Genomic DNA, 70,872 nt, shown 5'->3' with positions numbered 1-70,872 from the left:
GAGGGACGAGTAGGGCGCCTGCGTCTAGAAGGGACGGACTAAGTCCGGCCCGGGAAGGGAAGCTTCGGCGGAAAGTCTATCTGTACCGCCATCTACAGCAGGGGAGGGACACCTCCGATGGAAGGAGGCAAAGGCGCTGGTGGCCGCTTTTTTCTCTCTTACAGATGGGAGCTACTCAAAGGTCCAGACTCACACCCTTGGATTGTGTCCTGAAAAACTGGAATAAGTTTGACCCCCAGAGTTTAAAGAAGACACACGCCTGACTTTCTTTTGCAAATCCGCATGGCCACAGTACCTGTGGGAGGGTGGCAGACAACGGCTGGTTGGAGGGTCTCTTAATTACGATACTGTTTTACAGCTAGACTGGTTCTGTAGAAGACAATGGAAATGGGTAGAAGTGCCGCATGTGTTACTCTTTTTCTCTCTGTGAGACATGCCAGACTTACGTCCTAAGCGTACAGATTTGGGTGTAAAGCCTTCAGCTCCCTCCTGTCCTCTGCCTCTGCCTCTGTATTTGGGGCTCACAACTGAGCAGCCTGAGGGTCAAGGAATCCCTCTAGGAAGGGTTACCTCAGGCTCAACAGAAGTTCAAACAACCCCAGTTCCAATGCAGCCTCAGACTACTTTGGTTTCAACAGGAACTCAGACAAAGTAGAGGAGGTGCAGACAACCAAAACAGGATGAGACAGAGGACGAGGAAGAGGAAAAGCAGGTTTCTCTAATCTGTCCCTGGGAATGTATGCGAACAGTAGCTAGAGGGGCTGAGGAACAGCCACACAACTTACTGCCTCTTCAGGAGGCCCCCACTGGGGAAAAGAACCAACCCATAAAAATCCACAAGCCCTTTTCTTACCCAGAGGTACAACAGATAAAGAGAGATCTGGGAGACTATCTAGAGATAGTAGAGATAGCAGATCCAGATTCTGGATAGTAGATCCAGAAAGAGATCTGGATACTACCTAGAGATACTATATCCAGAAAGTAGCCTTTAGTAGATAGTAAGTAGTAGCCTTTATGGGACTAACTTTATTTTATGAGCTTACTTGGAGAGATGTAATGTATGCCTTGGGACAGACACTGACTCCTAACTCGAGAGATCAAGTTTTGGGGGAAGGTACTGCTTGTGGAAAATTCTGAAAGAGATGGGAATACCAGACTACCTGACCTGCCTCTTGAGAAATCTGTATGAACAGTTAGAACTGGACATGGAACAATAGACTGGTTCCAAATAGGAAAAGGAGTACGTCAAGGCTGTATATTGTCACCCTGCTTACTTAACTTATATGCAGAGTACATCATGAGAAACGCTAGGCTGGAAGAAGCACAAGCTGGAATCAAGATTGCTGGGAGAAATATCAATAACCTCAAATATGCAGATGACACCACCCTTATGGCAGAAAGTGAAGAGGAACTAAAAAGCCTCTTGATGAAAGTGAAAAAAAGAAGAGAGTGAAAAAGTTGGCTTAAAGCTCAACATTCAGAAAACTAAAATCATGGCATCTGGTCCCATCACTTCATGGGAAATAGATGGGGAAACAGTGGAAACCGTGTCAGACTTTATTTTTTGGGGCTCCAAAATCACTGCAGATGGTGATTGCAGCCATGAAATTAAAAGACGCTTACTCCTTGGAAGGAAAGTTATGACCAACCTAGATAGCATATTCAAAAGCAGAGGCATTACTTTGCCAACAAAGGTCCATCTAGTCAAGGCTATGGTTTTTCCAGTGGTCATGTGTGGATGTGAGAGTTGGACTGTGAAGAAAGCTGAGCGCTGAAAAATTGATGATTTTGTACTGTGGTATTGGAGAAGACTCTTGAGAGTCCCTTGGACTGCAAGGAGATCCAACCAGTCTATCCTAAAGGAGATCAGCCCTGGGTGTTCATTGGAAGGACTGATGCTGAAGCTGAAACACCAGTACTTTGGCCACCTCATGTGAAGAGTTGACCCATTGGAAAAGACTTTGATGCTGGGAGGGATTGGGGGCAGGAGGAGAAGGGGACAACAGAGGATGAGATGGCTGGATGGCATCACCAACTCGATGGACATGAGTTTGAGTGAACTCCGGGAGTTGAAGATGGACAGGGAGGCCTGGCGTACTATGATTCATGGAGTTGCAAAGAGTTGGACACGACTGAACGACTGAACTGAACTGCTTTTGGAGATGAATGGATTGAGGGTGAGGCAAGGGGAAAGCGGGAACATGAAAAAAGCTCTCCTCCCTATGGGGAGCCAAGCAGTTCCCATAGCAGACCCAGGTTGGGATGATCACAAAGAGAAAGGGATATGGGGGCAGACCCACTTCTTCAATTGCATTATTGAAGGGCTTAAGATAGCTCGAACTAAGCCTCTAAATTATGCTAAGTTGGCTGACATAGAACAAGGAGAGAAAGAAGCTCCCGGCAGATTCCTAGAGAGACTTTGGGAAGACCTTAGAAAGTTCACTAATATTTCTCCTGAGAATGCAGAGGGAGAGACAGCCTTAAAAGATAAATTTCTCACTCAGTCAGCTCCAGATATCCGCTGTGAGTTACAAAAATGGGCGTTTGGACCAAATTAGTCTTTAGAAAAACTGCTGCAGCTGGCTCAGACAATATATTACAGTGAAGAATATGAGGAGGAAAGACGACAACAGAAAAGAACCAAAGGAAAGGCCCAGGCTCTAGCGATAACTGTGGAAAACGTTATGAATCAGCCTGAAGAGAAGAATGCCCAGAGGAGCCCAGGTGAAAAGGGACAGGCTTGCTAGTACTGTGGAAAGGAGGGGCATCTCAAACGAAGCTGCTCTCAGATGTCTAAGCCGCCCCCTGCTCCCTGTCCGGTCTGTAAAGGACCACACTGGAGGAGAGACTGCCCTCAGAGGTGGAGGCCCCAGGGGTCGGGGTCTCAGGACAGTCGGGACTGAAGGTGCCCGGGGGTCCCCACACCAGCTCCTGTCCTAATAACACCCCAGGAACCCAGGGTATTAATAACTGTGGGGGCCAGTCCGTCGATTTCCTGTTGGATGCTGGGGCAACTTTCTCTGTGCTCACTGAAGCCTCTGGTCCGCTTTCCTCCCGATCCACCACCATAATGGGGCTGTCTGGATGAGCCAAAGGCTATTATATCAGTCATCCCTTACGCTGCAACTGGGGCTCTGTGCTGTTTTCTCACGAGTTTCTGATCGTGCCAGAGTCTCCCTCACCCCTTCTGGGAAGGGATATACTGAGCGAGGTCCAGATCTCTATTTTCATGAATACGGAGCCCGCTCTTTCTCTCCCATTAACTGAACAAAATGTAAATCCTAAAGTGTGGGCTGATGGAAAAACCGTGGTCGAGCACAAAATGCTGTTCTTGTCATTATCAAGCTCAAAGACCCTCACCTATTTCCACATCAAAAGGAGTACCCACTAAAGCCCGTAAGGAAGGGTTAAAACCCATCATTGAGAATTTAAGGGAGCAGGGGCTACTAATTCCCTGTAATAGTCCATGCAACACTCCTATTTTGTGTGTGAAAAAGTCAAACAATAAATGGAGACTAGTTCAAGATTTACAAATAATAAAGGAGACTGTGGTTCCTTTTACTCATATGCTAAAAATAAATGGGTTTTTCTTGCTTATAGGTCTGGGTAGATACTTTACTGAATGGACTGAGGCCTTTCCCTACTGTAATGAACAGGCTAAGGAAGTTATAAAAATTTTAATACATGAAGTTGTTCCCAGGTTTGGGCTGCCACAGAGCGTCCAGAGCAACAATGGCTCTGCCTTTAAAGCTGCTGTAACTAAAGGGGTGTCAAAAGCACTAGGAATAGGATATCACTTACACTGTCCTGGACACCCCAGTCTTCAGGTGAGGTAGAAAAGGCTAATGACATTATTAAGAGACATCTGCATAAATTAACTCAAGAGACTCAGGACAATTGGCTTAAAGTTCTACCCATAGCTTTAATGAGGGCTCAGACTGCCCCCCAAAAGGAGGGACTGTCCCCCTTTGAATGTATCTATGGAAGACCCTTCTTACTCACAGAAATTGTTATAGACCCTGAAGCCTTGGAATTAACTAAGTATGTGACTCAGCTTTCAGCTTTTCAACCTTCTCTTCGGTTGAAGGCTTCCCATGGTGGGTTTCTCCACTTCAAGGAAAGGACTTTCTTCAACTCTGAGAATACCTTCACCAACAACAGTTGTATGTGACGCCTCTTCTTGATCTGATGACATCTAGCAGTCCTAAGATGGACTGACATAACTATGGACATAATGTAACTTTTAATTTTGATTATGTTTTAACCTAGTTTAATGACTATTTTGCCTTACATCTGTAACTGTATAATGGGGTTTGTTTCTAACCGTTTGAAAGCTTTTAGGTTACAAATGGTTGTCTAGGCTCCCTCGAGTGCCACAGCCTCCTCCAACTATTACTTGGGGCCCCTGGATCAGAGACCCTCAATATGAGGGTTAGGAGAATATGGTGCCTCAACAATTTAGCGACAGCGCCCCTCTGCAGCAGGAAGTAGTTATGGAATGAAAGCAACTCCCCTTTCCCTTGGCAACATAATTCTCCTAAGAGAAAAGGGGGAGAATGAGTCAATTCCTAGTCAGGTTGATAAGAAGTCTGGGTTCCCTGAGGAGGAGACAGGGGTCTGGAATTCTCAAGGAGGAGGAAAGGACAAACGTCTTTTCTTTTTCTCTACAGTCCTTAATCTTAGTCACATAAACCTTTTTTTCTTTAAGCCCGAAACTGATGATTATACAACAAACAACTCAGTTTAAACTCTGTACTAAGGATTATATAGCAACAATGTATCCTGCTCGAGGAGAGTTCCTCCTTCCTGAAAACCTTCTGACTAATTCTGATATCTTAGAAAGTATATTGTGGGAATGGGTCTGGTAAAATTTTTCTATCCTTAAGTTCTAGTCCTGTTATCTTTTTTTTTTTTTTTAGTCCTGTTATCTTAAAATGTAAATTGTGGGAGTAGGTTTGGTAACAATTTTTACAACCTTGAGACATTCTTTTGATTTATTGTAATAACAAGTTAAAAGAGTATATAATTCCCTTGCTAACACTAGTGAGGGGGGCACTCTCATCCCCCTTCTGATGTCTATGTCAGAAGCGCTCTCTGTCCCTTTTGTTTCTTTAATAAACTCTGCTGCACGAAAGCTCTTGAGTGATCAAGCCTGGTCCCTGGGCCCTAAGCTAAATCTTCTTTGGAGATCATGAATCCGACATTGTTCACCGTAAGCTATCGTGTACAATCCTTTTTGGATTCCTAAAGTGATAAAACTTGACTTTCCTCTAGAAAAAAACAGAAATAACCAAGCAGCCTAGTGCTTTCTGGCAGGCCCTTGCAGACCTCTGCTCAGCAGCCGTCCTCCGTGCAGACTGTGATGCCAGCAAACAGGGCCCTGGGCCAAGGGCTGCTATTCGCAGGGCGGCTGCCATGTGATGAGTGGCTGGGCGCTCACATACATGCCTGGGGCCCCTTGTGGTGCAGGATAGAGCAGGGGCTGGGCCATGGCCGAGGCTTTCAATAAGGAAATCCAAGGAGACCAAGAAGTTTAGACTAGACTCGGCCTTCCAGGCTGGCTGAGGACACGTTTATCGAGGTCAGAAAGGAAGGATGGACTTCCCTGGTGGTGCAGTGGATAAGAATCTGCTTGCTAGTACAGGGGGACACTGGTTCAATTCCCGGCCCGGGAAGAGCCCACAGGCTGCACAGCGGCTGAGCGCGTGTGGCACGGCTGCTGAGCCTGCGGTCTAGAGCCTGCGGGCTGCAACCACTGAGCCCGCGGGCTGCAACTCCTGCAGCCCGTGCGCCCCAGAGCTGGTGCTCCACAGAGAGAGAAGCCACCGCGGTGAGAAGCCATGCAGAGTTCCCTTTTGGAAGTCTTGGTTCCCTCAGTTCCTTCGTTAACGCCTTTTCAAAAAGATAAGGGCCATCCTGGAAACCCCACAGCATCTCTGTCCCAGTGTCTTGGGTAACCTCGGGTATTAGGGTCCCTTCATTTAAAGGTAAAAAGATATTGAGAGTCTGGTTGTAGGGGAATACAGAAAAATGCATCTTTGAGGTCCAAAAGAGAGAAATATTGGGTGTTCCCTGGCACTTGGGTGAGGAGGGCATAGGGTTTGGCACCAGTGGGTGAATAGGGATGATGGCCTCATTTACTGCTTGTAAGTCTTGCATAAACGGATACTCCCCGTTAGGTTTCTAAATTGGAAGACGAGGGCTGTAGCAAGGGGCCTGGCAGGGCCTAATGAATCCATGTTTTAGGAATTTACTGAAGAGTGGTTGGATGCTGCTCAGGGCCTCAGGCTTTAAAAGATACTGTCTCTTTTAGGGGTATTTTTCTGCAGGGCTTAATCTTCTTTATTTCAACTCTATCAAAAATTTTTGACAGTGTTTTATTTTGTTGTTGTTTTATGTATTGATATTCTTATCTTTTTTAATTGAAGTATAGTTGATTTACAATGCTGTGCCAATCTCTGCTGTACAGCAAAGTGACTCTGTTTTACACATACATACATTCTTTTTTTTAAATATTCTTTTCCAATATGGTTATCCCAGAAGGTTGGAGATAGCTCCCTGTGGTGCGCAGTAGGACCTTATCGTTTATCCATTCCAAATGGAAGAGTTTGCCTCCGCCAAGCCCTAGTTTCCAGTCCATCCCTTTCCTTCCGCCCCTCCCCTTGGCAAGCAAGTTTGTTCTCTATGTCCGTGAGTCTGTTTCGTAGGTAGGTTCATTTGTGTTGCATTTTAGATTCCACGTATACGTTATAACATATGGTGTTTGTCTTTCTGACTCACTTTGTTTGGTGTGGTAAATCTAGGCCCATCCATGTTGCTGCAAATGGCCTTATTTCGCTCTTTTTAGTGGCTGAGTAGGGTTTCACGTGGTATACACACACACCACATCTGCTTTATCCATTCCTCTGCTGATGGGCATTTAGGGTGTTTCCATGTCTTGGCTACTGTGACTAGTGCTGTTATGAACATAGGGGTGCATCTATCTTTTTGATTACAGTTTTGTCTGAATATATGCCCAGGAGTGGGATTGCTGGGTTATATGGAACTCTAGTTTTCATTTTTTGAGAGATCTTCATACTGTTTTCCATAGTGGCTGCACCGCTTTACATCCCCACCAACAGTGTAGGAGGGCTCCGTTTTCTCCACGGCCTCTCCAGTGTTTGTTGATCTTAGATTTCTGAATGGTGGCCATGCTGACTGGTGTGAGGTGGTACCTTATTATGGTTTTGACTTGCATTTCTCTAATAATTGGTGATGTTGAGCATCTTTTCATGTGCCTATTGGCCATCTGTACATCTTCTTTGGAGAAATGTCTGTTTAGGTCTTCTGCATATCTTTTGATTGAGTTGTTTTTTTTGTTATTGAAGGAGCTGCCTGTATGTTTTGGAAGCTGATCCCTTGTTGGTTGCATCATTTGCAAATATTTACTCCCAGTCTGCAGGCTGTCTTTTCATTTTGTTTATGGTTTCCTTTGCTGTGCGAAAGCTTGTACGTTTGATTAGGTCCCATTTGTTAACTTTTGCCTGTACTTCTATTGCCCTGGGAGACCTAAGAAAACATTGGTACGATTTATGTCAGAGAATAAGTTGTGTATGTTCTCTTTTAGGAATTTTATGGTGTCATGGCTTTAAGGCTCATTTTTTTAACCTTGTAAATAAATCCACTCAAATCTTATTCAGTTTGACTACATGAGATCAGATCTCTTTTCTGCAAAACTTTTACAGCTTTCTTCTGTTCATTCAGCCCTTTGTTTATTTTCCTCTTTTCATTCTGGAAAAACCAGTCATGCTACTTTATAATAAAGTTGCTCTTAATTAAAACACATTCATTCCTCGTACATTTCCTTACGGAAAACACATCATGCTTTCCTCGCATACTTTTTGTGCATAATTGTTTCCCTTCATTCATATTGTTTCTAGTAGTTTTAATTACATATAGTAATTTATAATTTTTAACCATTTATAGACTTCCTTTAACAGAGAAAACTAGGAAGTGGATAATAATGAACTGTCTGTCACATACCAGTATTCTACGAGCAGACTAGTAAATTTTTAAAATATAGACCATCTCACAATCTTTTGTAAACGTTTATTAACATATGTGTCACACACACACAGGAGCACTCAGATATGAGGCACTCAAAGAGGTGTTTAGAACTTCGCTTTATATACCCTTTTTTTAAAATTCATGTATTTTTCTTTTCTTTTTTTTCCTTTCATTTGTTTTTCTTGGCTGCACTGCACAGCATGTGGGATTTTAGTTCCCCGCCCAGGGATCAAACTCTCGCCTCTGGAGTGGGAGCACAAAACCGTAACCACTTACCCATCAGGGAAGTTCCCCATCTCACAATCTTCAGAAACAAACATGTCTTTATAGCACAGTTTTTCATGTTTATTCATAGACTCAAATATGTTTAGCTTTTCTATACTATATAAAAACCAGGTGCCAAGAATATATGGGCTTGGTGATAATTTGTTCAGCTAATGCAGCTGAAGGGATTTAGAACATGCCACCCCAAAATATGCCCGTTTGGAGTAAGGATCCTTTTGACTTGAAGGCAAGTGAGAAACAGCACACACAGGAACTGTTCTCTCACCCTTTCTGCCAAAAAGCAGGATGTAAATGTTCGTTTGTAAAGGTGTTCTCTTCCCATAATAAGAACCCTGGTGACCTCACTTGTTGTCTAGTCACTAAGTCTAAAATAACAGTTTTACAGCCCCATGGATTGGAGCCCTCCAGGCTCTCTGTCCCTGGGATTTCCCAGGCAAGACTACTGGAGCGGGTTGTCGTGCCCTCCTCCAGCGGATCTTCCTGACCCATATCTCCTGCATCTTCCTGCATCAGCAGGCAGATTCTTTACCACTGTGCCACCTGGGAAGCCCAAAGGAGATGCTGTGGCTGCATCAGGAAATAAACAAAGCTTTAGTTTTCCTAGTCACCTTCCCACAGTTATAGCCCCTAAGAACCCAAACCCCCTTTCTCTGTCTAGTTCAGTTCAGTTCAGTTCAGTTCAGTTCAGTCGCTCAGTCGTGTCCGACTTTTTGCGACCCCATGAATTGCAGCACGCTGGGCCTCCCTGTCCATCACCAACTCCCGGAATTCACTCAAACTCATGTCCATCCAGCCATCTCATCCTCTGTCGTCCCCTTCTCCTCCTGCCCCCAATCCCTCCCAGCATCAGAGTCTTTTCCAATGAGTCAACTCTTCACATGAGGTGGCCAAAGTACTGGAGTTTCAGCTTTACCATCATTCCTTCCAAAGAACACCCAGGGCTGATCTCCTTTAGGATAGACTGGTTGGATCTCCTTGCAGTCCAAGGGACTTTCAAGAGTTTTCTCCAACACCACAGTTCAAAAGCATCAATTCTTTGGTGCTCTGCTTTCTTCACAGTCCAACTCTCACATCCATACATGACCACTGGAAAAACCATAGCCTTGCCTAGACGAACCTTTGTTGGCAAAGTAACGTCTCTGCTTTTGAATATGCTATCTAGGTTAGCTGTGGATGTGACTAGTGATAGAAGCAAGACCCGATGCTGTAAAGAGCAATATTGCACAGGAACCTGGAATGTCAGGTCCATGAATCAAGGCAAATTGGAAGTGGTTAAACAAGAGATGGCAAGAGTGAATGTTGACATTATAGGAATCAGCAAACTGAAATGGACTGGAATGGGTGAATTTAACTCAGATGACCATTATATCTACTACTGTGGGCAGGAATCCCTCAGAAGAAATGGAGTAGCCATCATGGTCAACAAAAGAGTCCGAAATGCAGTACTTGGATGCAATCTCAAAAACGACAGAATGATCTCTGTTCGTTTCCAAGGCAAACCATTCAATATCACAGTAATCCAAGTCTATGTCCCAACCAGTAACACTGAAGAAGCTGAAGTTGAACGGTTCTATGAAGACCTACAAGACCTTTTAGAACTAACACCCAAAAAAGATGTCCTTTTCATTATACGGGACTGGAATGCAAAAGTAGGAAGACAAGAAACACCTGGAGTAACAGGCAAATTTGGCCTTGGAATACGGAATGAAGCAGGGCAAAGACTAATAGAGTTTTGCCAAGAGAACGCACTGGTCATAGCAAACACCCTCTTCCAACAACACAAGACAAGACTCTATAGATGGACATCACCAGATGGTCAACACCGAAATCAGATTGATTATATTCTTTGCAGCCAAAGATAGAGAAGCTCTATACAGTCAGCAAAAACAAGACCAGGAGCTGACTGTGGCTCAGACCATGAACTCCTTATTGCCAAATTCAGACTTAAATTGAAGAAAGTAGGGAAAACCACTAGACCATTCAGGTATGACCTAAATCAAATCCCTTATGATTATACAGTGGAAGTGAGAAATAGATTTAAGGGCCTAGATCTGATAGATAGAGTGCCTGATGAACTATGGAATGAGGTTCATGGCATTGTACAGGAGACAGGGATCAAGACCATTCCCATAGAAAAGAAATGCAAAAAAGCAAAATGGCTGTCTGGGGAGGCCTTACAAATAGCTGTGAAAAGAAGAGAAGCAAAAAGCAAAGGAGAAAAGGAAAGATATAAACATCTGAATGCAGAGTTCCAAAGAATAGCAAGAAGAGATAAGAAAGCCTTCTTCAGCAATCAATGCAAAGAAATAGAGGAAAACAACAGAATGGGAAAGACTAGAGATCTCTTCAAGAAAATCAGAGATACCAAGGGAACATTTCATGCAAGATGGGCTCGATAAAGGACAGAAATGGTATGGACCTAACAAAAGCAGAAGATATTAAGAAGAGATGGCAAGAATACACAGAACTGTACAAAAAAGATCTTCACGACCCAGATAATCACGATGGTGTGATCACTCACCTAGAGCCAGACATCCTGGAATGTGAAGTCAAGTGGGCCTTAGAAAGCATCACTATGAACAAAGCTAGTGGAGGTGATGGAATTCCAGTTGAGCTATTCCAAATCCTGAAAGATGATGCTGTGAAAGTGTTGCACTCAATATGCCAGCAAATTTGGAAAACTCAGCAGTGGCCACAGGACTGGAAAAGGTCAGTTTTCATTCCAATCCCAAAGAAAGGCAATGCCAAAGAATGCTCAAACTACTGCACAGTTGTACTCATCTCACACACTAGTAAAGTAATGCTCAAAATTCTCCAAGCCAGGCTTCAGCAATATGTAAACCGTGAACTTCCAGATGTTCAAGCTGGTTTTAGAAAAGGCAGAGGAACCAGAGATCAAGTTGCCAACATCCGCTAGATCATGGAAAAAGCAAGAGAGTTCCAAAAAAAAAATCTATTTCTGCTTTATTGACTATGCCAAAGCCTTTGACTGTGTGGATCACAATAAACTGTGGAAAATTCTGAAAGAGATGGGAATACCAGACCACCTGATCTGCCTCTTGAGAAATTTGTATGCAGGTCAGGAAGCAACAGTTAGAACTGGACATGGAACAACAGACTGGTTCCAAATAGGAAAAGGAGTATGTCAAGGCTGTATATTGTCACCCTGCTTATTTAACTTGTATGCAGAGCACATCATGAGAAATGCTGGACTGGAAGAAACACAAGCTGGAATCAAGATTGCTGGGAGAAATATCAATAACCTCAGATATGCAGATGACACCACCCTTATGGCAGAAAGTGAAGTGGAGCTAAAAAGCCTCTTGATGAAAGTGAAAGTGGAGAGTGAAAAAGTTGGCTTAAAGCTCAACATTCAGAAAACGAAGATCATGGCATCTGGTCCCATCACTTCATGGGAAATAGATGGGGAAATAGTGGAAACAGTGTCAGACTTTATTTTTCTGGGCTGCAAAATCACTGCAGATGGTGACTGCAGCCATGAAATTAAAAGACGCTTACTCCTTGGAAGGAAAGTTATGACCACCCTAGATAGCATATTCAAAAGCAGTGACGTTACTTTGCCAACAAAGGTTCGTCTAGTCAAGGCTATGGTTTTTCCTGTGGTCATGTATGGATGTGAGAGTTGGACTGTGAAGAAGGCTGAGCGCTGAAGAATTGGTGCTTTTGAACTGTGGTGTTGCAGAAGACTCTTGAGAGTCCCTTGGACTGCAAGGAGATCCAACCAGTCCATTCTAAAGGAGATTAGCCCTGGGATTTCTTTGGAAGGAATGATGCTAAAACTGAAACTCCAGTACTTTGGCCACCTCATGCGAAGAGTTGACTCATTGGAAAAGACTCTGATGCTGGGAGGGATTGGGGGCAGGAGGAGAAGGGGACGACAGAGGATGAGATGGGTGGTTGGCATCACTGACTCTATGGACGTGAGTCTGAGTGAACTCCGGGATTTGGTGATGGACAGGGAGGCCTGGCGTGCTGCGATTCATGGGGTTGCAAAGAGTCGGACACGACTGAGCGACTGATCTGATCTGATCTTGGTTGCTCACAACTTTTCTTCCAAGGAGTATAGTGTGTCAGTTCTGCCAGAACCTCTAGTTCCCAGACTTTGGGCTAAATCGTAATACCCTAGTGAAATTCCTTGGAGAAGGCGATGGCAACCCACTGCAGTACTCTTGCCTGGGAAATCCCATGGGCGGAGGAGCCTGGTGGGCTACAGTCCATGGGGTCGCGAAGAGTCGGACACAACTGAAGCGACTTAGCAGTAGCAGCAGTGACATTTCTAGGTCCTGGTTTTTCCCATCAGTTTCAATAGTGAAGGTCACCACACCTTGGAAGTTGCCTAGATCTCCCACTGACGCCCCTGTCAGGGAGTCGCTTTTTAGACAGATAGGGAAGGTCACTTGGGGAATGTTAGTCAAGAGAGAAAATAAGGGCTCAGGTGGGATTGCAGATGTTACCAAGCGGGTAAAGATAGACAGTTTTTGCTGATACCAAGGCATGAAGTTTTTTTCCCCTTTTTCCCAAAAGGCCATACCGCGACCAGATGGGGTGCGCTGGGTAACAGCATGTAGCTCAGCTGGAAGGGTGGGTCACTGATACCCTGGGATAGGGTGGACATACCCCCAACTTCTGCCATTAATGCAGATCCAGCAGGGGCTGGTTAGGTTGAGTTGAGAAGCAGTGTGGTTTGCAAGTGTATATGCCTCGTTTAGGGAGATATTAATAGCCACACAGAGAGATACGATTAGAAAGAGGAAGAACATCATATGATGCATTTTTACTTATCTGAGGGAGAGTTGATGGGGTTCCGCCCGAACAAGAGTCTGAGATCTTCAACAGGTTCACAGGAATAGTTGTCCTCTGGTTTCAGAGCCTCAGTCCCCATCTCCCCCTCCTGTAGGCCATAGGGTTTTATTCTAGAATTGTGGACCCAGGCAGATGGACCCTTCACTTTTACAGCAGTTGAACTTACTAGGACAGCCTGATATGGTCCTGTCCATTTCTCAGACCACTGGCTTGGACTCCCTTTTTCTTGCCAGATCTTTACTAATACTTGGTCCCCCAGCTGTACCTGGAGATTTTTCAAGTTTTCCTGTGGTCTAGGGAGGATCTGTTCTCCATATCGTTGGAGTTCTTGTTGAAACCTTCCCAGGTCAATTCTATGTTTTAAGAGAGTATTGGCGTCCTCATCAAAAAACAAATCAGAAGTTAAGAATGGACGTCCATACATCATTTCATAAGGGCTTAATAATAGTGGCTGTTTGGGGGCTGTCGTACCCTCATGAGGGCTATGGGTAGCATATGGATCCACTTACGTGTTTCTTGACATAGCTTGGCCAGAGCCCTTTTAAGAGTCTGGTTGGCTCTCTCTACCTTTCCCGAAGCTTGAGGCCTCCAGGATGAGTGGAAGCGGTATTTTATGCCTAAGCATGCAGCCAGGTTTTGGGATATCGTGGCTGTAAATGAGGGCCCATTGTCACTCTTAAGTGATGGAGGCAACCCAAACCTAGGTACTATCTCCTTCAGTAGAGCTTTACAGACTTCTGTGGCTCTCTCTGTCTTAGTAGGGAATGCTTCAATCCATCCTGTGAACGTGTCAATAAAGACTAGCAAATAAGAAAACCCTTGGGTCTTTGGCATGGCTGTAAAATCCACCTGACAGTCCTCTCCTGGGTATGATCCCCGATGTTGGACAGGTTTAATTAGAGGAGGTGGCAAGGGTCTGGTTTTTGGATTATTTCTTAGACAGGTATCACAATTCTGTGTAACCTAACAACCTTAGCCAACTGGGGATGGTAGAGAATAGGCTTGAGCAAGATTTCCAGATTATCTCTTCCAAAATGGGTACTTTTATGTCAGGAGTTAATAATTTTCCAAACCTGAGAGTCAGGGAGTATTACTTGGGCCTGATCAGTCTGAAACCACCCATGTGACTGAATCTCCCAGCCCCGCTCAGCATATCGGGAATGCTCCTCTGGGGTATAATCTGGAGTCAGAGTTTCCTTGGGGAAAAGGGGGCAGATAGCAGTGACAGGGGTAGCTTCCCTAGCAGCTCGTTTTGCCTCCTGATCAGCTTTTCTGTTCCCCTGGGCCTCCTCTTGCCCCTTTTGGTGACCCTTGCAGTGGATGGTAGCTAATTTAGCAGGAAGTCTGATGCTTCCAGGAGCCTGAGAATGAGCTCTTTGTGTTTAATAGGAGAGCTTCGAGCACTGAGCATCCCTCTTTCTTTCCAAATTGCTGCATGGGCCTGCAGGATGAGGAAAGCATACTTAGAGTCCGTATACACATTAATCCTCTTTCCTTCCCCTAATTCCAAAGCTCTTGTCAGGGCAAAAAGTTCAGCTTTCTGGGCTGAGGTGTCGGGAGGAAGAGACCCACTCTCCTTAGTTTCTTCCAGGCTCACTACAGCATATCCTGCTTTCCTCTCTCCCTTTTCTACAAAACGACTGCCATCTGGGTACCATTTGTCCTCTGGGTCAGATAAAGGTGTCTCTGATAGGTCCGGGCGAGTAGAGTATAACTCGACTGTGATTTGCATGCACTGGTGATCCAAAGGGGAAGTAGGGGGATCTAGCAGTAAGGTGGCTGGATTTAAAGTCTGACATGCCCTCAACTTTATTTCTGGAGTGTCAAGGAGGAGAGCTTGGTATTGGGTGATCCTTCCCCCCGTCACCCACCTATCCCTTTTAGTTTCCAAGACTGCATGCACCTGGTGAGGCGTTACACTGTGGTGGCTGACCCAGGGTCAGCTTAGATGCCTCCTTAACCATAAGAGCGGTGGCCGCTGCTGCCGGAGGCAAGTGGGCCACCCTCTGGCCACCTCATCTAGTTGTTTTGAGAGATAAGCCACGGGTTGTAATACAGGCCCCATCATTTGTCCTAACATCCCAAGAGCAGTTCCTATCCTTTCAGAAACATAAAGCTTGAAAGGCTTTTCCAGGTTTGGGAGGCCTAAAGCTGGGGCTGTAGTGATAGACTCTTTTAGGGCATTAAAGGCCACCTTGCAGGTCTCATCCCAGTCGAGTGGCTCTTCCTCTTTCCCTCTTAACTTTTCATATAGGGGTCGGGCCAGATTGCCGTAATTAGGAATCCAGATCCTGCAAAACCCAGTCATTCCTAAAAATCCCCTAAGTGGTTTTTTTTTGGGCGGGGGGTTGGGGGGCGGTACGGAGTATTTAAAATGAGGGATTTCCTCTGGGGGTCGAGCATTCTTTTTCCTTCCATAATTATAAATCCAAGGTATTTTACTTGGGTTAAGCTAATCTGAGCTTTCTTGGGGGATACTTGATAACCCTTTTCATACAGGAAATTTAGTTTTAATAGTGTCCGTTTGAGAGCTGGTAAAGTCTGGACTAGCTATGAGCAAGTCATCCACATATTGTATTAGATTGCTGCTTGTTAAAGTTAATTCCCTTAGTTCTCTCCCCAAGGAAGTCCCGAAAATATGAGGGCTGTCCCTAAACCCTTGTGGTAGTCGAGTCCAGCAGAGTTGTATGGCCTCCCTTGTTTCCAAGTCCCGCCACTCACAAGCAAAGAGTTTTTGGGATTCAGGATGGAGAGGAATGCAGAACAAGGCATCTTTAGGATCCAAGACTGAGAAGTACTTAGCATTTCCTGGGACTTGGGATAGGAGGGTGTACAGGTTTGGGACTGTGGGGTGGATGGGAACCACAGCTTCATTAACAGCTCTTAGATCCTGGACGAATCGATAAGATCCATCTGGTTCTTTAACAGGCAACATTGGAGTATTGCAGGGAAACTCACAGGTGATTAGAATTCCAGTATCTCGGTATTTATTAACTAATGGTCTAAGACCTTCAAGAGCTTCTGCTTTTAAGGGATATTGTCTTTTCCAGGGGTAGGGAGCATTTGGCCTCAGAAGAATCTTTACTGGTGGAACATTTATGGCTAGACCAGGGCTGGAGACATCCCACACCTGGGGATTGACCTCATCTAAGAAAGGGACAGACTCTTCCTTTTCTACATCTGACTGTAAATATTCAGACACTAGGCAAAGGAAATTATCGGCTTTTAGCTTTCCCCAAGTCACTCTGGTCTGGAGGCAGCAAAGGTCTCTCCCCAGTAGGGGAGCAGGGCAACCAGGGATGTATAAGAAGGGATGGGTTCCTTGCCAATTGCCCACCTTACAATGGAGGGGCTTAGTAAAATTTCGGCTTTGGGGTTTTCCATCTACCACTATCACCATTTTAGTCTGGGAGTCTAAAGGTCCTAATCGGAAAGGAAGAACAGAGAAGGCAGCCCCCATGTCTAAAAGAAAGTTCACATCCTTACCTTGTATTTGTAGAGTCACCCAAGGGTCGGGAGGAGTGATCTGGACCTCACCATTCGCGGGGGTTTCTCGAGCCTCTGGGCACCGTCAGTCCCGATCGCCCAGGACTAATACAGAGGGAGCAGGTTTAGGGGTCTCCATATACCTTCCCTTAGGGCGATATGGGCACTCCCTTTTCCAATGCCCACCCTCTTTGCACTAGGCACACTGGGTGTGTCTCAACCGCGGTGGATTGTTAAGATCCTTTTTCCTTCCTTGGTCTCTCCCAGACTCTCGCATAGTGGCAGGATGAATCAAAGCCAGGATTTTAGCCTGTTGTTGGGCCAAGGCCTGGGTCTGCCTCTCTATTCTCCTATCTTTTCGGGCTTCCTTTTGCTCCCTTTTTGCTTCCTGCTCCTGGTCCCTGTTCAAAACACCCTATTTGCCTCCTCCACCAAATCAGAAATTGGGAAATTGTCCTAGTTTTTGTAATTTTCTCCTTATGTCTGGGGCTGCCTAGGTTATGAAGGAATGGGCCAACAGGACCCTTCCTTCCATACTTTTTAGATCTGTCTTGGTAAAGTTTTTAAAGGCTTCTGTGAGTCAGCCCCAAAAAACAGCTGGATTTTCATTTTCTTCCTGTGTAACCTCTTTTATCTTATAATTAACAACCTTTTGGACACCCTGGGTCATTCCCTGTAGTAGGCAAGTAATGAGGTGTCTTAAGGATTCCTTTCCTGCCCTTGTATTAGGATTCCAGTCTGGCTCTGTAGAGGGGATTGCCTCTTCGGCAGGGGCCAGACTGACATCTACCTGCTGTCTTTCATCAGCCAATTTTCTAGCCTGATCTACGATTCGAGCTTTTCCCTCATCATTACAACACCAGGTGAGGATGACCATTATATCCCTCCAGGTGAGGGAGAAGTTAAGGCTAAGACGCTCAAATTCATCCTTAAATTTCTGGGGGTTCTCGGAATATGAGCCCAATCGTTCCTTGCATTGGGTAATGTCTTGCATAGAGAACGGAACATGAACGTGCATAGTTCCCTCCTCCCCGTCTGGTACCTCTCTTAGGGGGCAGATTTTCTCTGAGGATGAGCTTTCCTTCTGTGGAGACAAAGCTTACTTCCTGGTCATAACGCCATTGGGGAGGGAGCATATGGAGGAGTCCGGGTCCTTGACTTCCGGGGTCCAAGCTTGTGACTCCCGGGCCTAGCCTCCTGACTTCCAGGTCCAAGCTTGTGACTCCCAGGTGTGTCTTACCTTCCATTCCCCATGACTTCTCTGCTGAAGCAGAGGAGGTCAAGAGAAGGTCAAGGGGATCTTCTGTTTCAGACCTTGCTAAAAGGATTTTGGAAGAGCATTTATCAAAGTCCTCAAGCTTATGTTTTCCCTTTTTCTCGGAATCCTGGTAGAGGGCCATAAAGGCCTGGACATAGGGAACTTCCTTGTATTTACCCTCACGTTTGCAGTATAGACTGAGCTGTAAAATGGTGTTGTATCCAAGTGATCCCAACTGGGGCCATTTTCCCCCTCCTTCCAGGGAGTAAGTAGGCCAGTGTTGAGTACAGTATTTGATAAGTTTTTTCTTTTTTAGCCCTTCCAGTTGGTATCCCTCCCAGTGGGCCAAAAGACAACCCAGCGGGGTGTCTAAAGGGAAGCTAGGCTTATTTCCCATTTTAGTGACAGTATAGTTTATATCTCATTCTCAGGGGACCAGTATTGGGGTGGATGCCCCTATATCTGACTCGAGAGAGATTGTAAGCTCTCTCCTGGTCCCAAATTGCCTGATTGTATATGCACCAAAGGAAATGTTCAGTAGTAAGCACAATCAACGGTGCTGTAGGACTGGTCCTGAAAGGTGAATTAACCCCTAAGGATGTGTCTAGGGTGTTAATTTTCACTCAAGACCAGGTGCGACTATACTGAACCCCGTCAATCACTTCCACATGGAAGCACTCAGCCAAATGCTCAATTAAATGGCTGAATTTATAGAAACAGGGCACCCAATGGAGGGCTTCTAACGCCCGACTGTCTCCCCAAGAACAGAAAGCACAAGTGATGGGGAGCAGAGAGCGTAGCCTCTCAGAAAATCTCTTGCAAAGACCCAGAACTTCAGGCCCAAGTATCGACAGACAGAGTGAATGGAAATAACTTGGTCTTCACAGAGAGGAAAAGAGGCCAGGTTGAGAGAGAAGGAGTGGAAGAGACAAAAGGTGTAAGAGTGGGGGAGAGAAAGAGGAAAAACAAAAAAAGGGGAGGGAAAGAAAAAAAGGGGTGGCCTTACAGACGTCCCCTGCCACCTACAGATACCCACGCGTTACGGGACTTTTCCCTGGGCCTCCAGAGAAGGGAGGACTGGAACTTGGCTCTACCAGAAAACAGAACCAGAATTCGAGTTCTCTGCCAAGAGGAGGTGATCAGTCTCCAATCCTCAGCTCAGGCTGAGGCCCTTCGACCAGACAGACTCCTGCGTCCAGGACTGGGGGACTAGAAAAATAGGATGGGTTGATTGAAAGGAGGGGTGAGATAAACAACAGAATCTCTGGTTCCTTACCCGGTCGGGGCACCCTGGCCAGTTGTCCGCGTCAGGAGGAGACAAGGGACAAATGAGTCCCAGTTGCAGCCGCTGGGTCAGATCCGTTGGCAGGCAAGCTGGTCCTGGAGTACCCCGAGCGGTCTGGATGTCAGCCCCAGTAAAAATGGGGGTGTCCCTTCGTGGTCGCCAGTTATTGTAGGAAAGGGGGGACCCCTACAGGGCCCCAAGACCGGGCTCTTGTCTAACACTTGGAAAAGAATTGTCTGAGGGGACACGTGCTGACCAAGAAAGAGATTTTATTGGGAAAGGGCACCCGGGTGGAGAGCAGTAGGGTAAGGGAACCCAGGAGAACTGCTCTGCCACGTGGCTCGCAATGTCGGGTTTTATGGTGATGGGATTAGTTTCCAGGTGGTCTTTGGCCAATCATTCTAATTCAGAGTCTTTCCTGGTGGCGCGCGCATTGCTCAGCCAAGATGGATGCTGGCGAGAGGGATGCTGGGAAGTGGACGGACGCGCGGTGTCTCCTTTAGACCTTTCCCGAACTCTTCTGGTTGGTGGTGGCTTGTTAGTTCCATATTCTTTATCAGGATCTCCTGCCATAAAATAACTCATGCAAATGGTTACTATGGTGCCTGGCCAGGGTGGGTGGTTTCAATCAGTGTGCTTCCCCTAACAAAGTGATGGGACCAGACGCCATGATCTTCATTTTCTGAATGTTGAGCTTTAAGCCAACTTTTTCACTCTCCTCTTTCACTTTCAACAAGAGGCTCTTTAGTTCCTCTTCACTTTCTGCCCTAAGGGTGGTGTCACCTGCATATCTGAGGTTACTGATATTTCTCCTGACAATCTTGATTCCAGCTTGTGTTTCTTCCAGTCCAGCGTTTCTCATGATGTACTCTGCATATAAGTTAAATAAGCAGGGTGACAATATACAGCCTTGACATACTCCTTTTCCTATTTGGAACCAGTCTGTTGTTCCATGTCCAGTTCTAACTGTTGCTTCCTGACCTGCATATAGGTTTCTTAAGAGGCAGGTCAGGTGGTCTGGTATTCACATCTCTTGAAGAATTTTCCACAGTTTCTTGTGATCCACACAGTCAAAGGCTTTGGCATAGTCAATAAAGCAGAAATAGATGTTTTTTTGAAACTCTCTTGCTTTTTCGATGATCTAGCGGATGTTGGCAATTTGATCTCTGGTTCCTCTGCCTTTTCTAAAACCAGCTTGAATATCAGGAAGTTCACGGTTCACATATTGCTGAAGCCTGGCTTGGAGAATTTTGAGCATTACTTTACTAGTGTGTGAGATGAGTGCAATTGTGCGGTAGTTTGAGCATTCTTTGGCATTGCCTTTCTTTGGGATTGGAATGAAAACTGACCTTTTCCAGTCCTGTGGCCACTGCTGAGTTTTCCAAATTTGCTGGCATATTGAGTGCAGCACTTCCACAGCATCATCTTTCAGGATTTGAAATAGCTCAACTGGAATTCCATCACCTCTACTAGCTTTGTTTGTAGTGATGCTTTCTAAGGCCCACTTGACTTCACATTCCAGGATGTCTGGCTCTAGGTGAGTGATCACACCATCGTGATTATCTGGGTCGTGAAAATCTTTTTTGTACAGTTCTTCTGTGTATTCTTGCCACCTCTTCTTAATATCTTGTGCTTCTGTTAGGTCCATACCATTTCTGTCCTTTATCGAGCCCATCTTTGCATGAAATGTTCCCTTGGTATCTCTGATTTTCTTGAAGAGATCTCTAGTCTTTCCCATCTGTCTAGTTATTTCTCCACAGTTTATCACCCTTTATTAAGCGCATAAGCGCCAGTGTCTCCCTGCTTTTGGGGTTTTCACTCCTTTTCTCTGAAACTCCTATACACACAAAATTAAAATTGCATGCATTTTCTCCTGCTGATCTATCTTCTGTTAGGTTCTGTGTAAGAGGAAAACTCTACTCAGTAAAGTGCTAGTTCTACCCAAGGGACCATTTTAGTCAAAATTAATGAAAACAGCCCTGCCTTCACCCTTCTAGCCACTCAGAGACAAACTCAAGTTGCCTGCCTAATACAAGTGTCCCCCCAGGTAATTAATGAAAGGAGAGAGCAGACACTGACCACACATGAGGCCTTGATTCTTCCTAGTCCCCCCACACCCTGCATGGGAAGGAAGACAGAGTAACAAAGAGAAACAAACGGTATATTACACGTGCTGCGGGAGAAACCCACAGAAAAGTATATTACACGTGCTGCGGGAGAAACCCACAGAAAAGTCACTCACGGTGGTGGCTTGGAACTCTGGCTCATAGAGCATCCTCAACAAAGAGCAGTCAACGTGTGGGAGGATAGCAGGACAGAGGAAAGCCTTCCCAGGGAGCCAGACATGGGAAGGTAAACATACGGGAGGAGATAATGGACAAGGAGTGAGCTTTGCTTGTGGATTCCTCTGGTGCCGTCTCTGGGCTGATAAGAGTCTGCCTCCAGTAAGAGGAGAATTTATAACCTGCCTTTAAGTGAAAGAGGGGGAGGATAGAGGCAGCTTTTCTGCACTTCTGCCTCTTCATTGCCTTCAACTCTGAAGCACGTTTATGCCAAAAGGCACATTTTGGGGTGATGTTTTGATTTCCTTTGCTGGCTTCGTGCTTAGGCTATAATAAAACCATTTTCCTGCTACCTCTGTGGAGTTTAATGCGTTTGGAGAAGATCGTGCTTTTTATTGTATTTCCCCAACACCTCTCTTCTGTGAGGCTGCCCTTGATGAGTTCTTGTGGGGAGCCCTCCCACCACTTGGTGCGTTGACCCCAGCCGGCGGCTCACACAGGCTCTGGGCTCGAGAGGTCCGGGTGCACTCCAGGACAGAGCGGCCGAGTGGAAACCAGGGACAGCAGGATTCAGAGAGATGGGGTCATGCTTGAGGGCAAGAAGACAGGACAAAGCGGTGGGAGGCTGGACTCCACGAGGCCAAGTTGAGGCCAGCGCCAGCCAGGCTTGGAGGGACTGCTCAGTGCCCTGTGGGAGGGGCCAGCCAGGGTCAGCTGAGCAGAGAGACACAGGGGCAGGACCCAGGGGCAGGGGGCACACAGTTGACCTCACTGTAAGCAGAAAAGCAGAGAAGAGACACCCATCCAACGTCATGTATCCTTTCAGATAACCAGTCCGTTGTAACTTGCGCCTGGAGGGCATGTTCTTTTCAGCCAGCTGTGGGTGCTGACGTCCGTGATCTGACATCAGTGTCCCTGCGCCGCTCCAGCCCCGCAGTTCCTGAGGCCGACTGAGTGCGTCTGCCCGGCTGGCACACTGGACTCATTGTTCTCAGCAGATGAAAACCAGGCCAGCTGGAAGAGGTCCATTCAACCCCAGTGTTTACACATGAGGGGCCCAGGGCCAGAGCGACAGGAAGCGACTTGCCCACATCGCAGAACAAGCTGCTGGCAGACTCGAGGCCTGCCTGTGGATCTCAGCCCACTGCCCCAGGCAACTCCCTCCACCCTGCAACTGCGATAACTTACAGTGTGGCCATCCCAGATGGATGGATATTGGGGTGCCTCCACCTTTGGGCTGTAGTGAATAATGCTGCAGTGAACACGGATATGCGAATATCTCCTGGAGAGCTTGCTTTCAGTTCTGTGGGATACACACCCAGAAGGATGACTGGATGATATGGTAGTTCTAGTTTTAATTTTTTAATTAATTATGGCTGTTTACTTTTATTTAATAACTTCATCAATGGTAGACATTTAGTATTTAGATATTTTAATTAATTAATTAATGCTGTAAAGAATGTTCTTTACAAGCCTCTCTGTGTACCTAGTTGAGTATGTCTCTAAAAGAAAGATCTAGAAATGTCATTGTTGAGTTGGAGGGTGCCCATGTTTGTTATGAAATATCTACTGCCCAATTGTTCTCCACAGAGGCTGCAGCGACGTCCACATCTCCCAGCAATGGGGAGAGAGAACCAGTTTCCCCACAGTCTTGCCAACCCTTCATAAGATCTTTCATTCCCCGCTGTTTGATCCCTTTGCTGCCTTGACTTGCTTTTCCCTGCTGGCCCACATCTCCTCGCCTGCTCTTGGTGTGTGCTCAGGGGTGAGCTGCCTGACTGCATCTGTGTCAGAGGATGAGACTCAGCTTCATCTAACAGAAAGGGCCACGTCACTGTGGTTTCAACACAGTGCTTTTGTTTTCACATCAAAGGGATTCTATCATAGGCTGTGGGGGACTGACCTGGCCGCTGTGGGGTCACTAAGGACTTGGATTCCCTCTGTCTGTATCTTCTGCATCCCTGGGATGTGGCTTCCATGCTCAAGGTTGCCTCCTGCTCACCTTGCACCCACAGTGTCAACCGTGGTTAGGAGGAAATAGAAGAGAGGCTCTCTTAAAAAATGTTTCTGGGAATATTGCGTGTGTGCTAAGTAGCTTCAGTCGTGTCCGACTCTTTGAGACTCTATGAACTGTACCCCACCAGGCTCCTCTGTTCATGGAATTCTCCAGGAAAGAATACTGGAGTGGGTTACCACGCCCTTCTCCAGAGGATCTTCCCAACCCAGAGACGGAACTCCCGTTTCTTAGGTCTCCTGTACTGCCAGGAGGGTTCTTTACCACTGGCGTCGCCTGGGAAGTCCCTTAAGTAACCATCCTCAGCTCCAAACCCACCACCTATTCTCTTTTGGGCGATGCTGCGTCCAGCGCACTGCAGACCACATTTCCACCTTGCCAGCCGCTCCTTGTCAGTTGATGCCAAGGAGAGGCATGTGAGGAAGGCTGCAGGGCTGCAGGAAAAGTGACCTGCCCCGTCACTTGCTTCCCCATCCTGTGAGGGTTCCCAGCGACTCCCACCCCACCCCTAGCAGCAGTTATTCCTTCCTGAGGCTGCAGTTTGTACATTTCCCAACACTGAGACCCAGCCTCACTGCGTCCCCGTCAGCCCAGGTCAATTTCCGCTCTGTGGAACTCCTGTTCAAAGTCTCTTAAGTTTTTCTCTTTGTGCCCATGGCTTTCCCAGTCCTTGCCTGGTTGCTTCTGGCAGTTGCTACTTACTTACCTGATACCCTAGAATGAGTTCTCTTCTTACCCTTTCAGTATCAACAATTCTTTACACCCAGTAAGCAGTTCTTACTACAATTTCTGTGTTCATGTATCGGATTTCTATCTCCTGACTAGTCTCCTGATGGTACAACTCCCGTCTTGACTTTAACATAAGGGGGGACTGAGACCCAGAGACAGTACCATAAGGTTAGCACTCTCATTCATCTGTAAGAACAGAGAGATGGTTTTCCAACTGGGCTTCCCTTTTTTAAATTAATTTTTGTTGGAGTATAATTGATTTATAACGTGCTAATCTCTGCTGTACAGCAGAGTGAATCAGTTGTAAATATACGTATTATTACAGACTGTGGAATAGAGTTCCCCATGATATACAGTTGGGCTTCGCGGGTGGTGCTAGGGTAAGAGAATCTGCCTGCCAACGCAAGAGACACAAGAGACATGGGTTTGATCCCTGGGTTGGGAAGATCCCTTGGAGGAGGAAATGGCAACCCACACCAGTATTCTTGCCTGGAGAATCCCATGGACAGAGGATCCTGGCGGACTGCAGTCCATGGGGTCACAGAGTCGGACACGGCAGCACACACACACACATTGTATACAGGGTGTTCGTGTTGTCTGTTTTGTATATAGCAGTGAGTATAGGTCAATCCCATCCTCCCAGTGTATTCTTTTCCATCCTAGGCCTCCATATTGACACAGCGAAGCAGCTGTTTTGGCCAAGACACCCACGTTGTAGCGGTGTGTCCACCTCCGTGTCTTTTCTTTCCTCACTAACCTACTCTCCTGGCACATGGGAGCTTTCCGCCTTCCTGTCTCCCCATGACCTGTGTTCCTGCCTCATCGCTCTTTCTGCAAGCTCAGACTCTCCTCATCTCCTTTCCCTCCAGGGCTTGGTCCCTCTGCTCCCTGCTTCTGCAATATTTGTAATTCCTGAGGAACTGTCACCAGATCCCACTTTGGGAAACCCAGTCGTATGTGAATTCCACTCATTCTCATCCAAGGAAAACTGTCCCTAGGAAAAAGATTTCTGTTAGGAAAAATACTCTGGGCTTGTATTCAGAAATCATGACGTTTGCCCCAGAGCCTCCTGATAAGCAGGGAAATTTGGGAGACTGTTGTTTCCTTCCAGGGGAAATAAAATAAGCTTGTCTGAGCTCCACAAGGAAACCTTCCAACCGACCATCCCCAAAGAACAAAGGAAGTTTATCTTTATTGGAAATGCACCCCCAACTGCCCACTGCAGCACCACAAAGTCTGAACTGTCATTGCCAAGATGGGGCGGTGAAATTACAAACAAGGAGAGACGTTTAATCGAGAATGAACAGGATTAAGATATCAACCCGCTAAGAGAGAGGCCCTCCACGGCCTGTGGGATGACAGGTACAAATGCCATATGGTCCCATTTAATCTGTAAGGGTTTTTTTCTCCCTGATTTGAGGATTTTATTCCTTTGAAAATCTTATAAAGGGACACAAATGCAATCCCAACATCTTATTTCATAAACCTTTGATTCAAAGTGTTAGTTGCTCAGTCGTGTCCAACTCTTTGCTACCCTGTGGACTATAGCCCTCCAGGCTCCTCTGTCCGTGGAATTATCCACGGACAAGAATACTCGAGTGGTTGCCATTTCCTTCTCCAGGGGATCTTCCCCATCCAGGGATCAAACCAGGGTCTCCTGCACTGCAGGCAGATTCTTTCCAGCAGGGAAACCCAAATTTTTGATTAGGTCCTATTTATATTTGCTTTTATTTCTATATGCAGTTGCCCAACTTTCCCATCAGCTCTTTTGATCTGAGATTTTTTTTTTTTTTTAACAAAAAAACACATTAACAAAGAAAAACAGTGTATTAGCCTGCATGGGGGAGAAACCCACATGAAGAGTAACTCCAGTGGCCAAATGAATCCTGGCACAGCAACCATGTGAAGGAGGGGGAGAAGCTTGCAAGAAGCAGGGTGGAGAGAAGAGGAATTCATTGAAGAAGCTGTCACCACCCCTGCCAGTTTTATTGGCAGACCAATTCAACGGACATGAACTTGGGCAAACTCTGTGAGGGACAGGGAGGCTTGGCATGCTGCAATCCATGGGGTTGCAGAGTCGGACACAACTTAGCAACTGAACGACAGGCCCTGGCCAGGCCCCACGACAGATGTGTGCTGGACAGAGGAGGGGCTTGGCTGGCGATCGCAGCGAGAGGACGGGCGCTCCCCAGACCTGGAGAGAGGTGCTGCGGCTTCGGCCCAGGACGGGGTGGATTCTCACTCAGCACTGCTTTTCCTCCTGAAGCACGTCCACAGGTCTAAACCTCTCCATTCGGCAGCCTGGGTGGTATCTTGGACACAATTTGGAAAGTACATTCCTCGGGAGACGGGACTGGCTTAAGATTTTTTATGTGGACCGTTTTTAAAGTCTTTACTGAATTTGTTAACAATATTGTTTCTATCTTGTTTTGGTTTCTTGGTTATGAGGCATGTGGGATCTCAGCTTCCCGACCAGGGATCAAACCCACACCCTCTGCATTAGAAGGTGAAGTCTTAACCACAGGACTGCCAGGAAAATCCCGGGACTGGTTTTTGTTTTGTGTGCTTTGGGGTTTAGGAGCAAGTTATTATCAGGAGTAATCACCAGGCACATCCTTCACTGCTTCTGACCGAACATCCAAGCTATTTACCCCATGGATGGTGACAGGGTGCTCTGGCAGAGACCCAGGACCTGCCAAGGATACAAGTATTTGGATCAACATCTCCAAGTATGGAGCCTGTGACATGAGCACGTGGAGCATAGTAGCTAATAATAAAGACCTAAAAGCAGACTTCCTGGTTCAAGGCCAAGGTCTCGGCAGTTGGCCGTCTTCTCCCACGTGCGTTACTTTCTCTTCGTGTACCTGTCTCTCCTCTGTAAAGTGGGAGGGATAATACTTAACAGGATGTTCCTCACAGGGGATTCTGAAAAGGCTGAAAAGTCAGCCACAGAAAGTACTTAGTAGTCACTTAGTAAATGTTGGAAATTTTTACTCTTATCACCCTCTAGCAGAACTATAGGCCCAAGAGAACCAATCTTTTCTTTTTTTTTTTTTTAAAGCAAATCTGTTTTACTTGTGGCTGTGCTGGTCTTTGTTGATGGACTGGGTTTTTCTCTAGTTGCAGCAATCAGAGGCTACTCGTCACTGCAGTGCCCGGCTTCTCATTGTGGAGCACGGCTCTGGGTGTGCGGGCTTCAGCTGTGGTTGGGAGCTCAGCAGTTGTGGTGCACAGGCTTAGTGCCCCGCGGCATGTGGGATCTTCCCAGACCAGGAATTGAACCAGTGTCCCTTACACTGCATGGTGGATTCTTAACCACTGGACCCCCAGGGAAGCCCCTCAATGGACCCAATCTTGAAACCCCTATTCTACAAGACAGATCACCTCAGCCCTTAAGGATTTCCTGCCTGATACCAAACAAGTGTTAAAACCAGGTCTGATACTTATGTAGTGGGCATTCAGCTAGTTTGTCAAACATATTATCAAAGGATTTTATTTTTAAGCTTATATACACATTCATAAGCATATATATGGTGTATATATGCTTTATATACAAGGTTTTGGTAGCTATTCAAGGACAAGTCCTACTGGGGAATTCTTTTCTACAAGAATAAACTACGGAGAACAGAGCAATGGAGGAGACAAACTACATGGGTACGAAGAGTGGACACTGTTCCCGTAATCAGGGACGGTATCCTTGCCCTCTCTTCCCTCCTAGGTGGTCACCACAGAACAGAAAATTTCGATCAAGGACAGAGTTGGTCAGGAAGCTGGTTCTCAGACAGTGAAGGGGAGAAGGTGCGCTGGGAGAAGGCAGCCACGGCAGCCTCGCCTCGAACCCCTGGCATCTCAGCCCCAAGTGTGGGCATCCTGGTCACTGGGAGTGAGGAGCGCCCCACAAGCTCAGTCCTCCTGCCACACCAGAACATCCGAAAGATCCTTGGTTCCTTCCAGCTTCAGATTCTGAAGGAAGATCAAACACAGGTGAACGCTAGTGCACAGAAGATACAGGAACCAGAAACCAAACTTGGAGGTAACAAGGTGGTAACCACAAAGAACCAGGCTTGTCCCCGTGCTTATAAGTGACATTGTCAACAGCGACTATAACCTGCATGATAAAGCTGGCTCCAAAGCTCTGTCAACTGCTGGAAGGAAAGCAAAATGCAAGCCTGGCTCCTGCGACAATCTCTGTAAAGGACCAACGGCTGAGCTGGGAGACTGGGGGAAGCGACAGGGAGCCCACCAGGGGCCACGGCACAGGCACGTCAGCCCCATCCATGCGTGGCCTTCCTGCCCTGCCCGAAACCTCCCCCTGGGTGATGCCCTGACACCGCTCTCTCTCCCATCTCTGCACAGGCCTTTTTCTGCCTCCCACTTCCTCTTGGACCCTCCCACCTCATGGATCCTCCACCAAGCCTAGGCAGCGGTCCCCCCAGGGCTAAACAGCTGTCAGCAGCCCCTTGGCACACGGAGGCCTAACTGTACCGGGACCACACACCCCTTTCCAGGCACTGGAGGTAGGCAGGTGTGTTGGCACACCTTCCCCGTGAAAGATGGAGAGCACACACCTCGCCTCCCCCATGACGGCCGAGGGGCAGCTCGTGATCAGGGGCTGGTGAGGAGCCCAGATGGGATGAGAGGCTGGGAGGAGGCGGACCGCACCAGCGCCATGCTCTGGCACAAGGTGTGAGACCTGTCTTGGTGGCGCTTAAGCTCTGAGTCACCGTGGATCCCTGGGGATTATCTGGTAGCTGTCAGCCAGTGCTGCCAGTGAGATCTCCTCAAACAGTCCAAAGGCCAGCCCAGCAGGTGCTGGTCTGGGAACACCTCCTGATTCTTCCAATGCTGAGCACTCCAGGGCCCCTTGGAGAAATCTGATCATAGCAAAGCAAGCAAAGCTGTCTCTGCTGCTGCGGGCGAAGCGGTGGCAGAGCATGCGGACCCAGTGAAGCCTGCAGTCGCTCACGCTTCCCAGCACTGTCTGCCCGGCCCCGGCTGCCTGGGAGTCGAGGGAGGGTAATGAAGCCTCGCTCTCAAGCAGACACGAGGCCCTAGCCAGCGCTGACCCTCCAGCTGGCTCAGTGGTGGAGTCGCTCACACCTTCAGAATCTGGACTCAGGGTGCTTCTGAGCTTCGGGGGTGGCACTGTGTTTCGGGGGCCTGGCTGGGCTGGGAGAACACACCCAAGGGGGAGCCCACAGCACCGACGTCCACGAGGGAAGCTGGCAGTGACACCATGAAGGCGTCTAGCTCCAGCCCTGGTGAAGATCACGGCTTGTGCTACAGCCCAGCCGTGTCCTGGGCACACGAGAGGACACCACGCTTCAGGCAGCACCAAGTGCCCGGGCTTGCCGGCTGCTTCGCTGGGGCACCTGCCTCCTGGAAGCGTCCACTGGGAAGACAGGTCCGGCCAGCTCCACAGTGACTGCCCCACTGACTCCGCTCAGTCAGCTCTCCTTCAGCGTCTGTCTCCTTGCTGCCTCCTCGCTCCCCTTTTCTCCACCATGGTGCCCACCTGTCCTGACTTTCACACTGGAAGGATCTGGCCTTTGACGCCCAGTGATGTAAAAGCACCTTACGTGTTTTCAAGTTGGGAACCGACAGATCACAACTTCAACATCTAAAATTTTCCCACTGGGATCCTCCTCATAATTTTCATCTCTACTCATACATGTTGGCCTTTTTTCTCAGCAATTTTTCAGTATCTGGTTAATGCTCTGGGTTGAAGGTAGGTACTATGTAAGTCACTGCACTTAAGTTATCCCATAAAAAGCTCCTGTAGGCAGACTGTAATAGTCCATGCTTACCAGGTCTACCTACCTTCTCATTGGCTAAATGTAGGAGGCACGCAAAGGCCAGAGGTATGGAGAGGTTCTGAGCCATAAGGGGAGGCAGGCTGTGAAAGAGAAAGGCCAGGAAGTATTTAGCTGTCACTGCAACTCCAGGAACAAAGGCGCTTTCATCAAGTATGAATACACATGCCTAGTGAATAAACTAATGGGAAACAAAGAAATATTTCAGATGCCTTTTAGAAGCAGGTTTTTCCAGTTTCTTATTTGGAAATATTTCCTGTTCTATTCCAGCCACTGGTACAGAAAAATGCCTTTTTTAAAGGTGGGCTACCTTAACTCATTTATCAATGCAGAGAAGGAATGGAAAAACCGCAAGAAGTGTGAAAATGGCATGTCCTGTGTGGAGGGGGGCTCTGTTACACCAACAACTTGGGGAGGAGCGGGAGGGGTGAGGAGGGGAGGGGTGAGGAGGGCAGGGGTGAGGAGCGCTGAGGCAGGGGGCAGGGCCGTCTGCGGCACGCACACACCTCTTCTGCAGGTCCTTTGTGAGACTGCTGAGTTTCTTGTCAGGCCCCTCCTCAAGGGGTCCTGCTTCTCCATCCTCACTGTGGTTTACCTGACAGAGGAAAGGACACTCCGGGATCAGAATGGGCCCAGTTTACTTTTTGACAGCAACGTAAACCTATGAAGCTGGAACTCGAAAAAGGAAAGCCTACGTTGGAATGAAACCGAAACAATTTCTTTGGTGCATTTGGAAGAAAAAAGATCCATCTGTACCACCTTCCGTGTGACCCACCAGTTCACACACTTGGTCTACTTCCGTTTCGGAGGTCTGATGTCATCCTTGTATTGCTGAACAATTGCTTTTCAGGTTGGCGCTACTGAAGCTGGCGCACAGACACGAGCCGCGCCCGCCTCGGTGCCGAGCACCAGAGAGAGGAACCCGTTACCTCTGCATCTGCCTGCTTGGGGGTCTCCGTCAGCAGACTCCACATGCTCTGCTTCAGCTTCTTCATGTCCATCTTTTTGGCAGTCTTGGCATACTGAATTTCAATTTTATTTACCTGAGAACGGTATGTGACAAGTAAAACTAAGCAGAAGAAGCATTTACCATCAGCTCTTTGAAAAAGTCTGGAGATGAAACAATGAATAAACCTAGTTTACACTACCAAGTTTGAGCTTTCTTTGGACGTATTAAAATAGAGTCCCTCATTTCAATCTACTGATAATTTCTTTTTGATCAAGTACAGTCTTCATTAAGGGTACCCTGGAATTGCAGTGTAAAAGAGAAAAGTGAATCAAATATATATAAAAGCACCAAGCCTACCATTTTGGTATGGAATAGATGCTTGATACATGTTAACTTTATATGAGTTGAATCTGGTCTAGATTTTCCAAAGCTACACCTGCCCTTACCCAGCCCACTTCTCTTTCTGCAGGCTTCACTCACGTACTGCGCGTGCACAGCAGGCTTGTCCCTAGTCATATGGTTTACCACAATCTTTGGAGAGATGGCTGGTTCCACACAAACATAATCGGTATCAGCCCATTCTCTACAGCCTTATTTAAGAATCAGCCACTTAGAGAGTAATGGGTTAAAGTCAAGAAGGAAAAAAAAAAAAAAAATCAAGCTCAGACTAATACGATTCTCATATAAGAGGCAAATTAAGCAGCTCTCAGGCAAACAACATCGGCTGTAACTCCTGGCTTCGTCTTTACCTTCTGAGGCTCAGCTACCAGATTTGACTCCCTGTAAGTGGTGATGTCCAACCCGTGGGCCTCAGATGCCTCGTTGCTGTCTTGTGTGGTCGCAGGTGGATGGTCAGAATGGCCAAGGGTTCCACCTGGTCCCTCAAATAAGTCATCAGACTCTTCATAATCGCTGTCAGCGGCCTGGGCAAGGAAATAGCTCTTCAAGTTAGGCAGAGCTGTGTGAGGGGCTCAGAAACAGCTTTGCAACAGATCCCATACCCAGCAAGAACAGAGCACCCGAGAGGTCATGGGCTTCGAGGTCCTCTAGTCATCTTCCTGTTGTGCAAAGACGGTACTAGGGAGGCATCTGTTAACTAAGACCTCTGCAGTGAGAGTTCAAAGGAACACGGTCATCACCACAGCGTCCTTTGTCTCTAAACAGTTTAGGATCTCCTTTTACAGAAAGCATTCCTGAAACCCCAGAGACGTGACCTGCCAGCTGGCCAGCGGCAGGGGTCCTGCTGGGAGCTGGTGACAAAGACATTCTTGGACTGAGCCCAGCAGAAACAGACCAGATCTCTGGGTGGGGCCTAGGAGGTGGTTTTTTAATAGGCTCTCCCAGTGATTCTTACGTACACTAAGTTTGAGGAGCACTGGTCAAGTGGCCAACTAGATTTTCACTAAAATATAAATAAAAAGTAATATATAAATAAAAATATAAAAAATAATATAAAATATAATACATATAATATAAAAAACTATAAATAAAAATATAATATAAAAAGCTAACTCTCTTCCAAGAAAGAAAGTACAGTAAATAAACTGTTCTTCCTATTCTTTCTCCTCTCCTCATTCTCAGGAACACATGGGGTCTAATATCTCCCCCTCTGTCAGGCTATCTCATTCACAGAGTCACAGAAGGGATTCTGAGATTATCTAGTCTAAGCAAGATCTAAAGCGGGGGAGCAGTTTGTACAAGTTCACAATGTGTGAACCACAATCAGGGCTATAACGTGGTCTCCTGAGATCCACTCCATATACCTTTTCCCCGTTAGAACACACTGGCATCACACGTCTATGCGTTTTGTCTCCCCACCCAAAACTTTAGTTCCTGAGTGGGAAGAGCGTTTCTTTTCCTTTGAAATCTGAAAATAGCCAAGCTAAGTGCTTTGTACAGGATGAACACTCCATCCACACGTTGACTGGACTATGTCCGCTTTTCTTCTGCGTGCAGAGCTCAGCGTGAGGCAGGCCGAGGTCCGGCTGCTCCCCGGCTCTGCTCAGTTCTGAGGCTTGGGGCAGGGCAAGCACATACAGACCCCTACCGGATCAGAATGTCCTGCAGCCTTCTGCCTACAGGAAAGGACAAGGGAGGCAGAGACCCTGCCGAAAAGAGGACAGAATGCTTGCCCCTGCTTACCTGTAACCCAGGGCAGAAGTTGGAGGTGTCGTTAGGGTTGTTGTAATCGTAGTTTCCAATTTCTTCACAATGCTCGGTCCCTGCCTTCTGACCTTGGGCCACCTTCAGTAACTGAATGGAGCAAAGTACAGCTTCAGAGAGCAATTTCTAGAAAAGCAGCTAGTAGACTAGGCTAGCCTTCGGAGAAGGCAATGGCACCCCACTCCAGTACTCTTGCCTGGAAAATCCCATGGACGGAGGAGCCTGGTAGGCTGCAGTCCATGGGGTCGCTAAGAGTCAGACACGACTGAGAGACTTCCCTTTCACTTTTCACTTTCATGCATTGGAGAAGGAAATGGAAACCCACTCCAGTACTCTTGCCTGGAGAATCCCAGGGACGGGGAGCCTGGTGGGCTTCCGTCTATGGGATCGCAGAGTCGGACACGACTGAATCGACTTAACAGTAGCAGCAGACTAGGCTGGGGAGATGACCTTAGTTCCAACAATGCACATCCCAGAACATTAGGGTCCTGGAAAATCACCTCACCCAGTCCACTTCTAACTCACCGCCCAACTCCACTCTAGAGAAAGCCCAGGGCAGCGGGGCTCCTAGCTGCCAGCTATCCCAAAGACGCAGAAGCAGCCAAGCCACAATTAGGTCTGCCCACAAATTTATTTGAAAACATGTTCCTTCACTAAAAACAAAACCACCTACGCCTATCTGAAACGAAGTCTACTTGTGGCTGCTTATTGACTAGTTTTGACAGAACACTCACTCCCTGTTGTAACTCTCAGGCAGCCAGTCCCACTCCTGGGCCGTGACTGCTCCCCAGCAGCCCTCCTTTCTGCACCACACCCAAGGGCCAAGAACCACCTTCGAGGGGTCTCACAGAACAAGTCTGCCTCCTCTCCTGGGAGTGCCTGTCCACCACAGCCCTCCAGATTTTCAGGCCTTTAGGGCACTGATCTTCATCTAGGGTGTGTCTCTGGGGTGGAGGACATGAGATTAAAGGTGTGTACAGTTTACAGAAGCACACTGAATATTTTAGTATAACATAATATAATTATATACTCCAAAAGTAGCCCCCAAACCTCAATGTTTTTATAATACAAATCCAAAAATAAACAACAGATTTTTATTAAGAATTACCCACTTTCTCCCACTTTTCTTCATATGACGATTTCTAAATCCCTCCCTGTGTGGAATACTCTCGACACACTCTAAATTGTCCATAGTCTATTAGAAATGTTTCAGGAAGGGTATGTGAGACCCCTCATGTATTCACTGGCTGCTATTAACATTGCTCTTTAAGATATTAAAGAGAATGGGTGGTTGACCTGTATAGTCTTTATCCAGATTGGGTGTTTGCTTAATAATCATTTGGTGTCTACTTTCTGCTATTTAATAGTCACTTTTCTAGTGTTGCTCTCCTGGAAAGAAGAGGTGAGGAATCCTGGGCTTCTGCCTGCCTGCCCTGATAAACATGAAGGGAAATTTGTTCCTGTGGATAATCAGAAGCAAGAATTCTTTCCTCTCTAAGAAACAATGATGGGAAAAAACACACAAAATACAAAAAAGACAATTCCTGGAGTGCAGTGATGCAATGACCTTGTTTTAACCATTTTCACATCTGAAAATGCAAATTACCACCTAAGCCACACCCTTCAATGTTCATATGGCTTGAGAGAGGAGGAGGTGGCTTGTGGCTTGTGGCTAGGAAAGCGGCTGAGGCTGGGTCAGTTTGGTGGGGTGTCTCGCTGTCTTCCTTCCGCCCCCCAGCAGCCTGGCTCTGCCCCTCCACCTCAGGGCTCTGGTTTCTGACTCGAGCAAACAGCTGCGTGTCTGACACTGACTGTGGCCGTGGCTGCTTCTGCTACTGCGACTGTCTCTCCTTCTGCATTATTTTAAATTGAGGTTTAACTGACATATAACATATTCATTCTTTCCACATTTTTAAGAGCATTTCTGTTAACTGAACAGTACTGATTAGAAAGAAAATGACCAGTGTTAAATTATAAGAACAGAATGTGCAATATGAGTGAATTCAGGGAACTGTATATGTATCATTAAGACTTGTGGAGAGACAGGTAAAATAAGGCAGAGGAAACTATCAACTGTTTGTAGACTTGACAGCAAAGATGAAAACAACCAGGAATGCAAATGAGCAGAGGGTCCGGGTAAAAGGGACTGAGCACGACCCACTGCCTGGTTACCCCGGCAACAGGAGTGCAGGCTTGCTGCTTAGCATCACCGGGGGCCACGGGCAAATGAAGCGAACAGCGACTGCGGTGCACACCGGCGCAGCCAGAGCGCTCGTCTGAATAGGCATGGAAGGAATGCAGGCAGGCTGTGCAACACTGGGGGCCCGAGGACTGGCAGCTGCACCCCCCGCACATCACAGGAGGCTTGAGCGTATGGCGTGATCGTGGGGAGGCTGTGAGAGCTGGAGAGAGCACCTGGCTTCTGAATCCACAACTCTAATGAGAATCAAAGAATCAAGGAGTAACCAACGCCATGTAAAACCTGGACAAAGCGCTGTTCATCCCCCTTGCCCGTGAGGAGGTAGGCCAGAGTGTCCGGCGTTCGAGGCAGGTGAGGCACTTCATCTGTCCTGCCAGCATTACCCTCCAGCTCTGCCCTCCCCACGCCATCTCCTGGCAACTGCCTTGGGCTCAGACGAGTCCCACCTCACACGCTCCTCCTCAGACGCACCAATGGTCACACTACTGGCCACTGATACCTCTGATGCTAAGAAGGGGTGCAACGACAGCATGACCTCAGGGAACCAAAGAGCAGCTTTACCCTGGTGCCTGGTTTGAGATGCAGCTGGACCAGATTTTCCGTCTCATACTGGAAATCTGTAGGAAGGGTGGTGGCTCTCCAATTCTGGTTCTCCAATGTGAACTTGGTCAGAACAGTAACAGCCTATTGATTTTAAAGAAAAAGAAAAGTAGTTTTTATGCATCTTTAATAAAAATGGTCTATGTACATACAGCTGCAACAGTCTTCCCCTTTCTGTGTAAAGGAGTGATTCTGTGAGACATTATTCATTGTGAGTCTCTCTGCCACTGAGTTGGGACTCTTTCAATTCCTTCAGGGACTGAGGGAGAATGAAACTATCCATTTACTCTAAGAGTTAAATTTATATGAATTCTTAAAAAGCACAGATGAAAGGGGAAGAGGAGTGCAAAGAATTTGTGAAAGCACAAAGGATAATAAATCTAGCACAAACCTTTGTTTTTCGAAAATGTACATCAAAGTCAATATCATCGTCAAAGTCAATTTTAAAGTCCTTTGAGCTCTTCTTTCTGTGCTCTGATTGTGAGGCAGTGTCACCTGCAGAAACGAAGTCACCTGTCAGCACTGCTCGCCTCTCGGGGCCATTCATTTGCCCATCCTGCGACTCTGCCTGACAGCCCTACTGACCGCAAGAGTGCACTTGTATCGGAGCGTCGGAGCAGCACTAGGAAAGGCAAATCTTATACCCAATATCTATCCTTACGATCTGTTTCTGCTGAGAAAACTCAATAAAAGGTACGCTAATTAATCACTTCTTTTCAAAGAGAGAATGCAAAGGTCACAATGCTGGCGGAGCCCTCAGGGGGCTGCAGCGTGCACCCATGCAGTCACTCACTCGGCACCTCCAGACCCTCCCACTTAGAGGCTTCAGTCTTAACTGATCCCTCATCCCGGGCCAGGTCAACTGCCTGTCCAACCAGGAGGCTGCTTATCTTGTGTATTTCCTACAGCTTGTTGGGAGGTACAAGACTGATGGGCATTTTCCCATCCTGAGCTGAAAGGCAGACTGGCTGGGTATCTGCACTTTCTCTTCTTAACAGTTCTGTCTAGAAGTACATACGTTTAAGTCGAGGTCTAAAGCGCCAGTGATCCGGGCCAGCCCACATCGACATAGTGCGGGGGCTAAAGTAGGAATACTCTCCAGGTTTCATGGACAGAAGGGGACACAAGGTCCAAATGTCTCCGTCCCCGAGGGGAATCACTTCGTCTCTGCAATGCATAAGATCCATTTTTATATGTACAGTCATATGTGTGTCGATGTAGACAATACAATCGTGTATTTACACATAAAGCAGAATACAACCCAGCTGAAGACACTACTTTTCCACAAATGAGCAACACTGCTAAGAGTAAGCCCAACATAAACACATCACTGCTGCTACTGCTAAGTCGCTTCAGTCGTGTCCGACTCTGTGCGACCCATAGACGTCAGCCCACCAGGCTCCCCCGTCCCTGGGATTCTCCAGGCAAGAACACTGGAGTGGGTTGCCATTTCCTTCTCCAATGCGTGAAAGTGAAAAGTGAAAGTGAAGTTGCTTAGTCGTGTCCGACTCTTAGCGACCCCATGGACTGCAGCCTACCAGGCTCCTCCATCCATGGGATTTTCCGGGCAACAGTACTGGAGTGGGCTGCCATTGCCTTCTCCGAAACACATGACTAGTAATCCTTTAGTTTACTCAGTCAGTGCTTTTGCTTCTCTTCATTTTGTAACAACACGATCATATCTATGCAAGTACTTCGGATATTTCAAAGTGCTTCATAAAATCCAAGTTTACCCACTTGAGAGATAAGAAAACAGAAAGAAACTGAGTTTTTGTATAAGACTACATGGCTAGTAAAATGCCAGAGCTGGGGACTGGACACCATTCCCTGAAGCCCAGCCTCAGGGTCTTTCCACACACAAGGCTTCCGGCCACATGACACGACTGTCACAGTTCTTGCTCACCATCTTCCCACAAACGAGGGCTCCGCTAACACTGCTGTAGTTCCTACTGAAAGTGAAAACAACTAATTTATGTCTCCCACATGACTGGGGGACAATAACCTATCTGTTAAACCATCTACATTGTATTTCTTGCTGTGTATGAAGGGTCTAACTGGCCCATCCAGCATGGCAGTTTTGGACTGGTGTTTCGCCCTTTCTGCAAGGTAACTAAAACGTGTCGGGTAGGTTTCACCCACAGGCCCTGCCAGGTCAGAAAGCCTGTTAGCGCTGCTGTACTGCCCTCTAAAGGTAAAGACAATGACGACCTTTTCACCTGTACTGAGCCGTACCTATAAATCCCCTTTATATCAAACCTTATGGTATAAGATAAAAGCTTTAAAAGGACTTTGCTTTCATCTATGGAATCTTTTTTTAAAATTTTATCCAGTAAACTGTACCTGTACATTTAAGGTGTAATGAAAACAATTTTTAAAATTAAAATACACTAAAAAATCCCCACTCCTAGTCTGTAACTGCCTTCCTATGTTAAGTAATAACTGCACTGCACTCTGCTGTATTTCTCCCAGGGCAAGAGAGAAGGTGGCTTTGGGAGCATCCCCACTCAAATTCTCGGGTCCTCGTCTGTCAAAATGCTGGCAGCTGAGCTGGCAGTTTGTTGGGAACTTAGAGGTAAAGCTATAAAGAGCTTGACTCCTATCTTCTGAGAGTCGGACTTCTTCTGAGGGCCAGAACTGGATGAGGCCCTGGAGGCTTTTAATAATTCTTTCAATACAACACAGTGCTATGTGGCAGGCACCTGACTCCCCCACTCAACAACCAGCCTGATCCAGTCTACCCCTCTGTCAGGCTTCTCTCATCCCCTTTGGAGGAAGTGTTTATTTCTCCTACCCCCACCCTAGCCTACCACAACCACAGTCCTTCCTTCAATTTAGCACCAGCTCAGTCGTGCTGCACGAACACCTGCAGGTTGAAGGTTTCCTCTCAACCGTCTCCTAGCACCTCAGCCAGCATGCAGCAGAAGGCCTCAGTCTTTCGAGCACAGAGCAGGCTGTGGTCTGGGCTGGACCACGGGCGAGGCCTTTAACCACAGTGAGCGCACGCACCCAGGAGATCAGAGAGCGTACACGGCCCCGCAGCTGCAGAAGACGGAGGGCAACTGAGCAGCCCTAGGTCACGAAGCGCTTTCTTGGTCACCTCCTCACTAATGTACGACGTGCACGGTGGTCAAAGGGCTGCCATCCAGGGACCAGTCACACAGGGCTTCCTGCAAGCACTGGTGTTTCTAATTCGGCATCGCTCCACCCCACCTTGAACTAGAGAAGCTCTTAAAGACCCTGCAGTTCAGTACTGTGTTTTCAGCCCTGCGTACTGCACAAGCCCCAGCAGCTCTGGGCAAGTTATGAGGCATTCCTGGCCTTAGATACTCCTGAGTTAGTGCCCCGGGGTGGAGCCTTCCACCTATAGGTCATCACATACGGCCAGATTGGTCAAGGGTGCTGGGTAACTCCCCAGCTCCACCTTTATTTACCCTCTCTGAACCCGTTTCCTCACCTGTAAAATGGGGTAACAGGACCTATAGGGTTGTTGTAAGGATTAAGACATTACTTTTACATATTATATAAATTATGTCAAATATGCAGGTAAGGAACCCGGCAGAGTATCTGGCACAATCAGAATAATCAGGAGCTCAGGAAACATCAGATACTACAATACTATTAATATTATCATCAGGTCCCAATCACTCACTTTACAGGTGAGAAAACAAAGACCCCAAAGATGAGGCCGCTTGCCCCACATCTCCCAGCCATCCGCGGCAGGGTCGGGTCTAGTTCAGTTCACACACTTGCTGAGCTCCCAGGAAAGGCCAGCACCAGACCAGGGGCAGGCATTTCAAGGCAGACGAGACCCTGGACTAGAACCTAAGCCCTGTGCCCCTAACGCAGGCACTTGGCAGGATGGAGTCTAAACTTTTATTCTGTCCAACTGGGGCGAGAAATGGAGACTTTTGTTCAAGATGTGTTCAAAATAACCATCTATGGGTTATATGGTTATAACAACGGAAGTGAGGAAAACCCTGCTACCTCAGTTCCCCAGATGCCACCTCACTGTTTACACAGTGACAGCTCTTCCCTGACCTTTGAAAATGACATTAAAAGAGCTCATCCCATCAATCTGCCTACCAGTGCTCACTTCTCGGAAGACAGGATGGGAACAGGGACAAAACCACAGGTTGGTAATAGCACATGCCAGGAGAGGCGGTTTCTAAAGGGTCTGGGGGGCAGAGGTAATTTTTCCTTGAAGTCCACACAGCCCCCTGACTTCTCAGATTTGAAGAGGCACTGTCGACCTCATCATTCCCCATGCGGGCAAACAAAGTAAGTCCAGAAAGCACTCTCAGCCTGGACACTCAGTAAGGCTCTTGAAGGAATTTTGCCTTGGTGGGAATTACGCTGGACAACTTGTACAGTTTCACCCACTCTGAACCAGCTGGGCTGTCCCTGACCCGACTTGCCAAACTGCTGCTATGGGCACAGGGCCATCAGAAGGTCTGTCTGTTCTAGTCTCATGGAATCTGGTATACCCAGGCCCATTTAAGACCGTTAGAGGCCCTCACACAGCAGGACTGTGGGATCCTGCTTCCAGATCACACTCAAAATTAACATAACCTAATCTAGTAAGTACACATAATAAAGATAAAGCAAGTCCAGATTTTCCTATGACGCTTACTAGAGTAATCAAAAATCTAAATTATCAGAGACCAATTCTACCATCTCCTCAATCTCATATGCTCAATTTTACCTGCTGCCTTAGTTTTCCTTGCTTTGCTCATCCCCAGTCTACCAATCTGATAACCAACTCTGCTCAGACCCCTCTGCCCTTTAGGTCGGGCCCACGTTTTCTCAGTTATCAATACATAAGCCTGTTTTCTGCCTACAACTGAGATGGAGTGATTCAGCCAAAAGCCAGACCACGTCCAGGGGCTTGAAAGGCAGCACAGTCCGTGCTACCAAAATGGAAGTGGTGATGACAGCCGCCACTAAAGGAGCTACTATAGCCCAGCTTTTTATGTCGTAGTCTCATGCTTATCGACTCCTGAAATGTCAGGCTTATGACCAGCAAGTGGCTGAGCCGGTATTCCAAGGCAGATTGATTCCATCGTGAGTCAGAATGGCTCAGCCTGCGTAACAAGACACACCAGCCTAGCAGACCACAGAGACAAAATCGGACTGTCCCAGCAGGACGTCTGGGAGAACTGCTATGGGAACACTTCCCGAGGCCCTGAGCGCCTTACTGGCAGCTTTGAACCTGGCAGGGCTCCTTCCAGCTCCTGAGCTCGGTGCGATCCCCAGCTTCAGTCTGGTCTGCTTCATCATTGGCATCGAAGTCATCCTCCAGGGGCCCGTTGGGGAAGTCCTCGCAGTCACTGTCCTCCACCTCAGCATCAAGGTCAAACACCTGATCCTTCTTCTTAAACTTGTCCACCAGGGCCGACACTGACTGGAAGAGACAGAGAGCTCCCCAGTCCCCCACATCCCCATCACCAGCCCACTCCCATCACCACCCCGCCACTGCGGGGAGACTGCCCCACTGGAGGTGCCTTCCTCCCCACGCCCGCCTCCGCGGAGCCAGCGTTCTCTCAACAGCAGAGCGCTGAGGAAGTTTATATTGTGCGCACAGGATGGAGCTGGATTGTGATCAGGCACATTTTGTAAAACACAAAACCAGAATCTGCATCCTTTAACCCCATGTTTAAACAGTTTTCCATGGAGACCATTTATTTTGGAGGTTGTAGTAAGTAGACTAAAGGGGGCCAGGCTAAAAATAGAGGAAAACTTCACACATGACAATTTCTCAGGAAACTCTGTGCCAAGGGACTCAACTCTGAAGAGCAGGAAATTCCTTGAGCTTGACAGCAGCCTGAGACCAGAGGCCACTGGGACAGCCATGTTTGAGAGTAAATCTGATAAGACTGTGCACCCAGGAATGGAAGGACTGCCTTCCCCTGGGGGGAAGACAGGAAGAAACACGAAGCTGATCCCCACACGGTACTCCCAGCTGTTTAACGGGCCTGCAGAGGGCAGCGCACAGCCCCACTCCCAGCCCTGCCCCAGTGTTCAGTCCCTACAGAGGAGCCAAAGCAAACACTTTCTGTACTACTGCCAGCTAAATCAAAATGATGCCACAGTTTTGGTTCCCACTGGGCAGAACTCATCTCAGGCCATCTCACTGAAACCACGAGCTGCTGGAGAAATGCCCAGGGCCCTTAGAAGTCCAGAAACTGACCACACCTCATTATGTGCTTCACTGTCCCATTTAGTGAGCTGGAAGCCGGCCAGGGAAGGGCAGATTTGGCGATCTTCCGCACACTGCTGCAGGGCCGCTGGGAGGACAGGAAGATCACAAAGAAGGATCAGAGCAGGCTGGAGACGCGCCTCAGCCCCTGGAGATGATGGAGCAGCCGCGGGGAGGGGGAGGCGCAGCCACCTCCTGTCCTCGGACAGAGGCTGGCCGGCCACCCACCTGTGTGCTGACCGCTCTCCCAGGAGAGGACGTGTGCTCAGGCTCACACCAGTGCCAGAGGTAGGCTCCACACTGGTGTTCCATGAATCGGGAAAACACCAGAGCAGAAGCCTGAAGCACAGACTTTTTGACTCTGGAATGGACTCTGTGTCCCATGCTGGAGCTGGGAAACCAAAAACCCATCCTTAAAGCGTACTAACTGCACAGACAATTGTGCAGTGGCACTTACTGTAGCCCAAAATAAACTTGGTACGGGCTTCCTTAATGGCTCAGAGGTAAGGAATCTGCCTGCAATGCAGAAGACGTTGGTTTGCTCCCTGGGTCGGGAAGACCCCTGGAGAAGGGAATGGCTACCCATTCCAGTATTCTTGCCTGGAGAATTCCATGAACAGAGAAGCCTGACAGGCTGCAGCTCGTGGGGTCCCAAAGGAGTTGAACATGACTTAGTGACTGAACAACGACCAAACTAGGTACAGATTACCCACCTCACAGGATTAGAGCCCCATTTGAGTGCACACCCCTGGACAACTGTTAGTACTAACCAGTAATTCTTAGCAAATTCTAGACAAGGACAGGAGGAGGATGTGCACCATAATATCGGTGTGGTCCTGCAGAGGGGAGGATAAATTCCATGTACCACAAAATTGTCCCACGCTAGTGCCTGGCCTTCACACTGCCCACCACATCCTCAGAGGACCCCCAGCAGTGGGAGGGGACAGGCTGGATGGGCGGCAGGGGGCTGCGGAAACCACTGCTAAGCCAGTATAGGGGACTGACGGCAGGACAGATCTGTTCTCAGACCACCATGGGGGATTCTGAAGACAGTTCATACAGCCCTTTTCTCCTCAGGGTCCCCTGGGTTAATAACACGTGAACACAAGGCCTCTGGTGCAGCAAGTCTCTTACAGCCCCTTTCCCAAGTCCAAACTCTCATCCTCCAGAGAACCAGCGGCCCACAGGGCACCAGAAGGCCTTAGGACACATAAGCCATGAGCACTGGCTACTACTGTTCAAGACTCCATGCTGCAGAGAAGCCAAAAGTGAGTTTCTCCTGAAAAAAAAAAGAGCCCACTTTGTCTTTCCAGAGGAACCTTCTGGGTAAATAAGCAACACAAGAGCAGAGTGGGCTTGCTAGCCATGGTTATATACAGAAACCTCTCTGATGACTGAACTGCTCTGGTAAGAGCCGGCACTGGACTCACCTTTTAAGTCGGTCATTTCCACCCAGCCCAAATCCGGCAGCTCGGGAGGCTCCCCGCTGGAGAGGGTCTGGATGTCGGCGGGGAAGAGCAGCTCGCTCCTGTAGTCTGGGCAGTGGAGGGTGGAGAGAAACACACCTGCTGTGCTACACTCGTCAAACGAGGCTGCCGTCTTCTGGAACATGGGGTCGACCTGAGCGCAGAAACAGAGGGGACCCCCAGAGTTATGGGACGCAGCCAAAGGAAACAGGAAACCCCATTCACTGGACCCTACTCGTGTGCAGCTGCATCTACGGGATCAGAATGTCTCTGCACATGATCAACCGACCAGGTAAAACCGCCCCCCCTGCTTCAAAAGGAGGGCTGCGTGCACTCGGAGGGAGAAAGGCACACAGTGAGTGGTGAGAAGCTGACACCTCGCCAGCGGGCTTGCCCACAGTATTCCCGGACAGGGACCTTCTGCTGGTCTCTGCACAGTCAAGTGTGGGCTCTGTGAAGATTTTATTTATTTGGCTGTGCTGGGTCTTCATTGCTGCACGCAGGCTTGCCCACAGTATTCCCGGACAGGGACCTTCTGCTGGTCTCTCCACAGTCACGTGTGGGCTCTGTGAAGATTTTATTTATTTGGCTGTGCTGGGTCTTCATTGCTGCACGCAGGCTTCTCATTGCAGTGGTTTCTCTTGTTCTGGAGCATGGGCTCTAGGTGAGTGGGTTTCAGTGGTGGTGACTGGAGAGCTCTAGAGCACTGGCTCTGTAGTCATGGAGCACAGGCTTAGCTGCTCCGCGGCATATGGAACCTTCCCAGACTAGGGATTGAACTCACGTCCCCTGCACTGACAGGCAGACTCTCAACCCCTGGATCACAAGGGACGCCCGTCCACCGTCACTTTTTGAACATCTATCTCTAGTAGAATGCTATCACAACAAACTCAGCTGATTTATAAAAAGTTTCTGTGAGGGATTTACAGAATCCCATCAATCCTCTGAACAACAATATTTTCAAAGATGTGGAAGAAAGAACCCAAATAAGAGATCAGGCAAAGGACAGGCAGAGTCATCAGAGTTAGATGGCTGGGTGACACAGGGCAGAGGTGGTCAGAAGACCCCCAAGGCTGAGGTCAGGGTGCAGGAGGGGCATAACCATGTGTCATCAAGCCCCACAGCAGAATGGGGCCAGGCACAGGCGCACAGGCATGTGTGGCCAGAGGGCAGGAGCCGCCTCGGACTCTCCAGGAGGCCAGTGACAGGGAAGAGGCTGGGTATTGGGTTCACAGGTCTTCCTGACGGCTTAGGACAAGGCTACTCTGCAGACCGAACCCTCAATTATGAGGATGGACATGGCTCTCCGGCTCTTTACTGGCCCCCTCAACCCTGAGCCCAACCTCACCAGAACTGAGATTCTCCTCTCACTTCCTGATACGCAAGCCCCAGAACAGCACGCACGGCACCCCTGCGCTCTGCCTCCTCACCCCTCACCCAGTCAGCACAAGGCTTGGTGGGCTTTCCTGGTGGGCCCGTCTCTACCACCTACCTTGTCCTTCCCACCCTCACTGCCATTAATATAACCCCTGCCTGAGTTAACCCTTGTCTCTGGTCTCTCCTATGCCTTATCCTAAAAATACCAGAGGTGCTACTCCCATGCCCTTCCTCACAGGCTCACCATAACAATGGTTTTCCTCCTGGATCCCACACCTCCAAAGTCTTATGCAGGTAGTTACCGAAACTCAGCATTTCAAAGAGTCCACACGAAATCTGCACATCGACCCACATTAACAGCTGAAAACACTAAGATAACTTTCCTCACTTCTGCCTAGAATTAGATCACATCAGTGTGAGAACAATGGTTCTTTCATGTGAATTAGATTTGACTTACATCTTTGAGTGACTGGATGGGAAAATGAATCACTGCCGGCTATGCAGTCTGGAAAAATGAACTCTTTGAAATAAGGGTCCCAGCAGGGGAGAGAAGCAGTAAAAGCAGGCCTTGGTAGACAGCAGACTGCAGGTTGAAGTCTAGAGTCATTTCAGGAGTAAATCCTCCCTTCCAGTCCAACTTGGACACTGTCCAGCTGCTGAAGGAACCAGAACTTTCTCTGCTTCATGACCTCTGCTTGTGCTTCTGCCCAGAGTCCCCTTCCTGTCACCACCTGGCAAACACCTACCCACCCTTCATGGCCCAAGGCAAACCTCACCTCTTTCGTAAACTCTGACCTCTACCCACTCTGGTCTCCTGAGTGCCTGAGGAGTGGCCTTCCTCACATTGTCTGTCTGTGCGGTCCTGGCCTGAAGAACTAGAACAGAAGCAGGCTGGACCCCCCGTGGCAGCAAGAATTCTGCACACAGTAGAATCTGTCCAAACCAGATCAGCTCACACGCAAACAAGGGTTCTCAGTTGGTCCAGACCCACCCACAGAACATCTGCTTCCCCATCTTCTGCCACCATCCAGAGAATGTGGGTTCAACAAGCTGGAAGTTCTGTTGAAACTTTAAATTTTAGGTTTGTGTGCATCCCCTCCTCCTTCTTTATCTTCCATTCTTTCAGTTATTACAAGTTTACTGGAGGTTACAGAGCAAAAAAGGCTTTCCGACGTGGGGGAATCTCGGTGTCTCTTCAACACCCTGTTGATTCACTTGCATAAACAGACCACAGCCCGATAGCCGCAGGCTTGCAGGGAGCGGCACTGCTCGCTCTTGTGCTCTCTCTAGGACAATGGAGAGGCCAGTGTAAGCGTCCTCAGGCTCCCCAGAATTGGGTTTACCTGGGAAGAAAGAAGATGGCCGGAAAAGAGAACGTCCAGCCACGCCATTGGACATTCCGTGTAGCACCAAAGCACGCGCACGAATGGTGGTGAGGGACTTCCCTGGCGGCCAGTGGCTAAGACCCACTGCCAACACCGGGGCACCAGTTCCATCCCTTGTCCTGGCGGTCAGTGGCTAAGACCCACTGCCAACACCGGGACACCAGTTCCATCCCTGGTCCAGGAAGATCTCAGGGAGACCCAAGTGTTGACTGGCCATCAGACTACGTTTCCCTAGTCCCTCCACTCAACACCCTCCTGGACGAGTCTCTCCTACCTAATTCTCTCCTCAAATCTCCAACACGTTCCTCCTCTACACTCGCTGTCGGTCGAAGACCTGGCTTACTTCACTGATGGGGCAGGAGTGGGTGGAAGGGGAGACACAGCCAGAAGAGGATATCCAGAATGTGCCCACGTGCACACACTCAAGCCCCATTGCTCATCAGCCACTGTGCTCCTCCGCCAAGCCCCATCCAAGCTGTCCACTCCTTGACCTCTTCACACACTCAAACACCACCCTAACATTTATCCTCCCTTTTCTGCATCATCAATAATTCTTTCTCCACTAGATGGGTGCCATCAACAAGTAAACACGCTGCTAATTCTCCCATTTTTTTAAAAAGGGTATTTTTCGCAGAATAAGAACACAGAATTATAAAATTCGTACGGAAACACAAAAGACCCCGAATAGCCAAAACAATCCTGAGAAAGAACGGAATTCATGCTCCCAGAGTATACTACAAAACTACAAAAATCAAAACACTATGGTATTGGCACAAAAAACAGACCCATGGGGACTTCACAGGTATGCCAGTGGTTAAGAATCTGCCTGCCAATGCAGGGCACATGGGTTCAATCCCTGATCTGGGAAGATTCCACATGCCATGGGGCTACTGAGCCTGCATGCCGCAACTACTGGAGCCAACGGGCCCCGGAGCCCACATCCAGCAGCAGGCTGCAATGGGAAGCCCACGTGCTGCAACTCTCGCCACAACCAGAGAAAGCCCATGTCCAGCAGCAGGCTGCAATGGGAAGCCCACCACTGCAACTGGAGTAGCTGCCTCTCGCCACAGCTAGACAAAGCCCACGCTCAGCCTTCTGACCCACTGCAAAGACCCACTGCAGCCGAAAGTAAAATAAAATTTAAAAAGAAAAAGACAAGACACAGAGATCAATGGAACATGATAAAAAGCCCAGAAATGAACACATGCACTTACGGTCTATTAATCTATGACAAAGGGAGCAAGAATAAACAATGAGGAGAAGGCAGTGTCTTTAATAAGTGGTGCTGGGAAAACTGGACAGCTACATACAAAAGAATGAAGTCAGAACACTCTCTAACACTTACACAAAGATAAACAAAATGGACTGAAGACCTAAATGTAAGACTGGAAACCACGAAACTCCTAGAAGAAAACAGAGGCAGACACTCTTTCATATAAATCGTAACATTATTTTTTGGATCTGTCTCCTAAGACAAAGGAAACAAAAGCAAAAATAAACAAATGAGACCCAGTTAAACTTAAAAGCTTTTGCACAGCAAAGGAAACCACTGACAAAATGAAGACACAGTCTACTGAATGGGAGGAAATAATTGCAAGTGATATGACTGATAAGGGGTTAAAATCCAAAATATATAAATAGCTCATACAATTAAGTAATCAGAAAAACAAAACTTTATCAAAAACTGTGCAGAAGATGTAAACAGACATTTTCCCAGAGAAGACATACAGATGCCAGACAGACACATGAAAAGATGTGCAACACTGCCAACCATCGGAGAAACGGAAACCAGAACAACGAAGTACCACCTCACACCTGTCAGAATCGCTACCGTTAAAAAGACCACAAATAACAAATACTTTGTGGAGAAAAGGAAACCCTTGTATATGGTTGGTGAGACTGTATGTAGGGAAATTAGCAGCCACTATGGAGAACAGTATAGAGGTTCCTCATTCAACTAAAAACAGGACTACCATATAATCCAGTAATTCCACTCCTGGGTATACATCTGAAGAAAAGGAAAACACTGACTTCAAAAGGTATATAGTACATGCATCTCAATGTTCATCGTGGCATTATTTACAATAGTTATTTACTTTAATTATTTTACAATAATTAATTTACAATAATTATTTACTTAAGTATCCATCAACAGATGAATGGATAAAGAAGATGCTGTGTATGTGTGTGTGTGTATATGCATGTGTGTATATACACATTTACTCACACACACACACACACACACACAATGGAATACTACTCAGCCATTAAAAAAAAAAGATGATTTGCCATTTGCAACAACATGGCTGGACCTGGAGGTTATTACGCTTAGTGAAATAAGCCAGTCATAGACAAATACTATATGTTATCACTTATATATGAAGTCTAGAAAATAAAACAAAGCATGTATACAACAAAATAGAAACAGACTCAAAGACATAGTGAACAAACTAGTGTTTACCAGTGGAGAGGAGGGAGGGACGTGAGAGGTGGAGGACTAAGAGGTTTAAACTACTGTGTACAAAATAAATAAGCTCTAAGAACATAATGCCCAGCACAAGGAATACAGCCAATATTTTACAGTAACTTTAGAGTATAACCTATGAAAATTTTGAATCACTATATTGTACACTCAAAACTAATATAACATTGTAAATAAATTATACCTGAAAGACAGTTTTTAAAAATAAAAAAAGAATATATTCTGCAAATATTCCCATGTCAATAAATACTACATCATTGTTTAGGAAAGAGAACAAAAAAACCCCACACAAACTCTGGACCTTACTTTCCCTGCATTTGCCATTCTACTACTCTGCCCCAATTTACAGCAAAACTGTTCCTCTCTCCCCACTTGTTTTCCTCTCCCAATTTTTTACGAAAAAATTTTCAAACCTACAAGGATGTTGAAGTAGTCATAAGAATCTCTGTTTACCTTTCACCTAAATTTCCCAACAGGTGACATTTTTCATGTTTGCTTTCTCCCTGTCCCCCGACCAACAGAATCTTCTTGAAAGTGGGTATTACAAGACTCTGGCTCTCTGCCAGTTATTAAGCTATTGCCACTCAGCTCCAAGCCTACCATCTATGCTCTGCCCTGTGATGCTGGGTCAGAGGCCACATCTCAGTTGTGTCAGCAGCTCCCTACTGGGCTCCACCAAAAGGAGGCACTAGAGGGAGCTGGTAGGGCTGGAAGGAGAAGGGACCGCTTCTTTCTGCAGGACTCCGGTTCCTGGGAGTGTCAGGCAGCAGTGACGGCCCGCCCCAGCAGCAGCAGGCCCACCTGCGGCAGCAGCCGAACTTCACTTGCACTTCGTACTGACGCTCACAGAACCAACCTTATCCAGAGCCAGGAAGAGACACCAGCACCAGCAGGGACGCCCTCCTCAGAGGTCTGGGTCCTGAGCCCCAGGCCCCTCCTTCAAACTCAGCCAGGGGGCACCCCTTCCTTGGAGGCCTGGGCTGCACCTCCCCAGGGCCCCTTCTCCAAGCTCACCAAGGCCTAAGGCCGCCATATTTGACACAGTTGACCATTTCCCCGCCTCCCTGAAACTCTCATTTCAACACCACATTCTCCTAGTTTTCCCCCAGCCACTGGACGTTTCTTAGTCAGCTTTCTGAACTCTTAAGATAGGGGTACCCCAGGGCCCTAGTCCTTTTTCCATGTACACTTGTTCTCTTGGAGATCAATTCCACTCTCGTGACATTAATCACCATTTGCTAATGTTGTGCAGATAAGAGAAATAACTGAGCCCATTGTTGGTGGGGGAGTAAATTGATACAACCATTTCTAAGGGCAACAGAAATTCCGTGTCTCAGAATTTTTTTTTTTACAAATATATTCCCACAAGAATGCAAATATGTACAAGAATGTTCACTGAAATTGTTTTCATTAACAAAATTGTTTTTAAATTTGTAGAAATATCTGTTTGCTTTAAATTAACTGCTAATTTATAAAGAAGCCTCCGGAATCATTCCTGTAAGCAGATTCCTTGGATTTGCTAAATCATGTAAGGTTGTTTACAGCAAGGACTCTGGAGGCAGGCCGCTTAGCTTCATGCACCTCAATTAGCTCCTCATAAACTGGAGCAAGGGTGCTGTGAGGACTGAACGGGCTATCACAGGCCTAGGCAGCAAGATGTGCCCGCAGACACACCGCAAATGTACTCAATCATTCTGAAAACGGGGGAAAACAGGGACCGGCCCTCTTCAGTCTTCACTGAAAAGCTGAAGGATGACAATGCAGAGAGACCAGCTGAATGTTTTACTACCCTGAGGCCCGAACAAGCACATACCAGCACTTCCACCTCTGAGGTTCTGAATTAGTCAGAGACCACACTGGGCACACAGTTCCTCACCTCGCACTTTCGATCAGCGCTGGAAACATTGAGGTTGTTTACATTCTGCTCGATGGTTTTGCACGAGTGCTTCTTCCTTGGCTTTGGGGCCTTCTTGGCTGTTCCTGTTTCAGTTGCACTTCCATCTGTGAGAAGGAGTAAGACTGTGCACTGTAGGGGCTGCTTTGGAGCATGTGACTGAATCTATCAACACAAGCTCTTCAAACTCTAAAGAGTGATCATCACTGCAACACACACCATCCCCTCAAAGCAGCAGGCACACCTAATCCTCAGGGGAGGGAGAAACCAAGCTACTAAATTAAGTATCTGGCTTCTGATACAAGTCAATTTCCAAAGACACATCCCCCCAAATCAGAAGCTCCCTAGTTGGTGATGTTTACTCAATCTTGTCTAAATAAAATTCAAAAGCTTTTATAAGGCCCTTCTCTTTTCCAAAACAAACAAGCAAATCTAGTGTTTGATTATCTTCTGAAATACAATTCTGAAAAAAGTCCATGTCTTCAATAAAATGAAACTGATTTCCTGTGACTTCATTCCAGCATGTTACTTGAACAACTACCTGCTATGTCCTTTGAAAAGTCCCTTATATTCAGATCCCAGCCCGTATACCTGCACCATGGTCCTCTGCTTCTTCCGGAGGTGGCGCGTCCTTGCCCAGCCCCCCTAGGACTTTGTATACGTCGGCATGCACGGCATCTACCCGCACAGCATAGATCTTGGTGCTGGCATCCAAAGTGCCGGCAGCTACCTGGTCAAACAAGCAGAGGGGTACACGTGCGGATCAGAGAAAGGAGCAGCTGAACAGGCAAAACACAGCAATCTGCATCAAATATTTACTTGCCCTTAAGAAAAAAATGACAAAGATCCCCCTAAAACTGATAGGCAATAAACAGAACATAATGGAAAGATATCAGCTCTTCATCAGTTTAGGAAAGAAAGTAAAGTAGGTAATAAAGTGTCCTAAACAAGGAAGCCTCGCGTGTATTTGTAGAATCCAATTATTGTGCTGTGTTAAATATTAGTCATCATCAGCATTCACTCAGATGCAAGAGTAGGTGGACATCCTTCTTACTTTAAAGTTGGTCGGTTCGGCATCTTTCTGTTTAAGAATCTCTGACATAAAATCAATCAAGTGCAGGCCGAAAGCATTCTTGGTGGTGATTTTCTGAAAACAGAAAATTGCAGAAAGGCCTGTCATTTAGAGCCTAGGCTCATGTAAACAACGCTGCCTTGACAAGGGGAAGCTAAGTTTGCAACAGGAATAGCCCACATCTCAACACAGACATCGAACCCCACCCACACCTGGTGCTGCAGCCAAGTCCCTGCACTTCTTCCTTCTCGAGGTCTGCAGTGACGGCACAACTCCCGAGTGTCCCTGTGCGCACGCCCTGTTCTAGGTGCCGACAGAGGGGCTCAGTGCCCCTCAGAGCATCTCTGAGGCAGGGATAGCTCACTCTCATTTCACAGAGCAGGACCCTGGGGCACAACGGCTGGGTGCCTTGCCAAGGCCACGCAGTGTGTAAGTGGCCGAGACAGAATTTCAACTCAGGCCAATTCTAGGACTCACAACGAGTCCACAAGCCTGGGATCTATCTACTGTTTAGCTCCAGAACTACACTACTAACTCTAGTATGCTGCCTCTCTAGTCACACTAGAGGGGTCAGGCAACTTGTCACAGGGGTGGCCATGGTCTATAAGAAACAGTAAAACCACACTGAAAACACCAGCATGGAAGAGTCACTGAAAGTGTAAGTGCACCATCACCGACCGTGCACTCTCTACAGAACCAAGGCTAGACCTCCTCTCCGACCAGGCTGCGAAATCTTTACTGATTAATTCAGCAGACACTCACATTTTCAGTAGACAGTTTGATACAGGTGGAGTAATGTTCAGTAATCTGTGTGTTTGTAAACTTGGGCATTGTCGCTGAAATTTCAACATTCCTAAAGGAAAAACAAATGAAATGGGCGCTGTTGAGAATCCAGACCTAGAAACCATGAGGTACTGTGGTGATGCAAACCCGCATGACCCATGATGCGGTGGCTGCTACAACGAGGCGGCCCAGTGCCCACTCACCTGCCGGAGGGGGAGGCCAGCAAACGTGGGGAGTCTGTGCTGAACTGCAGGTCAAAGACCCTGGAGCGCCTCCGCTGCAGCTTCTCCTTCTCATCATCATTCTGAGGGAAGTCTTCAAGGACTGGGGTGCCAGGAGTGTTGAGAGGGGCCTTCCGGGGCAGGGCCGTGGGGAACGCCCACTCTGCAGGTGAGGCAGTGCTGTGGTGGCGTCCACGGGGCCCTGAAGGAGAGTTCTTCATTGTGGCTAAGGGCGAGGGAACGAAACACTGGCTCAGGAAACCTTCAGCAGGACACTCCCCATGTCTAAAGGGGGGCCGCAGCCTGTCGCAGGGCGGACACTCACTGAGCATCTCCCACCAAGATCTTTCCCAATTCTAATATTCTGTGGTACAACCTCTATGGGCTTCAGGTGGTGCAGTGGTAAAGAATCTGCCTGTCAGTGCAGGAGACGTGGGTTCAATCCCTGAGCTGGGAAGAACCCTGGAGAAGGAAATGGTAAGCCACTCCAGTCTTCTTACTTGGGAAATCCCATGGACAGAGGAGCCTGGCGGGCTACAGCCCATAGAGTCTCAAAGAGTCAGACACTACTTAACACACACACACACACACACACACACACAACCTCTATAGTTCGAGTTACTTGGCGAGTGAGGGGTTTCTGATGCTTCCTGCCAGTCTGGACAAATACCCACTGTGCAGTTACTGTGAACCTAAAGCACCATATGGGATATAAAGGTGGTTAAGAAAAAGTCACTGCCTCTGAGAAGCCCACAAACTAGCAGAACAACAGACATGTTCAACCATAATGCCAGGCAAGATAGAGAAGACGAGATGCTGAGATAAGGGTGAGGTACGGGCTATCGTGTCAGACAGAGTGGGTTCTAATCCCAGCAGGGAGACAGAAAAAACAATACAAATATGTAAAATAAATAGAGTCACCCAAAGATTACTTACTAACTGCAGAGGGAAAAATGTCTCTTTTCTCTGGGCATGTAGGATCTTAGTTCCCTGACCAGGGACTGAACTTGTGCCCCCTGCAATGAAGTATGCATGTGACAGGGAAGAAAAGTAAATGTGGCAAAGTGTTAACAACTGTTGGGTTTAGGTTGTGAGTGTGAGACTCTACTGTCTTACTCTTTCCATGTCCCTGGTGTGTTTGAACATTTTCATAACAGGAAGTTAGAAAATGGATGGCATGTTAGATGGAGATACAAGCTCTGGAGAAAAGTAAAGCATGGAAAGGGAACAGGACTGGGGAATGGAGGTGGGAGGTCATTTTTAATACAGTGGTCAAGAAATGTTTCAGCGAGAACATCACATCAGAATCAAGACCATGTGGATGTCTGTGGGAGGTCACGTGGAAGCCGGGGGAACAGCGAGTACAGAGGCAGGTACATGCCTGGCACACCCGGGGGCCAGTGTGGTGCAAGAGGGATGTGGGGGAAGTGAGAGAGGTCACGGGGTGTCAGATTTGCGAGGCCTGGTGGCTCAGGAGCACCCAACAGAGTAAGGCTGGGACGACGGGTAGGGGTGTATGAGCCCTACTTATGGGCCACTGTAAAGGCTTGGGCCTTCATGAGAAGGGAAGTGATCGAACATGCTTAGAAAAGGCATGAAGTGATCTAACTTATGCTTCGTGAAGACCCTATGGCTGTTCTGTTGAAAACAGACTGAAAGGACGAGCAGGAAGACCAATTAGCAGGGAACTACCAACAGCCAGGGGGCTCCCCTGCTGGCCCAGTGGCAAAGGGCCCAAGAGGAGCTCCCCCACGTCCAAGGTCAGGGGCAGCGGCTGAGAGGAGCTCCCCCACGTCCGAGGTCAGGGGTGGCGGCCGAGAGGAGCTCCCCTACATCCAAGGTCAGGGGTGGCGGCCGAGAGGAGCTCCCCCACGTCCGAGGTCAGGGGTGGCGGCCGAGAGGAGCTCCCCCATGTCCGAGGTCAGGGGTGGCGGCTGAGAGGAGCTCCCCCATATCCAAGGTCAGGGGCGGTGGCCAAGAGGAGCTACCCCACATCCAAGGTAAGGAGCAGCAGCTGTGCTTTGCTGGAGCAGCCATGAAGAGATACCCAACGTCCAAGGTAAGAGAAACCCCAGTAAGATGGCAGGCGCTGAGAGAGGGCATCAGAGGGCAGACAGACTGAAACCACAATTACAGAAAAGTAGCCAATCTGATCACTCGGACCACAGCCTTGTCTCACTCAATGAAACGAAGCCATGCCATGTGGGGCCACCCAAGACGGGTGGGTCATGGTGGAGAGGTCTGACAGAATGTGGTTCACTGGAGAAGGGAATGGCAAACCACTTCAGTATTCTTGCCTTGAGTTCAAAACCCCATGAACAGTATGAAAAGGCGAAAAATAGGACACTGAAAGAGAACTCCCCAGGTCAGTAGGTGCCCAATATGCTACTGGAGATCAGTGGAGAAATAACTCCAGAAAAAATGAAGAGACGGAGCCAAAGCAAAAACAACACCCAGTTGTAGATGTGACTGGTGATAGAAGCAAGGTCCGACGCTGTCAAGAGCAATATTGCATAGGAATCTGGAATGTTAGGTCCATGAATCAAGGCAAATTGGAAGTGGTCAAACAGGAGATGGCAAGAGTGAACGTCAACATTCTAGGAATCAGCGAATTAAGATGGACTGGAATGGGTGAATTTAACTCAGATGACCACTATATCTACTACTGTGGGCAGGAATCCCTTAGAAGAAATGGAGTAGCCATCATAGTCAACAAGAGTCCAAAATGATGCAGTCTCAAAAACGACAGAATGATCTCTGTTCGTTTCCAAGGCAAACCATTCAATATCATGGTAATCCAAGTCTATGCCCTGACCAGTTACACTGAAGAAGCTGAAGTTGAATGGTTCAATGAAGACCTACAAGACCTTTTAGAACTAACACCCAAAAAAGATGTCCTTTTCATTATAGGGGACTGGAATGCAAAAGTAGGAAGTCAAGAAACACCTGGAGAACAGGCAAATTTGGCCTTGGAGTACGGAGTGAAGCAGGGCAAAGGCTAATAGAATTTTGCCAAGAGAACGCACTGGTCATAGCAAACACCCTCTTCCGACACAAGAGAAGACTCTACACATGGACATCACCAAATGGTCAACACCGAAATCAGACTGATTATATTCTTTGCAGCCAAAGATGGAGAAGCTCTATACAGTCAGCAAAAACAAGATTGGGAGATGACTGTGGCTCAGATCATGAACTCCTTGTTGCCAAACTCAGACTTAAATTGAAGAAAGTGGGGAAAACCACTAGACCATTCAGGTATGACCTAAATCAAATCCCTTATGATTATACAGTGGAAATGAGAAATAGATTTAAGGGACTAGATCTGATAGAGTGCCTGATGAACTACGGACGGAGGTTCGTAACATTGTACAGGAGACAGGGATCAAGACCATCCCCAAGAAAAAGAAAGGCAAAAAAGCAAAATGGCTGTCTGGGGAGGCCTTACAAATAGCTGTGAAAAGAAGAGAAGCAAAAAGCAAAGGAGAAAAGGAAAGATATACCCATTTGAATGCAGAGTTCCAAAGAATAGCAAGGAGAGATAAGAAAGCCTTCCTCAGCAGACACGAGTTTGATTCCTGGGTCGGGAAGATCCCCTGGAGAAGGAAATGGCAAGCCACTCCAGTATTCTTACCTGGGAAATCCCATGGACAGAGGAGCCTGGTGGGCTATAGTCCATGGGGCTGTAAGAGTCAGGCACAACTGAGCGACTAAACAACCACCAACCCCAGGACAACAGATGCTGGTGGCTCAGACCAGAGAGGGGATGGTGGAGGTGGTAGAAATAGAGAAAGCAAGAAAGAAAAAATAGAAAGAAAGAAAGTGTAGCTGCTCAAATGTATCCAACTCTTTGCAACCCTATAGACTGTAGCCCGCCAGGCTCCTCTGTCCATGGGATTTTCCAGGTAAGAATACCGGAGTGGGTTTCCATTTGCTTCTCCAGGGGATCTTCCGGACTCAGGAATCTAACTCAGGCCTTCCTCATTGCAGGCAGATTCTTTACCGTCTGAGCCACCAGGGAAGCCCGTGGAGGTGGTAGGCAGAGGTCAGACAAGATATAGTCTCCAAGTAGAGCCAAGATGATTTCCTGGTGGATTAAATGTAGGGCATGAGAGGAAACAGAAGAATGAAGGGTAACGACAACACTGCTCTAAACAACTGATGGAAGGGAGTTACCAGGGCCGGAGAGAGTAAGACTAGAGAAGAAGCATATCTGTGGAGAAAGGAGGCAAGGTTGGGGCTCAGTCTGGTGCCTGCTGGGCTTCAGAGGCTTACTAGTCATTCAATGGGGGTAGAGAGTCAGATACTTAAATGTAGAGTTTAGGGAAAAGTTTTGGGCTGGATATATTAATATATATGTGGATGTTGTAAGCACAGAGAGGATACTCAAAGCTACGGGGGATGAGAAGACCAAAAACAGGAGGACAGTTAGAAAAAAGCAAAAGGCTAAGTCCTAGAATACTTCACAGTTTAAAGAGAAGGGAACCACAAGGAATCAGTGAAGAGATGGGTAATGTATGACAAGTGGAGGAGAGGGTGGTATTCTACAAGTCAGGTGAAGAGAATATTTCAGGGGAGGAAGGAGTAGGGCACTACATCAGATGCGCCTGACAGGTCAATTAAGTGAGGACGGACAACTGACCGTTAGATTTAGCAGCCTAGAAGTTACTGACAAGAGCAGCTTTCCCAGAGTGCCAGGAACAAGGAAAACCATCATCTAAAAGGACGCTGGGTGCAGCAGGGAATACAGCGTGACTGCTGGGCATCTGTAGGGTCCCCGTGAGATGAAGGGTGCAAGGCAGGTGGGGCAGAGTAGGGATTAATCAGAGTTGTGACTTTGTCACAAGCAAGTGTAAAGAGGCAAGAAGAGGGTAAGGGGTTACGGGCATTAAGAAAGGAAGTGATTACACTGATTGACCATGGAATGTAAGCTATGTAGGAGGGGAACAAGGGCGTGAGAGAGGTGAGAGACAGGGAAAAGCAGAAAACAGGTCTGCTGGGTCAAAGGGCTGTTGGAGTTGGGGAACGAGGAGTAAGCTGGAGCGACAGGAGTGTTGGAGAGGCAGGGTGCACTGGGATGAGAGTGGCACAGTTCTTGAGAATGATAAGGGCTGCTGCTGCTGCTGCCGCTAAGTCAGTTCAGTCGTGTCCGACTCTGTGCGACCCCACGGACGGCAGCCCACCAGGCTCCCCCGTCCCTGGGATTCTCCAGGCAAGAACACTGGAGTGGGTTGCCATTTCCTTCTCCAATGCATGAAAGTGAAAGTGAAAGTGAAGTCACCGAGTCTTGTCCGACTCTTAGTGACCCCATGGACTGCGGCCCAACAGGCTCCTCGGTCCATGGGATTTTTCAGGCAAGAGTGTTGGAGTGGGGTGCCATTGCCTTCTCCGAATGATAAGGTCTAGGGTATGATAAACCCCACTCCAGTGTTCTTGCCTGGAGAATCCCAGGGACGGGGGAGCCTGGTGGGCTGCCGTCTCTGGGGTCGCACAGAGTCAGACATGACTGAAGCGACGTAGCAGCAGCAGCAGCAAGGTATGACAACACGGTGAATGGCCACGGCCGAGGAGAGTAGATCAAGAAACGATCACTGGAAGGGAGAGCTGAAGGAACCTGGGGGCAGTTTTCAGATTTAAGAATCAGAAGACTTGGCTTCAAATTCCAGCTCCATCACTTACTAGCTGGAGAAATTTTAAGTAAATGCTCTAACGGTTTGCTTCCTCATCCTCCAAATGAGAATAAGAATGTATACCTTGGCTGGCTGAGAATTGGTAATGTGAAAAAACTCCCACAATATAACACAGGTTAGATAAGAACACATTAGTTTCATAAAAACACATTAGTGACACACAACGAACACTAAAAGGCTGCCATGGGCTTCCCTGGTGGCTCAGTGGTAAAGAACCCGCCTGCTGATGGAGGACACAGCTGTGATCCCTGGTTCGGGAGGATCCCAGTGCCGAAGTGAAGCCCAGAGTGGCAGTGAAGCCCCTGTGCCACACCACTGAGCCCTGGCTCTAGGGCCCAGGAGCCACAGCTACTGAGCCCACGCGCCACAACAAAGAGTACCTCCTGCTCGCTGCGAACAGAGAGCCTGTGCAGCAACAAAGACCCAGCACATCCAAAAATAAAATAAATATATAAATTTAAAAGGCTGTCCAAGTAAGAGAAGGAAAGGAATGATGATTGAGGATAAAAGAGAATTAAAAATACAGCTTTATAAGTTTCCCTGATAGCGTCCCACAAGCTAAACAGTATGATTAACAGAACCTTCAGCTGAGGTCAAAACAAAAGAAAAATAAAGTAAAAATAGGAAGGATGCAATAGACATTTTTAGAGGCTAAATCAAGAGGACTTGTGACTACTTGAATGTGGGCACTGCAACCAATGTAAGGAAGGAAGTTGGACCTGAGAAGAAAAACAGATATAGAAAGCACTAAAGGAGGAATCTGTCCAAGAGGGAAACTCAAAATGGAAATTTGAGCCACACCTTATTTCTCAGAATTGTCTTTCCTCAAATTTCTCTCCTTCCCTTTAACATTATACATCCATTCTTTCAACTGATAGTTACTTTGTATATCCACTTCCTCACCTCCTACTCATTTTTCAACCCCTCTGGTGTGGCTCCCATGCCCACCACTTTATGAAAACTGTCTCCTCATCATCACCCACAACTTCCATGTTGCCAAACCCAATGGTCACTTTTCAGGCCTCATCCCACCTGAGAGAGTGCCTGCCTCTGAGATTTCAGAGGCTTCTTGGCTTCTATACCACCATGCTTTTCTGAGTTTTTCCAGCTCTTCCTTTTCTAACAAGCTTCTAAACATTGGTCCCAAGTGTTTTCTCTACAGGGTGTTCCTGATGTTCTCACCTATTTCCATGGTTTTGCCAGCTATACAATGAAAGTGAAAGTGTTGGTCGCTCAGTCGTGTAGCTTAGACTCTTTGTGACCTCAGGGACTGTAGTCCGCCAGGCTCCTCTGTCCATGGGATTCTCCAGGCAAGAATACTGGAATGGGTAGCCATTCTTTTCTCCAGGGGATCTTCCTGATCTAGGGATCTAACCTGCCTCTCCTACATTGCAGGGAGATTCTTTACCATCTAAGCCACCAACGAGCTGGGAGCTATACAGTAATGATGACCAAATTTACTTCTCAGTCCATAGGCCACTTCCCTGAGCAGTCTGTATCATTGCCCCCAGTGTCAAACTCTTATCCAAGTGATTATTGACCCTTTCACCTGACCCACTCAGGTAAGTCACTTGCTGCTGCTGCTGCTGCTAAGTCGCTTCATTCGTGTCCGACTCTGTGCGACCCCATAGACGGCAGCCCACCAGGCTCTGCTGTCCCTGGGATCCTCCAGGCAAGAACACTGGAGTGGGTTGCCATTGCCTTCTCCATTGTGTGAAAGTAAAAAGTGAAAGTGAAGTCGCTCAGTCGCGTCCCACTCGTAGCGACCCCATGGGCTGCAGCCTACCAGGCTCCTCCATCCATGGGATTTTCAAGGCAAGAGTACTGGAGTGGCTTGCCATTACCTTCTCCGGGTAAGTCACTTACCACGTCCAAAAAAAGTAACTCTCAATTTCCAAACCTGGTCACAAGACCTACAAAGCCCCTGCCTACCGGTCGGACGTCACTCGATGTTCAGTTACAATGTCATGGTCCTTGCCCATGTAAGGCTCTTTCTTGCTTACTCTTTTTGTGTGCTTGCTTCTTCTGCCTGGAACTCGTTTTCCAGAATCTGCTTAAAGATCTCTGAGTTCCTCCCCCGACTCTGCTCTTCTCAAAGTGAGCACTCAGCCTCATCTGTAACTATTTAGTTTCCTCTCTTCCGAACTAAAACACATGCTCTAAGAGGATGGGATCTTATCTATTTTGTTATTTATTGTAATCGATCTCTACATCTGAGAGAGGGTCTGGCCCAATGGGGACACTGGGTACTTGTTGAAAGGATGTAAAAATAAATGCAAGCGTAATAACCATATAGCGGTAACCTCCATACTTCTATGGCCCTGAACAAACGTGCACTCCGGGAAAATCTCTTTTTTAACGAATAGACACCACCTAAGGTGTAAGAGCCCGAGGAAAAGGCGTCTGGTATCCCGCTCACAGCCGGAAGTGCAGCCCGGGCCGACGCCGCGTCCTGATTGGCCGGACCTGCCCGCCTGCCCACCCCGCGCCGGCCCTCCTCTCCCAGTCTGCCGGCCTCTCGCTCAGCCCCGGGAAAACAAAACCAGCGACAAGGCCGAGAATAACCGCACTCCCCGCTCAGGCCCGCCCGCTTCGCACCGCTTCGCACCGCGCCCTTCCCGCCTAGCCCCCGCCACACAGCCTCACCAGAGCAGGGAGGTCTCATCTTGTCCTCCGCGTCGCCAGAGCTGGTTTTAAATTGCGCGCCGAGACGCCAGGTCGCCGTAACGGCCGTGATGACGCCAACGTGGGCGGGGCCAGAGGCGCGCCTGCGCAGACCGCTTTAGTCCTCCGCGCGGAGAGTTCGCCCAGCGCGTGGAAGTCAGAAATCAGGGTTGAGGGCTCGCGGCTCGAGTCGTGAGGGTGGACCGTAGTGGATCTGTGGAGCACGCCATCCCCCCGAAATAGTATGGAGACTCCATCCTTTCAAGCGCTAGACGCGAAACTGGGTCCTAAGAACCGAGCGTGGAGCTGAGCGGGCGGCACCTCTGATTTCACGAAATTCACTAACGGAGGAGGCAGGTGACCAAGGAAACGAAGGTTGATTTTCCCATTGAGACCTGTGCTCTGAGGGCAGCAGAACACCCACTAAGGAGGCGGGAAGTGATGGACTGGATGTGGGATGGAGGTGAGAGGGAGCGGACACCGGAATGAAGAGCGTTAACAGGCGGGGGAAGAACTGATGCAAAATATTGTGTGTACTTTAATGAAGACTGTCGTTAATATATATTCTTGCGAAAAGATTCCGAGATATCTTATCCCCTGTCAAAAAAGTAAGGTTAAGATTGGAAGTGAGACAGGTGTTTTTGTGCTGCCTGTCTGTTCATTCCATCATTGCATCCAAAGAATTGTATTATGGGAGAAAAGACTGTTCCCCCAAGTGTTCCTAGAGCATCCTATAATTTCTTAACACATTGCATTTTATACAGTGCCTCTTCGCAAGGGTGCTATTGGCATTCAGGGTGAAACAGTTCTTAGCATGTGACACTCTTGCCCTCTCTGTAGGACTGTTCAGTGTCCCTGACACTGAATGCCCTTCAGTCATTTTGGTAACCAAAAAAAGTACTACCCGTTGAAAACGACTTTTTAGGCCGATTTACCTTTTGCACAAACTTGTGCTCCCAGTGACCACCTTCAAATCTTTCGTATAAGGCAGTGTTCGATAGAACAAAGAAAACAAGTTTACCCAGGAACCCAAATCAGCACCCAGGAGCCATCCTGGGCACCTCCCTCTCCCTCACTCTATCTGCTCAATCCATTGCTGGACTCTCTTTAGTCGCTAAAAGTCTCTTCAAAACTACATCTCTTTCCATCCGTGTTTCCTTCCTGCTGGCCCACAGCAGCCACAAACCTGCTCAGACCCCCTTCTCCTGGGGCCCAGGGTGGTGTTTCCTAAGTTCAGGATCCTTTTCTTCTTCATCTTCACCCAGTTAACTCCCATCATGTTTCAGCTCACGTCCTCAGGGAGGCCTTCCCTGATAACACTCAAGTGTCCTTACCGGAGGCATCAGTAGAACTTGTCACCCTTGTGGATTTTGTTTTCGTGTTTTCCTTCGGCTGCACGGTGCCATGTGCCATGCAGGATCTTAGTTCCCTGACCAGGGATGGAACCCCGTGCCCCCTGCAGTGAAGGCACGGATTCTTATTCACTGGACTTCGGGGAAGTCCCTACCTTTGTTTATTTTACATCTGCTGGGGTGACTCTTTTGTATCTGTCTCCTCCATAGACTGTCATCTCCATGAGGTCAAAGCATATCTTTGTTCACCATTGTTTTCCCAGAGCTTGGTGCTAGCCCTGGACACAGCAAGTGCTTAAATACATATTGAATGAGCAAAGTTGGAAGACAAGTTTAAGTCCCGGGGTGGGCATCTTGACCTCTGGGCTACATGTTCTCCCCATTTATAAAGCAGTGATGCTGATACCCCCTTTCACTAGGCTTTATGAGGAATTAGATAAAAGATCCTGTGAGCACATGGACTCAGGTTACACTAGGGTCCCAGCTATCGTTCTCTATGTGCATTTGTGACAGGAAGTGGGAATGAGTGTGATTCTCTGGATTCCGTGCATGCACATCTAAGGGCAGGGGGGTTGGGAGGCTGGCAGGTGGCACTGAACCTAGAGCCTCTGAAGAACTGGCTTGGAATGCGTGGCAGGAAGGCTCCTAGCAGACCCATAAAGCTGTTCGCTGGTTATAATGCAGCCTCCTAAGCAGACTGCGTGGGGCTCCACTTGCAGGGAGGCAATGCCAGCTCCACCCCCTGCATCTCTGAGCCAGGCCCGCCTGCTGCAGACAGGTCTTGCACCTCCCGTTGTGAATGCCTTCTTTGTTTGGGGGCATTAGGACTACAGCGGGTGCCAAGAGATGGATTCATCAGTGGTGTGCAAAACTCAGCTCTGCTGTCTCCAAGAGTGAAAGTCCCGGGGCCCCTCCCCCACCCCTCATGGCCAGAGCCGTGCTGGAGCCATTTCCCCTTTCCTATTTTTCACTCCTCACCCAGATTCTGCTTCCTCAAACCGAATGCCAAACAGCCTTAGTTTAGGTGAGGAATAATAGTGTTGTCACTTGGCTACCTGTACAAGCAATCTTTCAGCTTAAATTTGCCCAGATCTTCCAGCCTGCAGCTGGCTCATATCATAATGTACATAATGTACTTCCTGATATAAACCAAGTCACTGGGGTTCAACACGTAGCTGAAGTGGCTCTGAGCAAATGCCTTTTTCTATGTGGAATGAAATTCCTGACCTAAAGACTGAACGAAGAACCAACAATTTCTATTTTCCAGAATTCCCAGACAATAATATACCACCTTTTATCTTAAAATTAGTATAGTGCTTTTTGCTTTTCAAAACTCTGTAAACCCTACATCTTGATTTATTCCCAAGACTATGCTGGAAGGTGGTAGGATGGGTACTTTCTTTAGCCTCTGCCACTTACGAGCTATGTTACTGGGAGAAGTTGTATCCTCTTAAAAAAAAAATGTACTTGGCTGTGGCACTTGGGTTCTTTGTTGTGGCATGCACGATCTTTAGTTGTGGCACGTGAACTCTTAGGCACAGCACGTGGGATCTAGTTCCCTGACAAGGGATCGAACCTAGGCCCCCTGCATTGAAAGCATTGGGTCTTAACCACTGGACCACCAGGAAAGCCCCTGTGTATTCCTTCTGAGTCTCAGCTTCCTCCTAGGTAAGACGGGGGGTTACAGCACCCGCTTCACGGGGTTATAGTGTGAGGATTAAATGAATTACCAGATGTGTCTGGGCCATTGGCAATGCTCAATGAACACTAAGTATTCCCATTATTATAACTGCTGTTGTATCCTGGGTACTAGCCAGATATTGTTTGAGAATAAAACGTAGCTTCCTAAATATCTGGAAGTTTCCCCTTTTATTGTAGAAATATTCCCAGAGCACAACAGCTCTGCTCTTCTCATTACTACTTGTTTTTCCTATACTCCTTCTTACACACTCTGCCGCACCCAAGCTTTGCTGACTATTCCCTTTGTATTCTTCTGCCCACTCGTAACTTCACATTTTCTTCCTTGTCTCCTCCTAGACTAGAAACCACCCAGTCCTAGATCCACCTTCTTTCTACCTGACAGACATAAGCCTTATGGTGTTTATATATATTGCTTGTAGACATTAAGACCTTTCAGTGTGGCTGAATATTTTGGTGTGGGCATCCTGAAAGTATATAACTTGGGTGTTCCTTAAGATTCTGAATTATTTTTTCCTGGCTACTGGCCACGCTGATGGGAAACCACAGGGCAGACTGGCTCAACATACACTGAGAAAGACCAGGAGGCCCTGGATGAAAGAAACAGGCTGATCTGCTGTGTGCTACTGCACCAGATTCCAGTTGATACAGAAAATAGTCTCCTTTATTGATTTGGAAGTAAAACATCAGCAAATTACTTTCTAAACAAAAGCGTATAGATGTTTTTAAAACACCAGAATCCCACCAGCAGAGAACCAGCATCACTGCATCTGAACTTGAAAGCAGCACCTGGCCGATACCTACAGACAACGTCAGAACCTAGCAGCTATTGTGCAGCAGTGGGGGCCCTAAATATTGGCTGGCATCAGCATCTGGGACCCTTGTCATTTATTTTTGTGGAAGGGAGGGTGTGGATTCTATAACCAAAGCCTCTGTGGCCAGCATCTAACCCTCCCAGAGCTCCCCCCACCCAAGGTCAAGGTAAACGTGGGGCCCGGTTCTGGCAGTGCTGGTGTGCTGGCTAGGAATAGCACTGGTATTTCCAAAACAACCACACCCACAGCTAGAGTCTCACATTTCTTAATGCTCCTCCCCAGGATACCCAGGGTTTTGAAAGACGGGGAAATATACCAATCACATCTCCAGAATCATGGCTTTGTTAGAGCTGATCAGCTTCAGAGCCCCTTCCTGTCCAGCCCTGGCAATGGGCCTGGATTGCAATGACCCCATTTTGCAAACCCACAAACATAGTTCAAATAATACCTTGTCATCTTTGAAGAGAGAATACAAAGGCATTACCAGACTGAAAAGAAGCACAGCTACATGTGGTAGCTAAACCTTCTTTCCATTTAACAAATAAGTGACTCCCCTCAGAAACAGTAATTGTTCATCTCCAAGCCTCCCAAGAGACTGTCCTTAAGGGTTTTTTGATGTTTCCAGGCCCGAAGTTGGCCATCGGATGGATGTTGGCAATGTCATTAACTTTAGAATACACATCATCTCAATTATGGGACAGGCCGTTGTCGACTTAATATTTGTTTGTGAATCAATGCTAATAAGTTATTTGGGTAGCATTGGAGTTTTTTTCAGATGCATAAAACAGCTATATTATATTTCACGTAACATGAAGAAAGGGCTAAATGAAGAAAATGGCAAATAAACATCTTCAAATAATGAAGGTCTGAAAACTCTGATCCTAAAATAACGAGAAGCTGCCATAACAGTATTTGGGGTAAAATGGGGTGCTACCAGCTTGGCTGTGAATTGGGCTGAGTTCAGTAAGGAAGCCAGTTTACAAGGGATGTGTGTGGAGTCATTCACACACACACAGAATAAGCTGGAATGGAGGTATTCTCTGGTTCTTTCACTTCCAGTGTTGCTACACACCCCAACTTCACAGGTCCCCTCCAGATCTCAACTCTTCAGCAGCAAGGCAATCCCATAACATCCATTTCCCTGGGCCTTCTTTGGGTCATGATGAAAGTTAAGTCAGGAGAAGAAAACTTCAAAGATCCACCCTAGATTAGCCCCTGCAGGCTGGACCCCTCCTCATAACCGCTTCATGTATACTTAAGTGTCTTAATCGATCATAACCCCCTACTGGCAAGGTGAAGGTCACATATACTGCTGATGTGTCTGAGAAATAAAACTCTTTTTGCTGCCTGAGGAATCAGAAATACCGTCTCCCCCTTTTTAATGGCCTGAATACAAGTCAACGTGCCCCGGCCAGCGAGGAACAGGGCAGAGCTTTCACCTGGGCCAGAAGGTTGTGGAACTCTTCCACCGCCTGTGAATGTGCCATGGGGTTTAGCACCAGGTGTTGGAAGAGATTGACGGGCTCAGCATTCCGAAATGTCTTGGGAATCGGGATGGTCAGGGGCAGGAAGGTGTTACCGATGAGGAAGTGATGGAGAGACCTCTGCTGGAGGCCTCGGCCCAGGAACCAGAGGATGTCCTGGAGTCGCTGGGAGAGCATGTCGTGTTGCCAGTCTGTGAGGGGGAGCCGCAGTAACAGGTGCATGAGGGCTGTCTTGAAGTGGTAAGAGGTGAGGATGGGGCGGGACGCTCCCTGGGGTAAACTCTGAAGGTCCCGGAGACTCAAAATGATCTGGAGGCACTTGAGGTGACAGGTGTTCTCGGGAGCAAAACGCCCGACCAGCTTGAGGAACAGGTGCTCACAGGCTGCAAAGGACTCGGGCCAGTCCACACTGGTGACCTGTTCCTGGTCAGGGGCCTGACTCACCAGGTAGACCAAGGTGTCTTCCCGTTGCACCCCCAGGACCAGGCGGATGGAGAGGAAGCGGCCCGAGCGGTAGTCCAGCCTGAGCTTGCAGCAGGTGGTGGACAGTGGCAAGCTGAGCTTGAAGTCATACTTGTGGGCCACGAGGGCCCAGGCATTGCCCACCATGTTCCGGAACCATTGTACAGTCTTGTACACATCCAGGTGGGAGCCGGTGCAGAGCGCCGCCTTGATGGAGCTGTTAGACTTACCCACAAGGGCCGAGTGGTCCCTGTGGTGGTGCACCAGGCACAGCACGTCCCCCAGCAGCTTCTCGCGCTTGCACACGCATTCTGACTCCACCAGCACGCAGCCACAGCGGCGGCCGAGGGCCGGATCCCTCATCTCCAGCACAAACATTGTGCCCTGTGGGGGGATGATGGGCACCAGGATGTCAAACTTCTGGGTCTCATGAAGGGTTCCCCATTTCTCGAAAGCCGCCCCGATGCCCAGGCAGTCCTCCAGCTGTGGGTGAGCCTCTCGGCGGCTGAGCACCCGACAGGCCTCGATGAGGTCATCCACAAAGCTCTCCACAAACTCGCAGGTGCAGGGCAGGTCCCGGGTGACGTTCTGGACATGGTGTTTGTGGAAGGACTCCAGGGCCTCCCTGGAGGGGAAGTCAGTGAGCCAATTGTAGGAGGTGATGGGCACCACCCGGACCTCCTCCTCGTCGTCATCGCTGCTGGAATCAAAGGCTGGCTCGTGCTGCATGTTCTGTCGCAGGAGCTCAAAAATGAGAAAAATGCAAAAGAGGCCAGCATTCCATAGATTTCCTAGCATCCAGCCCAGGGGGCCCTCCTGGCCGTCCACCTGGAACGGCCACCCCCTGTCCTTCTTCCCCAGCACTAGCTGGTCACCGGAGGTGTCCCCTCTCCAGAAGTTCTCCGCCTTCTGCTTCTCCTCTGCTGCTCGCTTCCTCTCTTCAAACTCCAGCTCCAACTGGCGCATCTCCTCGCTCATCCGCTTTTCCAGCTGCCGGCTTCTGGCTAGTGTGTCCAAGTCCATCCGGTCACTGACCAGCAAGGGGTGGTGGACAACGTACATCACTGCCAAGAACAGAAGGCTTATCACAGCCATGGAGGCCCCTGCATCTGGAGAAGTAGGAGGGTGGGAGTCAGTGGTGCTCTTCAGGACGCCTCTGCTCTCCGGCGCACACTCCCCGGAGTCCCGGAACCCCAAGTCCTGGAGGCCAGCTACTCAGGAGGAACAGAAAGCTCACAGAGCTGGGGCTAGGCAGAGCAAGGGCGGTGAGCCCGGGAGGAGTCTGGGGGGGGAAAGGGGAGCAACCAGATGTGCCACCCAGTCTCAACTGCTTTCCTTCCACATGGTGTGGGTGGTGTTTAAGGTTTCCAGAATGTGGACCACAGAACTGTCTGCATTCCTGAGGAGGAGGGGGCGGGGGACCCTTGGGCCAGGGTGGCCTCACCCGACTCATCAGTCCACTGTGGGCACCAGGTGTGCCCCGCTGATCCCAGAGGCTCCCTTCCACAGGTCTGCCTGAGCAACACCTTTTCTCCTCTTGCCCCAGGTCAGCCCCAGGCCCGGCTGTAGCACCCCACTTTCTCTGTGACTTCACAATCCTCATTCGGCACACCCTGTGTCATCAGACCACTCAGCCTCTCCTCTTCCCCAGTGCCCGGTAGACCAAACCCCAGTGGGAGCCAAGGAGACACAGAGCCACCAGTCACCTCTCCAGCCCTGCCCTTGTGCTCTCTGAGATCCTTAGGGGGCTGCGGGATGCCCCATTGGTGAGCCAGGCCCAAAGGCAGGCGCAGCTACATCTCTCAGCCCAGGAAACTTCCTGAAGAACCAGAAGCCCTAGGCCTCCTAAGAGCCCACAGTGGTGGATTCCTCTGGCTCTCCACCCACCGCAGTGGCCTAAAGCTTCCTGGATCTTGAATCCACCCCACCTGTTCACAAGCTATAGGCCTTACCGAGATCATGAAGGACTACAACGTGTGGGCCCTGAAGCCAGGTGGTGGGCTCTCCTCCCTTTGGAACTTGTCCTTGCTTAGTCTCACCGCCCTCTCCAGGAGCCCTGTTAACATTTACAAGGTACCTGGGGTCTGGATCAAAGTCGTACACCACCACCCACACCCCTTCCCCGCCCCGGGCCGCCATTCATAACTTCCCCAAATTCCACGCCCAGAGATCTGAACTCTCATCCGTCTATTTTTTCCAAGCCAACTCACGGTTTCTCCAGGGACCCGGGGCCAGGTTACTCACAGTCGGTGTTAGCACGGATACGGTCTTAAAGAGCCCGCGCGGCCTGACGGTCCCCGCCCTCTTCCCCGCGCGGCGGGGGCGCCGGGCTCCTCGCCGAGTCCGCCCGCAGGAGTGGTCCCGCTGCCCTCTCCCGGGGAGCGCATCGTGTTCGCCCGAGTGTCCGATCGCCCGTGAGCCGCAGGCCTCGAGACCCCAGCGTGCCCCGGGCGGCTCCGAGGGCGCCAGCCCGACTAGGCGCTCCCGCCGTCCAGGCTCCGCCCAGCCCCGCCCAGCCCCGCCCACCCAGTGGCTGGCCGCCCAGCGACCTTGCGGCGGGAGTGGGGCCCAGGGATCCTCCTTGCCGTCGAAACCGGAGCTTTGTGTCCGCCGCCTCCGCTCCTCAGGCCCTGCGGAGGGGCTGTGGCCCCAGACTCTCTGCTGAGGGGCACTCACGTCTTGGCCGGTCAGCCTCCCTAAGGTGGCGCTAGGGGGCACTGCAGGGCCGGCTGTCAACCCCACTCAGCGGGGTTCAATGGAGAATATACTTAATGGGAATTTAGAATATGCTTACAGTAAGGATGATGGTGGCATAAGCAAGAAAGGTGGGCGGGTCTGGCATTTCCACTTGCGGCTGGCTCTGCGCAAAATGGTAGCTACCAACCTGGGTCCTTGAACTCTAATCAATAGAAATTGATGAGGCCAGATGAGAAATTTAGGCAAGGCTGTATTGGGACTTCTGCTGCAGCAGAAGAGAGAAAAGTAACAGGTTCCCTTACTCCTTCCATGGGGTGGGGGGTAGCGGCGCGGGTGGCGGCAAGCTGGTTCTTTAAATGGATGAGGGTAGGGGCAGGTCCAGGGCTCTGGGGAGAGTGGTGGCCCGGTGGTCTGCCCATCCCCTTGGTGGCACCATGTGCAGGAATCATGCCCAGGACACTGCACTTGCTGGGGAACCTCAGAAGTGGCAGCTGGGTTGTTGGTCTTTTTGTGTCTTGCTGTTTGTAATTTGTCCCAACTGCAACATGCATGTAGTTATTTTTAGTCACTTACAGTTTCTTTGTATTCTGTTGCCAGAGGAGATGTTGATGCAAGCACTGCAGCAAGGGGTCCCAGCTCCTAGCCTGAGTCAGTACAGCACCTGAGGTTTGTTGTCAACCTCCTTAATATGCCTCACTCCCAGCCAACACCCAGACTCGGGTGTCTTTCCACAACTCCTTTCTCTTATCAAAGTAGCTCTCATGAAAGGCCCGGACCTCACCCAAAGACTTGGCTGGAGGCCTTACTCACCCACTCACTAGCCACTTGGGAATAAGTATCCTAAATCTACCAGGTAGTTCAGCTGGTGAGATGAGTGGGTGAAAGAGAACTTTACAAAGTGTCAAGACCCGACGAGCTTATGATTCGTTAAGAAATGCCAACGGAATGTGCTTTTTAGAAAGGATCTTTAGGGGCTTTCTGGGTGGTCCAGTGGTTGAGATTCTGCGCTTCCACTGCAGGGGATACAGGTTCAATACCTGGTTGGGGTTAGATCCTGTATGCTTCACAGCATGGCCAAAATTCTTTAAAAATAAAGAAAAGGATCTTTAGAGACTAAAAAGGAATCTTAGCCTTTCTGTCTTGTGTTGGCTGTCCGAGGAGAAAAGGAAGATTTCACAATCTCTCCATAATTACCAATTG

General features: G+C 48.3%; 2 protein-coding genes across 5 annotated transcripts; both read right to left on the bottom strand.

Moving 5' to 3' along the window:
* Nucleotides 1–27,675: 27,675 nt before the first annotated feature.
* NCAPH (non-SMC condensin I complex subunit H) lies at nt 27,676–61,289 on the bottom strand. 2 transcript variants are annotated; one of them, XM_061431502.1, is made up of 18 exons: nt 61,147–61,289; nt 52,793–53,036; nt 52,569–52,659; nt 51,789–51,881; nt 51,326–51,464; nt 50,717–50,841; nt 43,561–43,750; nt 42,127–42,218; nt 41,130–41,335; nt 36,953–37,101; nt 36,326–36,429; nt 35,896–36,018; nt 33,114–33,224; nt 31,721–31,894; nt 30,952–31,065; nt 30,529–30,617; nt 30,030–30,105; nt 27,676–28,172 (listed from the first exon to the last, which is right to left on the bottom strand). In XM_061431502.1, the coding sequence occupies exons 1-18, from the start codon at nt 61,163–61,165 to the stop codon at nt 28,113–28,115; spliced, it is 2,199 nt and encodes a 732-aa protein (XP_061287486.1). In that variant the 5' UTR covers nt 61,166–61,289; the 3' UTR covers nt 27,676–28,112. The 2 variants fall into 2 exon arrangements, with proteins under 2 accessions (XP_061287486.1, XP_061287487.1); XM_061431503.1 differs by having other exon boundaries at nt 52,793–53,012.
* A 3,571-nt stretch (nt 61,290–64,860) lies between these two features.
* On the bottom strand, nt 64,861–69,476 carry ITPRIPL1 (ITPRIP like 1). Of its 3 annotated transcripts, none has more exons than XM_061431505.1 (2): nt 69,220–69,476; nt 64,861–68,084 (listed from the first exon to the last, which is right to left on the bottom strand). In XM_061431505.1, the coding sequence occupies exon 2, from the start codon at nt 68,068–68,070 to the stop codon at nt 66,427–66,429; it is 1,644 nt and encodes a 547-aa protein (XP_061287489.1). In that variant the 5' UTR covers nt 68,071–68,084; nt 69,220–69,476; the 3' UTR covers nt 64,861–66,426. The 3 variants fall into 3 exon arrangements, with proteins under 3 accessions (XP_061287489.1, XP_061287488.1, XP_061287490.1); XM_061431504.1 differs by lacking the exon at nt 69,220–69,476 and adding an exon at nt 68,928–69,213; XM_061431506.1 differs by lacking the exon at nt 69,220–69,476 and adding an exon at nt 68,420–68,921.
* Between the last annotated feature and the right edge of the window lie 1,396 nt (nt 69,477–70,872).

This window comes from Bos javanicus, chromosome 11 (genome assembly GCF_032452875.1).
Source record: "Bos javanicus breed banteng chromosome 11, ARS-OSU_banteng_1.0, whole genome shotgun sequence".
Classification (NCBI taxonomy): Eukaryota; Metazoa; Chordata; class Mammalia; order Artiodactyla; family Bovidae; genus Bos; species Bos javanicus.
The sequence above is the reverse complement of the archived record's forward strand: the minus strand, read 5'-3'. Positions and strand labels throughout refer to the sequence as shown.

Coding starts and splice junctions, on each gene's coding strand:
- NCAPH (XM_061431502.1), bottom strand. Junction 50,842..51,325: donor AGCAGAGGACCATGGTGCAG/GTATACGGGCTG, acceptor TCCTTCTCACAG/ATGGAAGTGCAACTGAAACA. Junction 31,895..33,113: donor ACTTCTGCCCTGGGTTACAG/GTAAGCAGGGGC, acceptor TTCCTTGCCCAG/GCCGCTGACAGCGATTATGA.
- ITPRIPL1 (XM_061431504.1), bottom strand. CDS start 69,114: ATGGCGGCCCGGGGCGGGGAAGGGGTGTGGGTGGTGGTGTACGACTTT. Junction 68,085..68,927: donor TGTAGTCCTTCATGATCTCG/GTAAGGCCTATA, acceptor CTACTTCTCCAG/ATGCAGGGGCCTCCATGGCT.